The 60948-nt window shown below is 44.5% G+C and overlaps 1 protein-coding gene across 1 annotated transcript; it reads right to left on the bottom strand.

Annotated features, from left to right (window-relative positions):
- Window positions 1-18942: 18942 nt before the first annotated feature.
- On the bottom strand, window positions 18943-49139 carry prxl2c (peroxiredoxin like 2C; the record flags this gene model as incomplete). Its single annotated transcript, XM_084308077.1, has 6 exons — window positions 18943-20046; window positions 22797-22931; window positions 24950-25055; window positions 26565-26618; window positions 27303-27371; window positions 48960-49139. The coding sequence occupies 6 exons, from the start codon at window positions 49137-49139 to the stop codon at window positions 19916-19918; spliced, it is 675 nt and encodes a 224-aa protein (XP_084164203.1). The 3' UTR covers window positions 18943-19915.
- Window positions 49140-60948: the final 11809 nt, after the last annotated feature.

The following is a 60948-nucleotide window of genomic DNA, read 5'->3' as shown; positions in this document are numbered from 1 at the left end:
TCTGCACCAAATCCTAGTTGCCAGTGTTGTAGTACTCGAGTCAGAGTCCTGGACTGATTTTCAGGACTCGTGACTCGACTTGGACTTGAGCACTGATGACTCGGACTTGGACTCGAGCATTGACTGCATTCGGACGGTGCAGACGAGGACTCTGACTTGTTAATTGATGAATAGTTATTATTATTTGTAATCTTTTTGTAATAGGCCCTAATAATTTGGCATAAGATATTGGTGGCTAGTGCATTTGTTTGGCTATATTGTCACAAAGTACATAAACTCCCTTTTAAATGGTGACCGCCATTTTGTTAGGACCCCAGGAAGAGTAGTCTCACTTTGGTGTAGACTAATGGGGATCCACAATAAAACAATAAAACAAAACCGCTGTGTCATTTATGACTGCCAGAGTGGAGTGGACTCAACCTTGATGACTCGGACTAGGGTAATGGGGACTCGACTCGGACTCGACTCTGGCTCTTTGGTGACTCGGACTTGAACTCAGACTCGAACACTGGGGACTCGAGACTCGACTCGGACTCGAGATTTAGTGACTCGACTACAACATTGACTCTTGCACCATCTTGTTTGAAAATCCTTGGGAAAGCCCTGCATCACGTTTACCCAGCTGTGTCTAGTGATGTGGCCAAATGTAGAGTCATAGCCACATGTTTCAGCCAATGGCTATTGTTCATTTCCCACCCTGGTTACTGCAAAATAAGATAGACAATTCACTCCTCCATCAATGTCAAAGGTTACACTCAATGGGCAAACGCAGCTGTAAGAAATGACAACATTTTATTTACAAGTAAATAAACATCTTGGAAAAGTTCATCAGTTTGAGAATGTGTCCGCCTTACTGGCGGAACGTTTTCACATCATGTTATGAGAATATAATGACATCACACCTGTTACGTTGTCATTGACATTCTTTAAGCTCGATGTCGAGTCAATGCAACACAACAAAGGAGACGGCAGTCAAAGTAGTTTTATAATAAATATTTAATGAAATAATTACCGTGAATGAAATGAAGAATAAACTAAACTAACGACAGACAAGAACACATACTATACAGACAGGATCAGCATCAGACACAGGGGAAGACGGAACACTTCTACATGAGGGAATGACGAGACGAGACACACCTGGGTTGATTACAAATGGGTACACCTGGAAGGGGAAACGATAAGGACTACAAAACCAGGACAGGTAACTACAGCTAGACATAACACATCACACTGGGAATGCCTGATCAAGGCACACACAGACCCCACACGTAACACCCCCACCCTCCACTTTATGTACATAACCCCAAGGCGAAATGGGGGAATGAACATACAAAAAAATTCTCTAACTTATATATATGAAAAACAATATTATCATCAATATAAATAAATACCAGCCATATCGACAACAATCCTAACCCACACTCTCCCAATTTCAAGCCTCACAGTATATACTGAGTTATCTACCCAGTAATGCAACAGTCCATGTCGCTATCGGACTATCGTGCCCGTGGGCAGGCGGGCAGCCCCCACCCCCACACGCTGAAGGCGCACATAGGTCACAACACCCCCAACACGTTCCGTATGACATTACAGCCCACAATAACTACAGCAATATAAATAAGGGAATCAGTGGTCGAGAAATGGGCAGCACCAATCCGAAATCCGGAGGTTCCCAGATCATTTCTCGTCACTCCCGACCCCTAGAAAACAGCAAAATGAATATCCGGCAGGATCAACAAAGCATATACCCACACAACCCTATGGACAATAGCACAACCCCCCCCCCCCCCCCCCCCCTGACTACAGCCACAACACTGCATGTTGTTCCCCTGCTCATTTCCAATGCCCATTAGAACAACTGGCACCAATAATCCGAACAAAACGAACTCTGGAGCAAGTGGAGCAAACTTGCTTATTGTAGTGGGTTACCTACCACTGCAAACCTCTATGCATGGGCGAGATGGCAAAGCAACAGCATGTACAAACCCATACACAAGTAAAAATATGCAACAGGCAACAAGACAGCTCTGAAAGAGATCAGCACATTGCGAGGAATGTCCAGTCGACCGGGGTCAGAGATGGTCTAGCCGGGTCTGACTGTGGCACCCAACCCAAACCACGAGGACAGTCCCAGCTGGCCCGGGTGTGAAAAACGGCCAAGACGATGGTCAAGGCCAACCAACCACTCAAAGCTCCCCAGTCTGCCCCGGATGGAACAATGACCTCATTCTCCAGCTCCCCCTCTTCTGAAACACAAAGACTGTCATTATCATTGTCAACTCCAGGTGGAGCCACCACCAAGGCTGACACCGGCATATTGGGCATAGGTACACGTCCCACGTCATCCATGGGCAAAGCAGGGCCAGTACCATCAGGCACCGCGTCACTGACCGATACACCCATGTCAAATAAATTCCCCCCAGCACTACCCGTCATGTCCGTCGTAAGTGCATCTGATGGAACAACTCCCGTATGCACATTCGCCAGAACGTCCGCCACAACAGGCCCCGCTGAGGGTATGTATGTCCTCTTGAGTTATTTGCCCTACAATAAATATAGTTACACTATAATCTAATAATTCAATAATCTAAATCTAATATAATCTATAAATGCTAGCCTTCTGAGGCTCCTGAGTGACTTTACAAAATTTCAAGTTTGTTTATTATGTCACAACAGAATACAGAATACTTTATATGAAATGCTTATATCTGAAAGAGCCCCTGAGAGTGTGCTACATGATACAGTAAAAAAAAAGTAATTAAGAAGTAAGTAAAGTCAATACAATGCAGAAATGGGATGGGGTACAACTTCGGGTAGGGTGCAAATGAGGTATGGATGTAGTGCAAATCTTTTTAATAATAGATCCGTTTGGGTAAAAACTAGACGCGGCCTGCGTCCAGGAGTTCAAAACTTGTAATCCCTATTGATTGATTGAACATTTTAATGAACAGATTGCAGAATGGGTACAATACAGTACGGCTCAATACACACAATTGTTAAGGGGATGCAGACCAGAGAAAGACTTTCGTCTCGTTTACATCAGGGTCCCCCATTTTCAATTCATAATGAGTTGAAATGAATGAATCCAAATCTGATCCGATCAGATAGGGATTAAAGGTTTTGAACTCCTGGGCCCCGGGGATAGGAGCTCCTTCTGAGTCTCTCTGTGCCGGCCATGAGACTCCGGTAGCGCTTGCAGTTCAAAGAAGAGGCAGTTGTTTGTGATTTAACCCAAAGAAGTCGTCAATGGAGCGTTCGGACAGTCCTTCATACCAGCGGCCATCAGGCTCCACAACAGGGGGCAGCGACTAGCGGCCTCCAGGCTCCACAACAGGGGGCAGCGACTAGCAGCCTCCAGGCTCCACAACAGGGGGCAGCGACTAGCAGCCTCCAGGCTCCACAACAGTGGGCAGCGACTGCTACCAGACATTGACCTGCTGGGACTTATAGGAACCCAAGGAGGACAACCTACACTACCTTAGGCTTACTGCACCTTATGTGGATACTGTGATACTGTGAATAATGTATATTTCAGTGGATACTGTGAATAATGTATACTCAGTAGATAGTAAATTATAACACTACCTTATGCATACTGCACCTTATGTGACACTGTGAATAATGTGAATATTCTTTTTCAGCTAGTTAGATAGTAAATTATATTGACCTAATTGTTTACACTGCCTGTGTTGTTTTTACTACCTGTACCACCACCCCCCCCCCCCCCCCCTTCCCCCATGCTGCTATGATGCCTGAATTTCCCCAAGGGGATCAATAAAGGAATATCTTATCTTATCTTATTTCTCCTTCATCAGATGCAGTTCTGGGCCCACAGTTACTGTTGATCATATAACCTCCCTGGGAGAGAATGTCCCAAACTCGTGCATCAGTTACAGAGGTCGGCCAGCAAAGCCTTCTCTGCTGGCCTATTGTCAGAATCAGACAATTCTATTTATTTATATTTTAATATAGCCTATATTTTCATTAAATTACTGTTATATGTATTTTACAAAGTCCATTCACATGTCTATTAACATAATTTCATTGCTCTCTCCCTCAGTCACCGTCGTGTCTTAATGTATTCCACTCGTTAATTCACTGTCACTGTTCAACCCAGATTCGGCTCAAACAAGGGTCTAAACACGTTTCGCAATTATGCCACAACAATGTGGAACGCCCTACCCACAGCCGTAAAGGGATGTGAATTAATTCAAAACCGCTCTCTCAAAGAGCACCTACGGGTGGCTGCAATTAGAAACTGGCCCCGGTAAATGTCCAAATTATACACCATGCTCCTCTCTGGGTTGTCAGGGAGCTGCTGCTGCTGCCGTGTGGCTGTGCGTCTGTCTCACACTGGTCAGATCATCAGATATAGAGAGCCGGGGTCCTGCAGTGTTTGGGTCCAGAGTGACAGGAGTGAACTTGACCCTCTCCTTCATCTTCTCCCAGACAGAGAAGGCCAGGTTGCCCAGGTGTTTGGCCTCGTCTATCAGCGCTCCTGAGACCAGCTGTGGACCAGGCAGGTTGCACTGAGCTCTGGAAGAACATTCAAGAGTCAGTCCTGCTGTCTGTGGGCTTAGCTTCAGAGCCGCAGAGAAGAGAGAGATATTGATTTCCATAAAAATAACTGTATTCCATCTCTTCTCCATCATGTTTCTAATACAATCATTTCCACTCATCAATAAATACACAATACACAATAAATACATACATACATACATACATACATACATACATACATACATACATACTATTGTACATTCCACTACCCTCTCAACTTCAGTCACATCATCCAGATCATCCAATTACAACAGCACCTGTAATCTGAGATGCAGATTTAAAAGGAGAGAGAGAGAGAGAGAGAGAGAGAGAGAGAGAGAGAGAGAGAGAGAGAGAGAGAGAGAGGGGGGGTTAGAGGGAGAGAGAGGGGGGTTAGAGGGAGAGAGAGGGGGGGTTAGAGGGAGAGAGAGGGGGGTTAGAGAGAGAGAGAGGGGGGGTTAGAGGGAGAGAGAGGGGGGGGGGTTAGAGGGAGAGAGAGGGGGGTTAGAGGGAGAGAGAGGGGGGTTAGAGGGAGAGAGAGGGGGGGGGGGTTAGAGGGAGAGAGAGGGGGGTTAGAGAGAGAGAGAGAGTGAGACAGTAAGAGTGAGACAGTAAGAGTGAGACATTAAGAGTGAGACATTAAGAGTGAGAGAGAGTGAGACATTAAGAGTGAGACATTAAGAGTGAGAGAGAGTGAGACATTAAGAGTGAGAGAGAGTGAGACATTAAGAGTGAGAGAGAGTGAGACACTAAGAGTGAGACATTAAGAGTGAGACACTAAGAGTGAGACATTAAGAGTGAGAGAGAGTGAGACATTAAGAGTGAGACATTAAGAGTGAGAGAGAGTGAGACATTAAGAGTGAGACAGTAAGAGTGAGACACTAAGAGTGAGACATTAAGAGTGATATAGAGTGAGACATTAAGAGTGAGAGAGAGTGAGACACTAAGAGTGAGAGAGAGAGTGAAACATTAAGAGTGAGACAGTAAGAGTGAGACACTAAGAGTGAGAGAGAGAGTGAGACAGTACGAGTGAGACATTAAGAGTGAGACAGTAAGAGTGATACACTAAGAGTGAGATAGAGAGTGAGACCGTAAGAGTGAGACCGTAAGAGTGAGACACTAAGAGTGAGACAGTAAGAGTGAGAGAGAGTGAGACATTAAGATTGAGACATTAAGAGTGAGAGATAGTGAGACATTAAGAGTGAGAGAGAGTGAGACAGTAAGAGTGAGACATTAAGAGTGAGACAGTAAGAGTGAGACACTAAGAGTGAGAGAGAGTGAGACAGTAAGAGTGAGACATTAAGAGTGAGACAGTAAGAGTGAGAGAGAGAGAGTGAAACATTAAGAGTGAGACAGTAAGAGTGAGAGAGAGAGAGTGAAACATTAAGAGTGAGACATTAAGAGTGAGAGAGAGTGAGACATTAAGAGTGAGACATTAAGAGTGAGAGAGAGTGATACATTAAGAGTGAGAGAGAGTGAGATATTAAGAGTGAGAGAGAGTGAGACATTAAGAGTGAGACAGTAAGAGTGAGACACTAAGAGTGAGAGAGAGTGAAACATTAAGAGCGAGACAGTAAGAGTGAGACATTAAGAGTGAGACAGTAAGAGTGAGACACTAAGAGTGAGAGAGAGAGTGAGACCGTAAGAGTGAGACACTAAGAGTGAGACAGTAAGAGTGAGACATTAAGAGTGAGAGAGAGTGAGCCATTAAGAGTGAGACATTAAGAGTGAGAGAGAGTGAGACATTAAGAGTGAGAGAGAGTGAGACAGTAAGAGTGAGACATTAAGAGTGAGACAGTAAGAGTGAGACACTAAGAGTGAGAGAGAGAGTGAGACAGGGAGCAGTGAGACAGGCGAGCAGTGAGACAGGTGTGCAGTGAGACAGGCGAGCAGTGAGACAGGTGTGCAGTGAGACAGGGAGCAGTGAGACAGGCGAGCAGTGAGACAGGCGTGCAGTGAGACAGGTGTGCAGTGAGACAGGCGAGCAGTGAGACAGGTGAGCAGTGATACAGGTGTGCAGTGAAAGGGTTAACCCGCTGTTGCGTGGCAGTGAAAGGGTTAACCCGCTGTTGCGTGGCAGTGAAAGGGTTAACCCGCTGTTGCGTGGCAGTGAAAGGGTTAACCTGCTGTCGTGTGGTAGTGAAAGGGTTAACCCGCTGTCACGTGGCAGTGAAAGGGTGAACCCGCTGTTGCGTGGCAGTGAAAGGGTTAACCTGCGGCCGTGTGGCAGTGAAAGGGTTAACCCGCTGTAGTGTGGCAGTGAAAGGGTTAACCCACTGCCCAGTGGCAGTGAAAGGGTTAACCCACTGTCCAGTGGCAGTGAAAGGGTTAACCCACTGTCCAGTGGCAGTGAAAGGGTTAACCCACTGTCCAGTGGCAGTGAAAGGGTTAACCCGCTGTAGTGTGGCAGTGAAAGGGTTAACCCACTGTCCAGTGGCAGTGAAAGGGTTAACCCGCTGTAGTGTGGCAGTGAAAGGGTTAACCCACTGTCCAGTGGCAGTGAAAGGGTTAACCTGCGGTCGTGTGGTAGTGAAAGGGTTAACAGGCCGTCCAGTGGCAGTGAAAGGGTTAACCCACTGTCCAGTGGCAGTGAAAGGGTTAACCCGCTGTTGCGTGGCAGTGAAAGGGTTAACCCACTGTCCAGTGGCAGTGAAAGGGTTAACCCGCTGTCACGTGGCAGTGAAAGGGTTAACCCGCTGTTGCGTGGCAGTGAAAGGGTTAACCTGCTGTCGTGTGGTAGTGAAAGGGTTAACCCGCTGTTGCGTGACAGTGAAAGGGTTAACCCGCTGTAGTGTGGCAGTGAAAGGGTTAACCCGCTGTAGTGTGGGAGGGAGGGAGGGAGTGGAGGGAGGGAGGGAGGGAGTGGAGTGGAGTGGAGTGGAGGGAGGGAGGGAGGGAGGGAGGGAGGGAGGGAGGGAGGGAGGGGAGTGGAGTGGAGTGGAGGGAGGGAGGGAGGGAGGGAGGGAGTGGAGCTGCCGCGGTAATGATTTGTTTCCTTGCCGTCCAGTGAAAGGGTTAACCCGCTGTAGTGTGGCAGTTAAAGGGTTAACCCGCTGTAGTGTGGCAGTGAAAGGGTTAACCCGCTGTCGCGTGGCAGTGAAAGGGTTAACCTTCTGTAGTGTGGTAGTGAAAGGGTTAACATGCTGTCGTGTGGTAGTGAAAGGGTTAACCGTCTGTAATGTGGTAGTGAAAGGGTTAACCTGCTGTCGTGTGGTAGTGAAAGGGTTAACACGCTGTAGTGTGGCAGTGAAAGGGTTAAAGCCGCTGGTGCCTCTGGGAGTCTGGAAAGCCTTTGTCGCGCGTGAGCTTGAAAAGTGATGCAGAGCTTTCTCTATTTCTGCTGGGCAGGTAAACTCACTCTTGCTCATTTCTCTGAATTTGCCTACCGCAGCTTTACGTGTTATCATTACTTAACATTCAACACTTCCGTTACAAACCCAAATGCTTCGCAAAGTGGGGTCAAGGGCCTTGAAGGTGTTCCAGGTCACCTCATTGAAAAGAAAAGCCCTCAGATCTTCTGCTCTGGACCATGTATGTCATCACTGTCGCCAAACAGACAGAAACGGTCCTAAAAGGACATCTCAGGGCTTTCCCTAAACAGTGGTATATGGGTGCAGTGCCACTGTGACCTGTGACCTCCACCGTCTGTTTAAAAAATAAATGTTTGCAGTGAATGCTTGGGGCCAGGTTAGAAACAGATGCATCATTGTCTCATACGTGATTGGTCAGTCCTCTGTTCCCCTCTGTGTGTTTTCATGTTCAACTATTGTGCAACCTTATACACTGTACCTAAATATTACCCGTGTTTGCCATTTTATTGAATTTATGTTGCAGGAAATTACAGCAAATTGCTTTCTTTATTGCTCATTCATTTGCTGCCGGATGGCGGGACTCAGTCCCCCTCTGCACCAAATCCTAGTTGCCAGTGTTGTAGTACTCGAGTCAGAGTCCTGGACTGATTTTCAGGACTCGTGACTCGACTTGGACTTGAGCACTGATGACTCGGACTTGGACTCGAGCATTGACTGCATTCGGACTCGGATGGTGCAGACGAGGACTCTGACTTGTTAATTGATGAATAGTTATTATTATTTGTAATCTTTTTGTAATAGGCCCTAATAATTTGGCATAAGATATTGGTGGCTAGTGCATTTGTTTGGCTATATTGTCACAAAGTACATAAACTCCCTTTTAAATGGTGACCGCCATTTTGTTAGGACCCCAGGAAGAGTAGTCTCACTTTGGTGTAGACTAATGGGGATCCACAATAAAACAATAAAACAAAACCGCTGTGTCATTTATGACTGCCAGAGTGGAGTGGACTCAGCCTTGATGACTCGGACTAGGGTAATGGGGACTCGACTCGGACTCGACTCTGGCTCTTTGGTGACTCGGACTTGAACTCAGACTCGAACACTGGGGACTCGAGACTCGACTCGGACTCGAGATTTAGTGACTCGACTACAACATTGACTCTTGCACCATCTTGTTTGAAAATCCTTGGGAAAGCCCTGCATCACGTTTACCCAGCTGTGTCTAGTGATGTGGCCAAATGTAGAGTCATAGCCACATGTTTCAGCCAATGGCTATTGTTCATTTCCCACCCTGGTTACTGCAAAATAGATAGACAATTCACTCCTCCATCAATGTCAAAGGTTACACTCAATGGGCAAACGCAGCTGTAAGAAATGACAACATTTTATTTACAAGTAAATAAACATCTTGGAAAAGTTCATCAGTTTGAGAATGTGTCCGCCTTACTGGCGGAACGTTTTCACATCATGTTATGAGAATATAATGACATCACACCTGTTACGTTGTCATTGACATTCTTTAAGCTCGATGTCGAGTCAATGCAACACAACAAAGGAGACGGCAGTCAAAGTAGTTTTATAATATTTAATGAAATAATTACCGTGAATGAAATGAAGAATAAACTAAACTAACGACAGACAAGAACACATACTATACAGACAGGATCAGCATCAGACACAGGGGAAGACGGAACACTTCTACATGAGGGAATGACGAGACGAGACACACCTGGGTTGATTACAAATGGGTACACCTGGAAGGGGAAACGATAAGGACTACAAAACCAGGACAGGTAACTACAGCTAGACATAACACATCACACTGGGAATGCCTGATCAAGGCACACACAGACCCCACACGTAACACCCCCACCCTCCACTTTATGTACATAACCCCAAGGCGAAATGGGGGAATGAACATACAAAAAAATTCTCTAACTTATATATATGAAAAACAATATTATCATCAATATAAATAAATACCAGCCATATCGACAACAATCCTAACCCACACTCTCCCAATTTCAAGCCTCACAGTATATACTGAGTTATCTACCCAGTAATGCAACAGTCCATGTCGCTATCGGACTATCGCGCCCGTGGGCAGTCCCCACCCCCACACGCTGAAGGCGCACATAGGTCACAACACCCCCAACACGTTCCGTATGACATTACAGCCCACAATAACTACAGCAATATAAATAAGGGAATCAGTGGTCGAGAAATGGGCAGCACCAATCCGAAATCCGGAGGTTCCCAGATCATTTCTCGTCACTCCCGACCCCTAGAAAACAGCAAAATGAATATCCGGCAGGATCAACAAAGCATATACCCACACAACCCTATGGACAATAGCACAACCCCCCCCCCCCCTGACTACAGCCACAACACTGCATGTTGTTCCCCTGCTCATTTCCAATGCCCATTAGAACAACTGGCACCAATAATCCGAACAAAACGAACTCTGGAGCAAGTGGAGCAAACTTGCTTATTGTAGTGGGTTACCTACCACTGCAAACCTCTATGCATGGGCGAGATGGCAAAGCAACAGCATGTACAAACCCATACACAAGTAAAAATATGCAACAGGCAACAAGACAGCTCTGAAAGAGATCAGCACATTGCGAGGAATGTCCAGTCGACCGGGGTCAGAGATGGTCTAGCCGGGTCTGACTGTGGCACCCAACCCAAACCACGAGGACAGTCCCAGCTGGCCCGGGTGTGAAAAACGGCCAAGACGATGGTCAAGGCCAACCAACCACTCAAAGCTCCCCAGTCTGCCCCGGATGGAACAATGACCTCATTCTCCAGCTCCCCCTCTTCTGAAACACAAAGACTGTCATTATCATTGTCAACTCCAGGTGGAGCCACCACCAAGGCTGACACCGGCATATTGGGCATAGGCACACGTCCCACGTCATCCATGGGCAAAGCAGGGCCAGTACCATCAGGCACCGCGTCACTGACCGATACACCCACGTCAAATAAATCCCCCCGAGCACTACCCGTCATGTCCGTCGTAAGTGCATCTGATGGAACAACTCCCGTATGCACATTCGCCAGAACGTCCGCCACAACAGGCCCCGCTGAAACGCAAATGACATCTGATTTTATTAACATCTTACCCCCTCCAGGTCATTACCGAGGATCAATGACACTCCCTCGACCGGAAAACGGCTATCCACCCCGATTACGACCGGTCCCGACACCTGATCCGACTCTAAATTAATATTGTGTAGCGGCATTCTCATAACCTGTCTCCCAAAAGCTCTGACCCTTATCCCAGCATGTGCCCTTGATCTGTTATCAAAGGGTAACACATTCCTTTTTTTTTTTTTTTTTTTTTTTTTTTATTATTGCAAAACAAAATTATTAAAAGTCAGTACTCAACACACAATGCATAATGAAACTAACAATTAAGGTGGCTAAAATGACATGCAAGTACAGAAACAGAAAACAAAAAAAAGTATATAATAATATTTTACCGTATACAGTGTATATCCAACGAAATTACCAATTATACCAATGTCTTATACAGGATATACCCCTGTATTACCTATTATCTAAAACCCTAGACACATATGCTCCAGCTCGAACCCCCCCCTCCCGGACCCCTCCTTGGATAGTACCTCCATTATCCCTCACTCCTAACCAGACATTACCATTATAAGCTAGCTTTTATTCTCTCCACCACTTCTAACCACATTGACATTTTGGATTCGTTGAGACCCAGAATTCTTGCTGTAGATATTTCTTGATAAATCACATCGAGATATGTAAGAAACCAAACCTTCCGGCACATTTTTTCCGGTTGAAACCAGCGTGATGCAATCAGTTTTTTAGCTACTGTGATACCCGATAAAACCAATCTCTTTAGCTGTGGATTTACTGCAAACTCAAAAACATCATTCAATAGTAATACAGAGGGGTGTACTGGTATATTCCAAGATACGAGTTTTGATAATTGATGGGTCACATCTTTCCAGAATGCCTTAACTGGTGGGCAGTCCCAATACATGTGCATAAATGTCCCTTCGTCTCCATTTGTACATTGGGAGCATTTTGAGTCTTGTTTAAGACCCATTCTGTTCAGTCTTATAGGAGTCAAGTATGTCCTGTGAATATAGTTAAGATTGATTTGTTGATGGTCCGGGTTCCTTGATGTAAGACGGACATTTGCCCATGCTCCTTGCCAATCAAAGTCACTTTCCAGGTCTGGTATATCCCTCCTCCAGACAGAGTCTAGTTGGAGGGTTTCATACGAGGACGTTAGTAATTGATAATAAAAACCTGATACAAAACCTCTCGATGTCTCTCTTTCATAGAAGAATTTGTGGTATCTGTGGTGTTCAACTGGTATGTCTAATGGAACACCGTGAGACCTCAAACATAGCCGTAACTGTAAGTAAAAAAGCCATGTGGACTCGGTGAGATTAAATTTTGTGCATATCTCTATAACTACAAAAACCCTGGTTGTTAAAAACATCCCCTAATGAGTGTATGCCTTGCTCTTCCCATATAGGGAATCTTATAGGACGTTTTTCAATTAAGAGTGCATTGTTATTGAATAAGGGAGTGTGATTGTGCCATTTTTGTGGGTTAGGATATTTTTTGTGTGTTTCACGCCATATCCAGATCGCATGGGTAATTATGGGGCCAAATTTCCGCTCACAGTGCTTTTTTTTTTTTTTTTAAACTTTGGCCATTTCCCTGGCTCTTTTATATGTTTATCGCATTTTTTTTTTTATACTTGGTCAAGTTCGACCGACAGAAGCAGGCTGAAAGGGTTCAGATGGGGGGGAAGACACTCTGGGAAAGGCACGGCTGCAGCCCGGGATTCGAACTCGCTCAGCCCCAGATCCGCGACGAGCACGGTTGTCCACGGCGCTGAAATAGCACTCGCGGTACGTGGTGAGCTACTGGAGCTCCCCTGCTCACAGTGCTTGATTGGTAGTTTAGTGTGTGCTATGTCCTTCAGTCTATGTGGGGCTACTATGTTTTCTTCCAATTTTCTCCAGGATACTAATGCTTGGGGATCAAACCAAAATGTCAATGGTCTTAATGTGTACGCCTTAAAGGATAACTCCACTATTTTGGGAAATTAGCTTATTTAACATCTTCCCTGGAGTTAGACAAGAAGATGCATACCTTTTTTGTCTCTGTGCGTGCATTTTAGCTTTGGGAATAGATGCTCCGTTAGCATAGCTTAGCTTCATCACTGGAAGTGAGGCAGGACAGTAGCCTTACAGTGCCTTACAGTGTATTGCAAGGTCTGACATTGACCAAACTTGATATGCATGACCTTGGTGGGCTCTAGGTCAACTCCTGAAAAGGGGGTCAATGTCAGACTTTGCAATCAAAAGTTAGGGGGCTAATAACCCTTGCCATAATTTCAGTGCGCCCCTAACTTTTGATTGCAAGGTCTGACATTGACCCCCTTTTCAGGAGTTGACCTAGAGCCCACCAAGGTCATGCATATCAAGTTTGGTCAATGTCAGACCTTGCAATACACTGTAAGGCACTGTAAGGCTACTGTCCTGCCTCACTTCCAGTGATGAAGCTAAGCTATGCTAACGTAGCATCTATTCCCAAAGCTAAAATGCACGCACAGAGACAAAAAAGGTATGCATCTTCTTGTCTAACTCCAGGGAAGATGTTAAATAAGCTAATTTCCCAAAATAGTGGAGTTATCCTTTAAAATATTGGAAAAAATCTGGAACTGCCATGCCACCGTCTGCTTTATTTCTCTGTGCGGTGGATCTTTTTATACGTGGTGGTTTGTTATTCCAAATAAATTTGTATGTGGAGGAGTGTAATCTTTTCCAGTAACCCTCTGGAGGGGGTAACGGTAGCATTGAACTGATGAAGTTGATTCTAGGTAGTACATCCATCTTAACTATTGATACCCTTGCCTGTACTGAGTTTTTAAGTTTTGCCCACCTGTCCAGGTCGTCTTTGATTTTGTTCTGTATTTTTGTGTAATTGTGCTTCACCGTTTGTCTTATGGTGGGAAATATTTCCACACCCAAGCATCTAAAATGTTTTACCATAGGTATCTCACCTGGGAGGGTTGTATCTTTTTTTGCATGGGTGTTAACTCTTTCAATGCCATGCCTGGTTTTCCATTTTACCGCTTGAATGCCACCATCCGCGCCAATGTTAACGTTAATATCGCCTAATCTATGTTTTAAATTATGGCTATGTGTCTAATCTGCCCATCGCATTATCAAAGACTATTTTCCAGACAGTGCTGTGAAGGCAGATTGTTTTTTTATCGCGTCGTTGCCGTTTCAGAGCAGTTAGAAAAGCCCCCGTTTTGATATAAAAAACAGCTCATTCTGGAGCATTCTATGAAAATCGTCTTTTAGTGGAATATTCCACAACGTTGATATTCGTCGGCCTTTTTATGAATCGTTTTCAAATAAACGCTAGATGATCAATATTATACGTGCACGCACGCACATTACGGCCGCGCGCGGATAATCGCCTCGTTGATTTCCTCTCGGAGTTTTACATTGAAACCGAAAGAAGACATTTCACAAAACAGCTTATAACTTCATCAAACTTACTCTGATTATCCTACCACTGATAACATAGAGTCCTTACCTGACATCAGATGGTATCCAACTGGTATATTCCAATTCCTGATCACCATTCGAAAAAATCGATACGTGTATGGATCCAACGCGACACAGTGGATCTCTATGATCCGCGGGGATCTGAGGCTCCAGAATGAACTCTAGTAACCCCGGCTTGATCAGTGAACTGGAAAATGTGGAGTACCGGATTTTTTTCCCCATTCATTTTCATTGAGTCCATTCCAAAATCACTTATGTCATCTGGGAGACGACAGGGGCGCTTTTTTCCACAGTGATCACCGGCGCAGCTCGGCAATACTCGGGTAGGCTCGGGTGATGCAATAATTTTTCAGATCGCAAAAAAAGAAAAAAAATAATAATTCAGAGAAATCTCGTGAGTGGCTAGCAACCACCTATAAAAAAACACGAGAAATCTCGTGAAGGAAAGCCGACTTCGGCCAATTTATTTTAAATCCCGATAAATCACCAAAGTTCTCAATCAACTTGAGTAGATGAGGCAATGTGGTGTTGGGGCTTTGCATGAACAATATTACGTCGTCCGCATATAAACTAATTTTATGTTGTGTGCCCTTGATTACGATTGGTTCTATGGATTGGGATTGTCTTATATATTGTGCTAAAGGCTCTAATGATAGATCGAATAGTCCGGGACTAAGAGGGCAACCCTGTCTGGCTGAGCGTGATACCGGAAAGATTTTGGAGATGAATGTACCTGTTGTAATCATGGCCGATGGGTCTTTGTATAATACTTTAATCATATCAATGAATCCTTTTCCTAACCCCATCCTTTCTAGTACTGCCCATAGATACGACCATTCCAGCCTGTCAAAGGCTTTCATAGCATCCAGGGACAGCATCGCCTTAGGTATGGTGTCGTCCTTGTCTGCATCTAGTACGTGCAGTATTCGTCTTATGTTATCAGTGATCAGGCGACCTCTTATGAAGCCAGTTTGGTCCGGATGAACTAAAGACGTCATATGCTTTTGTAATCTGATGGCTAATACCTTAGAGTACAGTTTGACATCGGTTCCGAGGAGGCTTAAGGGTCTGTAACTACCGCACTCGGTGGGGTCTTTGTCTTTTTTGAGAAGGACTGAAATGAGTGCAATATTGTCGTTTTTATGGAAGCTCCCCTCCTTGACTGAGTATAAGATCATATTTAGTAATAAGGGTCCAATTATGTCCCAACAAGAAAGGTACATTTCTGATGGGATACCGTCTCTTCCAGGAGCTTTACCATTTTGCATTTCGGATATGGCCTTCTTGAGTTCCTCTAGTGTGATCGGTGTTTCTAACTGTTTAGCGTCATCCTCTGAAAGTTTAGGGAGAATAATTTGATTAAGATATGTGTCCATTTTGTTTTGATCGAAGGTCGTTTCTGATTTATATAAGTCGGAGTAGAATTCTTTGAATGTATCGTTTATTATTTTGGGGTCTGTTTCAAGTACTTGTTGTGCTCTAATGGTAGTTATATCTGCAAATTTTGCATTAATTCTTAATCGCATGGCTAATAGGTGATAGGTTTAGAACCTTGGGAGTACTGCTGTTGTCTTGTGCTGCGTATTTGCATTTCCGATTGTTGTCTGCATTGATCTCTGTTTTTAGTACGTTAACTTGATTTTCTAGTCTAGTTGAGTTGTTGTATTTTAAAGAATTAAATAACGTTGAGTAAAGCGTTTCCAGTTCAGACAGTTTTGTGCATTGATTCTTGCGCATTATGGAGGAAAATCTATCAGTGAAATCCTTGATCATACCCTTTACCGACATCCATATTATTCTGGGGTCTTGCACCGAGTTTGCATTCTCCCGTAGGAATACAATGAGAGCTTCTTTGAGTTGTGTAATGAATTCCTTGTTATTAAGCAGCATCGAATTAAAACGCCATCTTGGGGCCCGGGAAGATAGTATACCAAATGTTGCTTTTAGGAGTAAATAACAGTGATCTGATAGTGCATTGGGTATCATTTCCACTTCATATTTATCAAATAGTCTCGGGGATGCAAAGACATAATCAATTCTGGATAATGTGTTATGTCTCGCCGATCGACAAGAGTACTTTCGGGTCGTGGGATTAAGTGAACGCCATAAATCATTTACACCTGTAATCTTTGACCAATCCTTTAATGCTTTAGATGAATTTTTTTGTTCGCTGGAAAAGGCGAGGTAAGATTTGTCCATCCTTGGATTCCAAATGGCATTAAAATCCGCACCTATTATAAATGAGTAATCGGGATGGTTTAACATTTCATCGGTTAGTGTAGTGAAGAAACCCTCTTCGTACAAATTTGGGGCATATACCGCTGCCAACGCTATTTTCCTGTTATTGTGTACAATCCTACAGTAGCTATAGTTATACGCCCATCCGCATCCGACCATACCCCCTTTAATTCAATATTTAACTTACGTCTGACGACTATGGCTACACCTCGAGTTCTCGTACCAAAAGAAGAGTGACTAATATTATGATATGTGTTATCCGCTAACGTATCTATGTCTTCCTCTAAAATGTGCGTTTCGCCTAGTAGAGCCACGTCCACATGTTCTTTTTTCATCAGTGTGAGCACGCTTTTGCATGCTCACACTGACTATAGACTATAGTATTCCTACGGATAACCGATTGAGACGCAGCAGTGTCTCGTAAGATAGTTACAGGAACTTTCCTACCACCTTTGCAAAATGATACCAACCCTCTGCTAATAAAAGGTAAATAGGTTGCCATGCCTTTACCCATAGCAGTGGGCGTCGCCGTCGCAACCAACGATATTTGTGGCATCTGCGTGGTAGGACTGTTAACCCTGTGAAGGAGAGCATAACAATTGTCCTTGATGTGCCCTTTCTTCCCACAGTGAAAACACACGCGAGTGTCCCCCCCCCCATTCCTCGCTCACTAACTCCACCTGCGTCCGCATGTTTTAACTGCTCGCTACTGCCAGAGGCTACCGGTTTGCCACCGGAGCTCCACCCCGGTCTGTCCTCCCGACTAGGGCAGTCAGGCTTGACAAACAGCACCCTCAATGTTCATTGATGTACATCGCCACATTCTCGGGCAAACAATATGACTTAAATTCCTCCAAAAGAATGAGCTCCCGCATTTTTGCCAGGGTGTCCACTTTCTCCGACGCGCACCACCGATGAAACAATAATTATTTTTCGTATGAAAACTCCACATAGGTCTGCAAGCTGTTCTTCCTCAGAGCACGGAACCGCTGCCTGTATGCCTCAGGCACCAGCTCATATGCCCTGAGAATTGCAGCCTTGACCACAGCGTAGTCCTGGGTATTTGGGCATAGCGACGCATACACATGTTGCGCTTTACCTGTAAGGACGTTCTGGAGCAGCAACGTCCAGTGTTCGATCGGCCACCTCAGTGTCGTGGCTACATTCTCGAACATGGACAAATATTTATCCACATCCTTTTCTAGAAACTGTGGTACTAGACGTAGGTACTTAGTTACATCGAACCTAGGTTCCTCAGGATGTGCCGCCCGTGCCTCAACCACAAGCCTCCTGAGTTCGAGCGTGCGCGCGTGAGTGCGTTCCGCCTCAGCTTGATCACGGTCGACACGCTCCAACTCATGCGCGCGAGTCTGTTCCGCCTCTGCATGTTTTAACTGTTCGAACTTATACTCTAGTTCTAATTTCCGCAGCACTAGTGAGCTATCAGAGACTGGGTCTAACTCCTCCTCGCCAACAGAGCACTGCAGCACCTCCTGGGTGGTCAGAGCCTCCACAAGTGCTACCCGCTGCTGCTCCTTCCTCATGACTGGGGCAAGCTTAACCCCATAGTGCTCCGCTATCCCCACCAACTCATATTTTGTGCATACGCCCACTGTTGGCCTATCCACAAAGTCTCCTACTTTATCGGCATCTTTGCGCCACTCAGGAATAAACAGGGGGGGAGAAAGAAAAAACAAAACCCCAGGAGAACAAAAAAAACTGATCCGCCCCTACCACTGAATATGACCAATCAATATATACAAAAGAGAGAAACAACAAAACAAAAAACAAAAAAAAACGGATTTACCCTATACGTCTGTATAGTCTGGTCCTACATACTTTGGCCACCGCTCCACTACCGCAGTGCTTAGGGCAGTCCCAACCACCAACCACAAAACACTGTCACTATACATAAGAAATATAGAAGAGCACTGGTATGACCGCCTAATGCCTATTGCCTCCACACCTAAAAGTATTCGCAAATTAACAACTGTCGTGTGTCAAAAGAAAACCTAAGCCCATCCCCAAACGTTCTCATCCCTCACTATAATGCCCCCTATGTAACTAAAAGCTAGACACACGCCGGCCTAGGAGGAGCCTGACAGGATTTTTCTAAAATCCCGACCGCATATGGTGTGTCCCCAGGCGACGGAAGGCACCATAAAAAATTGCCCAACTGCCCTAGCTGGTTGAGAACACTCCCTGTTGGAGAATCATTTGCCAAGGGGGTCTAAAACATGGGCCACACACACGACACTGCCAACCATACTTCACAGTGTGGGTCAAGCCTAGCGGCCACCACCAAATTGTTTGCTCAAACCAGTTTGGCACGAGCCCCCATGTTACGTTGTCATTGACATTCTTTAAGCTCGATGTCGAGTCAATGCAACACAACAAAGGAGACAGCAGTCAAAGTAGTTTTATAATAAATATTTAATGAAATAATTACCGTGAATGAAATGAAGAATAAACTAAAGTAACAACAGACAAGAACACATAATATACAGACAGGATCAGCATCAGACACAGGGGAAGACAGAACACTTATACATGAGGGAATGACGAGACGAGACACACCTGGGTTGATTACAAATGGGTACACCTGGAAGGGGAAACGATAAGGACTACAAAACCAGGACAGGGAACTACAGCTAGACATAACACATCACACTGGAAACTCCTGATCAAGGCACACACAGACCCCACACGTAACAACACCCCTGCCTTCAGAGCAACTAGTAGAAGTTTGGCCGAGTCGCATAGACCTTTTCAGTGGAATTAGGTTGTAAATAATACCGTTTTCGTTGTTGGAAAGTGTATTTTGTTACTTTTGACGATGCTAGGCTGGTCCATATCCACTTCCAGCCATTGTGCTAAGCTAGCTAGTGGTCTGCAGGGCTCTCTCTGTACTGCATGCACAGAGATGAGATCTTCCTGTCTGACTCTGGGGAAATCATTTCCCCAAAAGTTGCCATGTTAAGGGTTCCATTCTCTGTGTAGCTCAATGGGTAGAGCAAGGCACTAAGACTGCCAAGGTTAAGGGTTCCATTCTCTGTGTAGCTCAATGGGTAGAGCATGGCACTAACACCGCCAGGGTTAGGGGTTCCATTCCTTGTGTAGCTCAATGGGTAGAGCATGGCACTAAAACGCTGTCAGGGTTAAGGGTTCCATTCACAAGGCTATAGCTCAATGGGAATAGCTAGCCGCAACAGCAGCTCACAGTATGTTATGTTGTCAAATGTTCTATACATGGATGACCTTTGACCTATCACTGAGATCCAGAGTCTGTTGTACTCCCGCATGCTGCAGTAGCCAGCTAATAGGCATGTGGTCCAGACGATTCATGTCAAAGTGGGCAAAATGCACCTTTGAGCCTGCAGTAGAGAGGGAGAGAGAGAGAGAGAGAGAGAGAGAGAGAGAGAAAATAATAATTTCAGTTATTATACTGAAACATATGTAGTGGTCAAGACCTCATCTCTGGAACCATAGATACCCCTGCTGGCCTCTCATTGGTTCAACTTTACACCAATCACCAATGTCAACACTCGTTAGTTTTAGTTAGAATGTTTGTTGAGCGGGTAGGTGATTGGGTTTTTTCTAGCGAGAGAAGCAGGCAGATCTGTGGTGAGAGAGGACACGTAGAATTAGAAGTCAAGCAACCGTTGATATTTACCAGGTATTCCAAGTTGACGTCACACATGCTCGACTCAGATTTCAGGGGATTTCATGCAACTTAGATTTCAGGGGATTTCAGGAAGAAAGTGAAAAGGGAGCCCTGGTGACAAGTTCTGCACAAATAACATTCTTTATAGTCAAAGAGGAGTGTAGTTTAAGGGGCATGCGTTCCTCCTGACATTTTGTAATTCAACTACAAGGGATCAAATTAATCCCACCAGGACTGTATCTCCTGTGTCTCCCTCTCAGCCTTCCTACTGTCTCAATAAAGAACCATCTCTCCTGTGTCTCCCCTACTCTGTCTCCCTCTCAGCCTTCCTACTGTCTCAATAAAGAACCTTCTCTCCTGTCTCTCCCCTACTCTGTCTCACTCTCAGCCTTCCTACTGTCTGTCTTAATACAGTAGATGGGTTCCTTGACCATGTCAGACTCGATGTGCGGCGTGCACATCAGAGGGCGGAAAAGGAGCATAATCCTGGTCACAACACAATATATTTACATGTGTTAGCCATGCTAGCGATCTAAACAATCGGTCCATGCTCAGGTTTGCTATGTAACAGGTGAAAGACTCACACTAACAGCCACGTGGAGTGGCGTGGTTTCTCCACAGAGCCCCGCTGTACTTATTTGAGCACAGCCACTCAGCGCCTGTCGAGGGCAACTCAGTCATGTGATTCAGTGGGTACTGTGCTGATTGTCTCAAACACAGTGTGTTTCCAAACAGGAAACCCAGCTACAAAGAAACACCCAGGGGAGTGGACACGTAATTTTTTTCCGTAGACGCATTTTGCGGAGACGCTCTCTGATTGGCCACTGACTGAATCTCTCTGATTGGCCACTGACATGTGCGCCCAATCGCGTGACGAGCTGTGTCTTTGCCCATTTCCGGGTCTAACAGCCTGCAAACGACCTAACGCCTAGTTTATCACTGGTTAAGCTTAGGCGACTCTTTCGAAGTTGGTTAAGGTTAGAGTTTGGAATCAGGGCTGGTGTTCTATCGCCATGCTCTAAGACAAACTCTAACCTTAACCAACTTCGAAAGAGTGCCTAAGCTTAACCAGTGTAGAAACAGGCGTCACACGATTGGGCGCACATGTCACTTGAAGTGGCCAATCAGAGAGCGTCTCCGCAAAATGCAGCTACGGAAAAAAATTACACAGAGTGGACTGCCCACAATTTCCTTTTAGGAGGAAACAAGGACACACATAGATGCCAAGCTTTCTCACATACTGTAGTGAACTGGAACGTGCCAGTGAGGCGCCACTAGCGGCAGGGTGGCTAAGTGTGAGTGAATTACAGATTGATTTAATGAATGAGTGAATGATTGAATGAGTGAGTGAATGATTGAGTGAATGATTGAGTGATTGATTAAATGAATGAGTGAATGAATGATTGGATGATTGAATGAGTGAGTGAATGGGTGAATGGGTGAATGATTGAATTAGTGAGTGAGTGGGTGAGTGAGTGAGTGAGTGAGTGAGTGAGTGAGTGAGTGAGTGAGTGAGTGAGTGAGTGAGTGAGTGAGTGGGTGGGTGGGTGGGTGGGTGGGTGGGTGAGTGAGTGAGTGAGTGAGTGAGTGAGTGGGTGAGTGGGTGGGTGGGTGGGTGGGTGGGTTGGTGGGTGAGTGAGTGAGTGAGTGAGTGAGTCAGTGAGTGAGTGAGTGAGTGGGTGGGTGGGTGGGTGGGTGGGTGGGTGAGTGAGTGAGTGAGTGAGTGAGTGAGTGAGTGAGTGAGTGAGTGAGTGAGTGAGTGAGTGAGTGAGTGAGTGAGTGAGTGAGTGAGTGAGTGAGTGAGTGAGTGAGTGAGTGAGTGAGTGAGTGAGTGAGTGAGTGAGTGAGTGAGTGAGTGAGTGAGTGAGTGAGTGAGTGAGTGAGTGAGTGAGTGAGTGAGTGAGTGAGTGAGTGAGTGAGTGAGTGAGTGAGTGAGTGAGTGAGTGAGTGAGTGAGTGAGTGAGTGAGTGAGTGAGTGAGTGAGTGAGTGAGTGAGTGAGTGAGTGAGTGAGTGAGTGAGTGAGTGAGTGAGTGAGTGAGTGAGTGAGTGAGTGAGTGAGTGAGTGAGTGAGTGAGTGAGTGAGTGAGTGAGTGAGTGAGTGAGTGAGTGAGTGAGTGAGTGAGTGAGTGAGTGAGTGAGTGAGTGAGTGAGTGAGTGAGTGAGTGAGTGAGTGAGTGAGTGAGTGAGTGAGTGAGTGAGTGAGTGAGTGAGTGAGTGAGTGAGTGAGTGAGTGAGTGAGTGAGTGAGTGAGTGAGTGAGTGAGTGAGTGAGTGAGTGAGTGAGTGAGTGAGTGAGTGAGTGAGTGAGTGAGTGAGTGAGTGAGTGAGTGAGTGAGTGAGTGAGTGAGTGAGTGAGTGAGTGAGTGAGTGAGTGAGTGAGTGAGTGAGTGAGTGAGTGAGTGAGTGAGTGAGTGAGTGAGTGAGTGAGTGACATTGCAGACAGCAGCAGCTAGTGGTTACCTGGGCCTGCTACGAGGGCCCCTCCCTGCTGCAGCTGGTCTCCCTGGAAGTCGAAGGCAGGGCTGGTCATGGCTCTCCATATGCTCCTCACCAGACCCACCATCACACCTGACTTCACGTGGGGGCTGGGCCGGGCTGTACCACCGCACACAGACACGTGCACATTCACAAAGATGTGCATACATGTTACATTACACACACACAGATAGACACAAGTGCACGTGAGCAACAATGAGTTCTAATATATATTTGGATGAGCACACACACACACACACACACACACACACACACACACACACACACACACACAGGTATAATAGATGTTTTTATAACCATCTTTTAAAAGCATGGGTGATATAAACAGATATAGATAGGTTTCTTGTTTATAAACCATGTTCGAGTTGCCCCCTACCTGTGTGAGCTGCTGCGCTAAAAAAGTACAACAGGGCTTTATGGAGAAACCATGTCACTCCTCTGACTAAAAGTATAATGTAGCTCTATGCAGAAACCATGACACTCCTCTGACTAAAAGTATAACAGAGCTCTATGGAGAAACCATGACACTCCCCTGTCTAAAAGTATAACGGAGCTCTATGGAGAAACCATGACACTCCCCTGTCTAAAAGTATAACGGAGCTCTATGGAGAAACCATGACACTCCCCTGTCTAAAAGTATAACGGAGCTCTATGGAGAAACCATGACACTCCCCTGTCTAAAAGTATAATGTAGCTCCATGGAGAAACCATGACACTCCCCTGTCTAAAAGTATAACAGAGCTCTATGGAGAAACCATGACACTCCCCTGACTAAAAGTATAATGTAGCTCCATGGAGAAACCATGTCACTCCCCTGACTAAAAGTATAATGTAGCTCTATGGAGAAACCATGACACTCCCCTGACTAAAAGTATAACAGAGCTCTATGGAGAAACCATGACACTCCCCTGACTAAAAGTATAATGTAGCTCTATGCAGAAACCATGACACTCCCCTGACTAAAAGTATAATGTAGCTCTATGCAGAAACCATGACACTCCCCTGACTAAAAGTATAACAGAGCTCTATGGAGAAACCATGACACTCCCCTGTCTAAAAGTATAACAGAGCTCTATGGAGAAACCATGACACTCCCCTGTCTAAAAGTATAACAGAGCTCTATGGAGAAACCATGACACTCCCCTGACTAAAAGTATAATGTAGCTCCATGGAGAAACCATGACACTCCCCTGTCTAAAAGTATAACAGAGCTCTATGGAGAAACCATGACACTCCCCTGACTAAAAGTATAATGTAGCTCTATGGAGAAACCATGTCACTCCCCTGACTAAAAGTATAATGTAGCTCTATGCAGAAACCATGACCCTCCCCTGACTAAAAGTATAATGTAGCTCTATGCAGAAACCATGACACTCCCCTGACTAAAAGTATAACAGAGCTCTATGGAGAAACCATGACACTCCCCTGTCTAAAAGTATAACAGGGCTCTATGGAGTAACCATAACTCTCCCCTGTCTAAAAGTATAATGGAGCTCTATGGAGAAACCATGACACTCCCCTGTCTAAAAGTATAATGGAGCTCTATGCAGAAACCATGACACTCCCCTGACTAAAAGTATAACAGGGCTCTATGGAGTAACCATAACTCTCCCCTGTCTAAAAGTATAATGGAGCTCTATGGAGAAACCATGACACTCCCCTGTCTAAAAGTATAATGGAGCTCTATGCAGAAACCATGACACTCCCCTGACTAAAAGTAGTTTAAAACGGCTAGATGTCATTTTCCCAAATCAGCATGGCTGTTCGTGTGAGTCTCTCGCCTTTTACACATCTAGCTTTGCCATGGATTGATTGTTTAGATCGCTAGCATGGCTAACAAATGCAAATATATTGTAGTCTGCCCCGTTGTTCTGACCAGGATTACGTTCCTTTTTGCCTCCTTGATGTGCGCGCACACTGAGTCTGACGTGGACAAGAAACCTGTCTATATGTAGATGGTTTAACAGCGTACAGAGACAACATGTCTCTGTGTATGTTGCCAAGAGCATTTAGTACATATATCACACACACCAACATATGAACAAACACACACAGGACTACGATTAGTTCCAACTTCAGAGCAGCTTGACTTAAACTGCAGTAAGACACTGACTGACCTGAGTCTGAAAACGCTTCTCCTCTTCTCATGCCTAGCTTTTTATAGATGTGTCTTTCTGGGTCCACATATATTTCATAAGGAAACCCTGTCAGGGAACAGAACGCCTGCAGACAGACAGGACATGCTTAAAGAATATCTTGACGGTATATGGTAAATGGCTGCTTTTTTATATAGCGCTTTTATCCAAAGCGCTTTACAATTTGTTACTCACATTTTACCCATTCACTCACACATTCACGGCGGAGGCAACCATGCAAGGTGCCAACCTGCTCATCGGGAGCAATTAGAGGTTAAGTGTCTTGCTCAAGGACACATCGACACACTGCCCAGGAGGAGCAGGAATCGAACCGGGAACCTCCGGATTGCCAGACGACTGCTCTACCTCCTGAGCCACTGTCGCCCCTATATACTACTATCTACTATGCTAATAGTCTATACTACTATAGTCTATACTACTACCTACTATGCTAATATATATACTACTACCTACTATGACAATAGTCTATACTACTACCTACTATGCTAATATGTATATACTACTACCTATGCTAATAGTCTATACTACTACCTAGTAGTATAGACTATTAGCATAGGTAGTAGTATATACATATTAGCATAGTAGGTAGTACCTACTATGCTAATATGTATATACTACTACCTACTATGCTAATAGTCTATACTACTACCCACTATGCTAATATGTATATACTACTACTTACTATGCTAATTAGGGGTGGAACAGTACGCATTCTAACCGTGTACCGAACAATAGACACATGCCCCGAACCGTGGAGGTCGTACTGATTACCGAACGGTACGCATTCAGGGCATGTGTGTATTGTTCGGTTATATAACGTTACGTTAGTTACGAGCTAACTAACTTTAGCCGCAAGCTAACTAATGTTAGCCGCAAGCTAACCGTGGAAACGCTCACAGAGAAGTGACTCCACGACACCAGTTAGATTAGTGGGGAAGGGGGGTATATTGACGAGTTAATACTTTGACAAATGTTGCCTATATTTTTCAGTCAGTTCGGTCTTTGTGTGCCAAACATTATTAAAGGTAAACCTTTTCTTTTTACCAAATAAATGAGAAGCATGTTTAAATCAGCAATGCCTCCCCTCTTGCTGTACCAAAATCTCTCCTAGCTCTAACCGTCACTGTCAAAATAATGTGCCTTGAGAATAACTGAAAAGTTGGATTATTTTTAGGCTATATATCTTATGTTGATGTATGGTATTTTTGGAGTGTTACATTAATTTTTCTTTTTAAACAATGTATAGCCTACCGAACCGAAAACCTAAAACTGTAATACGAACCGAACCGTAGATTTTGTGAACCGTTCCACCCCTAATGCTAATATGTATATACTACTACTTACTATGCTAATATGTATCTTACTATGCTTGTCTATACTATTATGCACTCAAGGACGACACTGTTGGATGAGCAATACCACTTGCCCTTAGCTGCCAGAGTTGTACCCTTCCTGCTGACTTGTTGTACAGAACTTGTAAGTCGCTTTGGATAAAAGCGTCAGCTAAATGACTATTAAATATAGGCAAAACATTATACAATTATTCAAAAGCAATAATCATAATAAAATCGCCTACCTCTATGTGATGATGAGAAGACTGTCCAATCACCACTAGCCTAATGTCAGCCTCCTGCAACAATACCAAATATAGATTATATATTGATAAGGGTTGGCAAAGACTTGTCATTTATCAATATAATACAATCTGCTAACTGTTGATGATGAATCCTGATGAATCCTGCTGGGTCCCATGCACATGACAAGAATATACTAGGATGTTTCATTAGCCTAGGTAGGCTACCGGTACTTTATTTAGCTAATTGCCATTTTCTAATAATCAGTAAAGGAACTATTTCTCATTTGAGAATATTCCTTCCAGGGCAAAGATACACAGCACACTCAAATCTACAACAACTTGACCGCCTTTTATTTTTCAATGGCAATAAATCTGTGAAGACACATCAAATGCCAAAACGCATTTGACTCAGAGTTGTCTATTTTATTTATATCAGCACAGCAGTCATTTGTTTATACTTCAGAAATATAATATTTAGACTTGGTCCTCAAAATGAATGAGGAGTCTGACACCTGGGAGGAATGGTGGTGTTGACAGTAGACGACAGCAGTGGTCACTATAGCTTATAGATGTTCTTAGAGGCCGACTGCTGAAACTTGACATGTTCTACAAAAGTGAAATAATCCCTTTAAGCTTCTTATTGTGCACGTCTTGTTAAATGAAACGCATTTGAATTGAACTACAGTCTTACCAGAAGGTATAGGCTATGAACACCATAAATCAGCAGGTTACTCTCACCGTCAGTGCAGCACTAGGGATTCTGCTCAAATCGTCCACGTATTCCTTGCAGCTGTAGCACAAGAAACTCTGCGGAAACAATGGATCAGTTGATTACTATGCGATTCATATCCGGCGATCCTCGTGATAAGGAGAAGCATGGAACTGGCTCGCTGATAACAAACTATCATTACACATGGGCAAAACAGAGTCCATTCTCTTCGGTTCAAATAACAAACTCAGCAAGACCGACGGCTTCTCAGTTACAGTGGGTGACAATATTGTCACAAGGAAAGATGAAATTACCTACCTGGGTTCCATCCTAGAGGCAAATCTTTCCTGTGACAAAATGGCATCCAATGTAATAAAAAAAGTCAACCAACGAACTAGATTCTTGTACCGGATCTCCTCTCTGGTAAACAAGAATATTGGAAAAAACTCAGGGAGTTCCGGTTTGAAATGTCTGAGTGAGCAGCCATTGAAAAAAGCTCCCGGTCGCAAATCAAAACAAACGTGGAATAACATGATCTGAAAACGAAAAAAGTAAGCATTCAATGACAAAAGCGAGGAAGAACAAGTGGACAAATGTGAAAAGAAAAAAGACCCCAGAAGAAAAGGAAATAACGGGACGACGTGAAGAAATGGCGCAGCTACAACAAGCTAACACGGAGATCCCCAGCTGGGCTGTGGAACTCGGAGCTAGTATTCGGGACATACAGGCAAGCATGCAAACTAGCGTGAAGGTAAACGAAGCGAACACGCAAAGCATACAGAAAAGTATAGACAGACTCAGAGAAGAAGTAAAGAAAGGACAAGACGAACTCAAAGAAGAAATAAATAAGAGACTTGAGTCAATTGACGAAAAGTTGCTGAAACAGGAGAAAGACACGGTGGCGTTGGAAGAGAGAACGGCCGAGACTGAAGAATGGAGTACAGAAGTACAAAAGGTTCTAATGGAGACTCTCGAGGAACAAGGGAAGATGAGAGAGAAGTTAACTGACTTGGAGGGGAGATCAAGAAGAAACAATATAAGAGTGTGGGGTCTGAAAGAAGGGCTAGAAGGAGCCTCGATGTCCAAATATATGGAAAGCCTAATCCGGGAGAAACTGGACATGTCAATGTCAGAACACACCGATATGGGAATACAGAGGGCACATAGGATACAAGCACTGAGACCTCAGACGAATGGACCACCGAGAGCAGTCATAATTAACTTCCTGAGGTTTGAACTCAAGGAGAACATTCTTAAGAGAGCCTGGCAGACGAAGATCGATGTGGAAGGACAGAGAATTTCCTTTGACCACGACTATGCAGCGGAGGTGGCTGCAAAGCGCCGAAGTTACGCGGAAATAAAAAAGGATGGAGAGAGGACGCCGGGACGAAGAGAGGGGGGAAAACCCACATATACTACACCCACCCCGATGGAGACTGGAGAAGACGCGCAGGTGGAACAGAGTCGAGAAGAGGAGGACGGATGAGAGATGGGGATTGGAGATGATTCGAGACAGAGCAGCTGAGGAGAGTGACAGAGGGGCATCGGAGAGAAGCACAGGAAGAGCGCGAGGGACCACGATACTTCAAAAGGAAAGATAAGTACAAAACAAAACCTTAAAGGAGACATGCGTTGCTATTCCTAGCAGTATTTGGGCAACTTTACACAATTCCTGTGAGTCTATTGAAGACATCTGTAAGGTTTTTTTTTTTTTTAAATGCATTGTTTTATATTTCTAAGTACTCAAAACCATAATTTTTCAGCTTCAAGATTTCAGGCTGTTATGGCCTGGCTCCGCCCATAAGCACTTTGAGTGACAGTCAGTCCACACAGTCTGCGACTGGTAGAGAGAGAGAGAGAGAGAGAGAGAGAGAGAGAGAGAGAGAGAGAGAGAGAGAAAAGACAGGCCGTTATTGATAAGGCCCCCTCCCTCCCTCTCTCCTCCTCTCCCTCTCTCTCTCCCTCTCGGGTGTGCCGCGCGGCAGCTTATGGGGGGGGGACCTCCCTTCCTCCCTCTCTCTTCCTTTTTTTCCCTCCCTCACTCTCCCGTTCGGAGGTGTGTGCCGCGCGGCAGGTCCCCCCCCCCCCCCAAGTGCTCCCGAATGCTCTCTATCTCTCTCTCTCTCTCTCTCTCCCTCCAGAGTGCATGCAGAGTATGAGGAAGTGGTTTCCACTCGCTGTGTACAGTCAGTCTAGGTAGATTGTGGGCGGGCATTAGCTACAACCACAGAGCCAATCACATCACTGTATGCTACCCAGAGCCTGAGAAACGTCACGCAGGCCTTCAAATCAGGATGGCCTAATTTACTGGAGCAGGAAATGATCTGAGCTGAATCAGAGCAATCCGCCAATATGGTATTTAGACACTAAAACACATTGATACTAACTCCTATTACTATAATACAATGCTAGAGACTGAGACATACTGGCATGTGATACACAGTACAAATGAATGTGAACATGAAAATGACTGATTCTATGTCTCTGACAGAGAGAAAAACACACGTTGGACAGATAATACATTAAAAAAATAAAAATAAAAATATCCATATTACCGGGAGCTCAAGGGCAGGGCAGCACACAGACAATGCTGGACTTACATGGTGAGCTTTTTTTTTTAGCCACTAGGGGGAGCCCTCTCACTAGGAGAGCCTTTTCTCCCCACCCCCCAGCAGGGGATAGAGGAAAGAAAATAATTACCTCTGACACCATGGAATTGTCAAACTTTGTGAATGTTGTAAATGTTTTTTTTTTTTTTTTTTTTTTTTTATTATTGCAAAACAAAAATTATTAAAAGTCAGTACTCAACACACAATGCACAATGAAACTAACAATCAAGGTGGCTAAAATGACATGCAAGTACAGAAACAGAAAACAAAAAAAAGTCTATAATAATATTTTACCGTATAGTGTATATCCAACAAAATTACCAATTATACCAATGCCTTATACAGGATATACCCCTAATACCTATTTTCTAAAACCCTACACACATATGCTCCAGCTCGAACCCCCCCCTCCCGGACCCCTCCTTGGATAGTACCTCCATTATCCCTCACTCCTAACCAGACACTACCATTATAAGCTAGCTTTTATTCTCTCCACCACTTCTAACCACATTGACATTTTGGATTCGTTGAGACCCAGAATTCTTGCTGTAGATATTTCTTGATAAATCACATTGAGATATGTAAGAAACCAAACCTTCCGGCACATTTTTTCCGGTTGAAACCAGCGTGATGCGATCAGTTTTTTAGCTACTGTGATACCCGATAAAACCAATCTCTTTAGTTGTGGATTTACTGCAAACTCAAAAACATCATTCAATAGTAATATGTTTATTATAGTTCTTTGAATGTAAGTCGAGTAGAGTTAGCAGTGGCTACAACTACAAATATTATTTTATGTGACATGGGTAGAACGGGAGATCATTTCGAATGGAAAGATGACACAAATTAAAGGTATTAAGATGATGTCGCTGAATGTTAATGGAATGAATAATCCAATCGAAAGGAGTAAGGTAATGATGAAACTTAAAAAAGAAGAGGCACAGGTTATTTTTCTACAAGAAACCCATCTGATACCACAAGAACATGAAAAACTGAAGAGATTCGGATACGAGAATATGTTTTATAGTTCTTTTAAACAGAACCTTAGGAGAGGAGTAGCTATATTGATTAAGAATGCAGTGAAGTTTGAATTGATTAAAGAAGTGAGAGATAAAGAGGGGAGATATGTAATGGCCAAGGGGAAAATGGAAGGCCAAATGGTAACATTAATGAATATATATGCACCCCCAGACAGTGAGAAATACCTATTTGAAACAATCTTTGATATTATAGCAATGGAAGGGGAAGGCGTTTTAATCTGTACAGGAGACTTCAACGTAGTATTGAATTACGACATGGACACGACAAGCACAAAGAGATGGAGAACACACATTAGCAAATATATGAATATACAAATGACAGAATTAGGAATCACAGATATATGGAGAGAAACACACACACTAGAATACACACATTATTCACATCCACACACAACATATTCAAGGATAGATTACTTCCTCATGACAACAGGGGACAGATACAGAGTAGAAGATTGTAGAATAGGGGTAACAGACATATCAGATCACAGCGCAACATATCTGACAGTGAATCTGGAAAGTAGATGGAGAAACACAGTCTGGAGACTGAACGTAGGTCTATTGAATAACAAAGGCTTAGTAGACGAAGTAAAAGAAGACATAATAAGATACAGAGAGGAAAATGATAACGGAGAGGTAGATCCAAACATTCTATGGGATGCAATGAAGGTAGTAATATGAGGAAAATTGATAGCAAAGGCAGCACTACTCAAGAGGGCCAGAATAGAGACATACCAGAACTTAGTAAAGAAACTGAAAGAATTAGAGAAAAAACACCAAAACTCAAAGAACCAAGAGACACTTAGGGAAGTAAAAGACGTTAGAGAAAAGATAAACAAAGAATTACTGACAGAAATTGAGAAAAAGGCTAGATATGTGAAACAGACATACTATGAAGGAGGAACGAGAGCGACCAGACTCTTAGCTAGACGAATCAGAATACAACAGAAACTAAATACAATACACACAATAAAAGACACAAACACAAACAGGTTACTAAGATAACCAGCTGAAATAGAGAAGACATTTGTAGAATACTATAAGACACTATACACACAACCGAAAGCGGCAGGAGAAGAAGAGATAGAGACATTCTTAGAAAAATTTGATTTACCATCGATAGGAAAGGAACAGAACAAAATATTAAATGCAGAGATAACAGAACAGGAAGTGGGAAATGCGATCAGTAAAGCAAAGAACAATAAGTCACCAGGTAGCGACGGATTCCCTTCGGAATTTTACAAAACATTTAGACAGGAACTGAGGCCCATATTAGAGGCAGCATTTAGACACACAATGAAAAAAGGAACAATGCCACCCTCATGGAAAGAAGCCATAATTACTACGATTCCAAAGGAAGGGAAGGGTAAGGAACTATGTAGTACCAGTGTCAGACCAGTGTCCATACTTAATGTAGATTACAAGATGTATACATCGATAATATCCAAAAGATTTGAGACATTTATGCCAGATATTATAGACGAAGACCAGACCGGATTCATTAAAGTAAGAAAAACACAGGACAACATAAGAAAGACAGTGCAGATAGTAGAGGAGATACAAAAAGAAGGAGGAAGTGCAGTACTAGTTAGCCTGGATGCAGAAAAAGCATTCGACAGTGTAAGCTGGATATTCCTATATAAAGTATTAGAGAAATTTGGACTAGACAAAAACGTGATGAAAACAATTAGGGCATTATATCAAGAACCAACGGCAAGGATTAAAGTAAATGGCAACCTGACGGACCGGATCAAACTAGAGAGGGCTACAAGACAGGGCTGTTGTCTTTCGCCGACGCTCTTCAATATATTCATCAAACCACTGGCTCAACTAATTAGACAGACCGAGGACATCAAAGGGGTGGAGATAAGGGGAACAGAACATAAATTAGGACTGTTCGCAGATGATGTGATAGTATTTATACAACGGCATGCAAATTTCTCGATTCTGATTGGCTGAAACAGTCCATTTACACGTCTTTATTGGCAACAATCCACGGTCCTGGGCTCAGGACCCGCCCACAACCGAATCACATATCACTCCGCCGGCTCACTCCGGGAGAAAACAAGATCGCGGACAACAAATGGATATGTTGATAGCGCCATAACGACTAAATATGAAGCGATTCTGTCACTGCGAATGTGTTAGTCCTTTAAACAATGTTGGATGATGTAATTGATGGGTCTTGAGTCATTCTAGAACAAAAAAAAAATCGCGATTTGATTGATTGATTAATTTGCATTTTTTTTTCAATTTCTTTTTCCTTCTCTCTGACTGTCAGCGCTAGCTCTAGTCTCCACCCACCGCCACACACCCCCCCCCCCACACACACACACACCTACACACACACACACACACACACACACACACACACACACACTCCTGTCTGCAACGCGGGTCAGACTGAGAGAGAGCTGGGTGCTGCGCTGTTCTAAGTGAGCATGGCCTATTGAGTTGATTGATTGCACATTTTATTACTGTATGCTTGGTTTCCAACTGGTTAAGTTTAGGCCCTCTACAGTAGGTTTAAAAAAATTTATAAAAAAATAGGGCGAAGAAAACGTTTTTTTCCTATAGGGCAAAGAAAACTTTTTAATTTGTTTTACCTACTTTCTATAGAAGCATCTAAGAATGAAGTTCTATGGAAAGTAGGTCTGCATTCCCTTAACAATTGTGTGTATTGAGCCGTACTGTATTGTACCCATTCTGTATCTTGTAATAAAATTTTCAATCAATCATTCCAATAATACACAGTTGGATGTGTTAGTTGGTTGGATGCACTTCAAGCTGCTTCCACATGAGGCAACTTCTCTCAATCATTCCAATAATACACAGTTGGATGTGTTAGTTGGTTGGATGCACTTCCGATCTGCTTCCACATGGAGGCAAATTGTCTTTTTTGTAGTTGTGGGAACTACTTTTTCTGGCGGATGGTTTTTTCAATAAATCTTCGATTAATGTGTGTTTATTGTATAGAAATAAGGTTGGATGAATGTGGCAGTTGTATAAAAGCTTTACACCACTTGCAGTCGTGATTTGTGAACAATAAACCATGCCTAGGGGGGTCTAACGACCACCCCTAGGCATGGTTTATTGTTCACAAACCACTCCTGCGCGTGATGTAATGCTTAAATATAAGACAACCAGACACAAGCTTCCCGACACTGATGGATTTACTGACAGAATATGGATATTACTCAGGGTATAGACTTAACGTAACGAAGACACAGACCTTAACATTGAACTACACCCCAACGACAGAGATCAAAGACAAATACAAGATTAAATGGGATATGGACAGGATCAGATACCTAGGAGTGAATATTACAAGAGGGGTGGAGGGACTATATGATGCAAACTATACACAGATTAATCAGAAAATCAAAAGAGACCTAGAAAGATGGACAGTATTGCCTCTAGACTTTAGCTCAAGGATCGAAATTATAAAGATGAATATATTACCAAGGTTACTATACCTATTTCAGGCTCTACCTATATTAATACCACAAAGCCAGTTCAGGGAATGGAATAAACAGATATCAAGATTCATATGGGGGGGGAAAAGGCCAAGGATAAAATATGTGACTCTACAATTACCAAAGGAGAAAGGAGGAATGGCAATACCTAGTTTAGAAGATTACTACTACGCAGCACAGCTGATAATAGTAGCATGTTGGTGCAACGAGAATTATGCAGCCAAATGGAAAGACATAGAAACAAAAAATGAGGGACTCAAAGTGCAGGCACTAATAGGAGACAGGGAGCTATACAGAAGAAAGGAACAACTAATAGACCCAATTACCAAATTCACTATAAATATATTTACATTTACATTTACATTTAGTCATTTAGCTGATGCTTTTATCCAAAGCGACTTACAAGTTCTGTGCGACAAGACAGCAAGAAGGGTATAACTCTATCAGCTGAGTAACAATGTTCATCAAAGTGTTGCGTGTTACAGTGTAGGTTAGTTTATTAGGACAAGTGCATGACATTAAGGTTAGTCGGGGTTAGATTTTTTTTTTTTTTTTTATTGGAACAAGATAGTAAAGAAATACAAGCTAGAAAAAGAAAACCAAGATACTGAGATGGATAACGCACAACAACAAATTTAAACCAGGGATAGAAGATCATGGGTTCAAAAGATGGGAGAGGGGGGGCATAACGTAAGGTTATGTATATAACCAAGTTCTATGAATTCTGGTGACGCTCAGCGTCAGTCTGCACTGACTTCACTTTGTGCACGTGCACTGAATAAAAAATTCCACAATGTACCTTTACATACCAACATTCGTCTGGCCACACCCCTATCCGCTTACCTTCATAAGCAGGTGTGTGGTCACCTACTCGCCTCCTTCCCATCCGCGGGGGGGCGGGGACGCTCTCTCTTTGACGGTACACAGTGTGAGAAGAGCATTTATGCAGGTGAACACCAGGAAGGCTGCTGGCCCAGATGGTATAACAGGACGCATACTTAAGTCCTGTGCCAACCAGCTTGCCCCGGTGTTCACCGCCATATTTAATCAATCCCTGGCGGAGTCAGTGGTCCCTGCCTGCTTCAAGATGTCTACCATCATCCCTGTACCGAAGAAACCCTCCCCAACATGTCCAAATGACTACAGACCGGTGGCACTCACCTCTGTGGTCATGAAATGTTTTGAGAGGCTGGTCAAGGACCACATTTGTGCCTCCCTCCCCAGTGATATGGACCCTATGCAATTTGCATACAGGACAAACAGGTCCACTGACGACGCGGTCTCCCAGGTACTGCACAGCACCCTCTCCCACCTTGACCGTCAGAAGGGGGGCTATGTGAGACTGTTGTTCATTGACTACAGCTCAGCGTTCAACACCATAGTCCCCACCAGACTGGTGGACAAGCTGATCGAGCTGGGTCTGAGCTCCGCCCTGAGCGCCTGGGTACTGGACTTTCTGAGTGAAAGACCCCAGGCGGTCAGGGTGGGGGGTCAGACCTCCAACACCATCACCCTGAGCATCGGGTCCCCCCAGGGCTGTGTTCTAAGCCCCCTGCTGTACTCACTCTACACACACGATTGTGTGGCCAAGTTCAGCTCCAACTCCATAGTGAAGTTCGCAGACGACAGGGTGGTGGTGGGGCTGATCTCGGACAACGACGAGAAGGCCTACCGGGAGGAGGTTGAGGTACTGGAACGCTGGTGCCAGGACAACAGCCTGCTCCTGAACATTGGTAAAACCAAGGAGCTGATCGTGGATTATAGAAGAGGACAGCAGGAGACACACACACCACTGCAGGGCTGTACGCTAAGCTTTTTCACTAGGGGCACACTTGCCCCTAAATGAGAAATTTAGGGGCAAAAAATATTTTTTAGGGGCACATTTTTTTATAACAATTTTACCATTATAGTGAAAAAAAATATGTTCCTCCTGCCTCATTACTGTGGTCCTTTTATTTAACATTTAAGTGCTTTTGTTGTCAGGTTTGTATCTTTTATAATGAACCAACTGAACTTCATATTACCACTAGGGATGGGAATTGATAGGATTTTATCGATACGATTCCATTATCGATTCTGCTTATCGATTCGATTCTTTATCGATTCCCTTACCGATACCTGATCAATTTATAATTTAAATAAATAAATTGGAAATGCAACAGAACTACATTTAGTCATTTAGCTGACGCTTTTATCCAAAGCGACTTACAAGTTCTGTACGACAAGCCATCAGGAAGGGCACAACTCTATCAGCTGAGCAACAATGTTCATCAAAGTGTTGAGTGCTACAGTGTAGGTTAGTTTATTAGGACAAGTGCATGACAGTACGGTTAGTTAGGGTTAGATATATATTTTTTTATTCAGATAATGGTTGAAGAAGTGCGTCTTTAGTCGACGGCGAAAGATTGGACGTGATTCGGCTGTCCTAACTGGGGTGGGTAGTTCATTCCACCATTGTGGGGCAAGGACTGAGAATAGGCGACTTCTCTTTGATGACCCTCCCGGAGCTCGGATAGGAGTAGGTCTGAGGCGGCCAGAAGATGCAGAGCGTCGGGGTCTAAGCTGGTTAGAATAACAACATGCAACTTGACATTTCTGATTGTCATTTATTGTTGAGCCCCCATGTCAGAAAAATACAAAAACTGTAAAAAATAAAACATTAACTATAGCCTACACTTAAATAAAATAATGTATTTGAGATTCTCTTAAAATGTATTTATTTTTTTATTATTATTATTATTATTACGAATTTAATCTATTGAATAACAGGTTGTTATTCCTCTGACTTCTGTCTCTCACTCACACTCTCTCTCTCTCACACACACACACACACACACACACACACACACACACACACACACACACAGAGAGAGAGAGAGAGCTCCCTCCCCGGGCCCCTGTCCTTTAAAGTATTGGCTTGTGTTGCTACACGGACACATTTGTATGTTGCACCACTCTTCCTGGCTTACAGAGACTAGTAAACAAGCACTCACGTCTCTCATTATATGTGAACTAAAGAGTACAAGGTTTACACAACAGCCCCCACCCCTTGTTTTATTGTATTTGTACCTGTACTACCTGCTGTCAGCTGTTTATCTCTCTCTGTGAGCTTGATTAGCTAGCGTTAGCTCCGCGGCTAACCCTGAACTAAATCAATGACTAGGTTCTAAAGCATTTCGAGTAGTTTTCACTGCACATAGAAGTAGCCAAACAGCGGGAGCATTTCGGGAGTATATAACCAAAACCCAGGCAATTTCGAGCCCTTGGCTTGCCTTAAGGAATCAAATAGTCTGCCATTAGCTACATGCTAACGTTATAACGGTCGGGAAAACCTGGCAGCGATAAGGGAATTGAAAGTCACAGGCACGCGATTCCAGGTGCCTGTGACTTTCTATGAAGAAATTAGCTATGAAGAAACTTTACTTTTCGTCATAGCTAAATCAGACAGTCAGCCAGTCTATCAGAGTGAGTGCTCAGCCTTGGATAATTTAGGAGTGAAATGCGAATGCAAGGCTTGAAATCACTACTCGCAAGCCCGCCCCCAAATATTATTTACTAATCGCAACGGCCAATTAAAGGGGCAATTCGCGATAATCTCATCGCAGTGTACAGCCCTGCACTGATGATTAACGGGGCTACCGTGGACAGGGTGAGCAGCTTTAAGTACCTGGGGGTCCACATCTCAGAGGATCTGACATGGTCAACACACATAGACACAGTAGTAAAGAAGGCGAAACAGCGCCTCTACCACCTGAGGCAGTTAAGGAAGTTCAGAGTATCGGGGAAGATACTCCAGTCCTTCTACTCAGGAGCTGTAGAGAGCATCTTGACCGGAAACATCACTGCCTGGTATGGAAACAGCACGGCACAGGACAAGAAGGCCCTACAGAGAGTGGTGCGCTCAGCCGAGCGTACCACGGGTATTGCACTACCTCCCCTGCAGGTTCTATACAACAAGAGGTGCAAATCCAGAGCCTGCAGGATAATGAAAGACCCTCACCACCCCAATAACAGCCTGTTCCAGCTGCTGAGGTCAGGCAGACGCCTGCGAACCCCAGCTACTAGGACAGAGCGGCTTAGGCTCAGCTTCTTCCCCCAGGCCATCAGAGCCCTGAACAATGAACATTGCGTGCCACAGAACACTGAACTATCCACACACAAGCACACATGAACACACACACGACACGCACGCTGTGCACGCTCACACACTAGCAGCCACTTAACACTTTAACATGAGCGGGCACACACTCATGCCGCACACACGCACACTTATGGCCAAAAGGAAAGGCCACTTTAAATTAGAATAACAGGAACAGTGTATTGCACTACCAAAGCTACCTAGCATGTCCTATATGCTCTGTAAATAACTATGTACAGATACCGAGATGTCACACCATGTTACCTGTTACCTGTTTATTGCACAATGTTGTTTTTTATTGGATTCTACTATATGTTGTACCACTGTATTGCACATCGTTGCGGGCAAGACCACCCGCATTTCATTGTATACTTGTATGCCGTGACAATTAAAACTCTTGACTTGACTTGACCACAAGGCGAGATCAAGGGCCGCAGCGGCGTCCTGACGCTGAGCGTCACCAGAATTCATAGAACTTGGTTATATACATAACCTTACGTTCTATTTCATTCTGGCTCCGCTCAGCGTCAGTCTGCACAAGAGGAGCTGAGCGGAAGCCAGAAGCTCGACAAATGTACCCCGCTGAGGCCCCCCACAACCATCAGACCGGGGAGGACCGAGCCCCCCGACCCTCCCTAATGGAGGGATACCCTCCCTAATGGAGGGATACCCTCCCTATTGGAGGACGGGAGGGAGACAGATCCGACCGTGCGAAGAGGAACTCGAGCAACTCAACGCACAGGGTGAGGAGACCGTGGCTTGACCCCACGACTACGCACACGCACAACCCGCATGCCACCAGGGAACGAACGGAAGGAACAACCCTTGTTACTGCCCCCAAAATCACTGGGTCAAGAGCAAACTCAACCCCGTGGCAAGGCCGTAGCAGCGGAGCGCAAAGGAAGACCCAGACCCACTGAAGGGACTGGATCCCCTGGAAAAAAAGGGGGCCCGAGAGGTCAATGACGCCAGGCATCAAGACCCCACCAGGCGGTCACTTAGTGACACCGCCCCCCACATCGCCAGCGTATTCGGACAGGGCCCCTCCAAGAGCGGGCCCTTTCCCCCCATTAGTACGCCGCCTGGCACACTGACCCTGCAACACAGGCAGTCAGCATGGCCGTAAAGCACTCAAAGGTTAACCAACGGAAGCAGGCAGCGCACCGGGGAAACCAGGCAGCAGGCTGTAGACCCGAGCCTGGAGCACTGCGGACGAGACAGGCGCCAAAGGGGTCAACTGAAAACAGCCCCCCGGTGGAAGGGGCGTATGCTGGCATTGTTGCGCACCATGACAAAGCCTCCATCAAAAAAAAACCACCCAGAGGGGTCGAGGCAGAGAAGGCTGACACGATTGGCAGACGTCATAAACGTGCAGGGGCACACTCAACCGGGTAACCCGGGAGTTGACTCTGCTCCAACACACCAGGGAATCAACCACCCTCTTGGTACCACATACGGTGGTTGTTCCTATAACCCCTCAAGAAAAAAGGGTTATCCCAGGCCTACGGTTTCAACTAAACATTACTTCGGACCGGGCCCGGCGGCTCGGGAAGCACACAGGGTTACCAGAGGAGGTCCAGAAGACCACCCCAACAGCCCCCTCTTCGCCATGCGTGAGAGAGGAGCGAAAGAAGGAGAACCAGCCCCTTAGGATAGTGCCAGGTACAACGTGTACCCAACAAAGGGTCTCCATAACGCCTAACCCTGTGACACCCGGGCCGACCCGGCATTTTTCCCCCTGAAAAAAGCACAAGTCCCTCAGGGTACCAGAACAGCAGATCTGCATCCCCGGCGGACAACGGGTTAACTGACCTGGACCAGCGCGACCAGAACCAGTCCCGTGCCCTAACCACGCCGACATGCCCACTCCAGAAGAGGGGGTAGGTATGCGTGTCGATCTAAAACATGAAAAGAGGGCGCCACCCAGACGGTCCCATTTGTACCGCACTCAGTGGCCCACCCCAAGGGCGTGAGACCCCTCTACCTATGTTCTGATCTATTCCGTTAACATCCCCCAGATATGAACGAGAATTCACAGAGACAACCTAGTAAACTGGCGCTCGGAAGAGACAAAACTCCATCCCAGTTGCCCTATAAAAACGCTGTTTTAATAACAAGCAACCGAGGCGTACTTAGCCCCCTGCGTGATTCTTAACAGAAACACCCCGAGCCAGCACTATGTACGCGTCAAGACCCAAACACATCAATGGATAGTCTAGCAAGACACCAGACATTGTTCCTCCAAGTCGCCTGGGAGAACGACACGGAGCCGTCGTGCTTCATGTTCTTTCCTCTTTTTATTTAAAAAAGAAAGAAACACAGACTGACATGAATCCCACGTGACGCAGCTGAGGGTAATTTTTTTTTACATTTTTACATCCCGCCACCCTCGCCACAGGGAGGAGACGGAAATCCCCAGAGAGACTTCCCACGCGAGCTGTATAGATTGAAAAGAATATATTGCAACATTGAGCTATGTAACACTTGGGTTAGAGCTCTCCGAGGAGGAGGCACTGAACCAATACACACTCAATAATCGAATTGAATCGAATACACACACAATAGAGCAGAACTCCTTGTTTGAAGTTCTACTCACCTTGACAATCTGAGGAGGAGGCTCCCTCACTGGAAAGGAGTCAGATCTCACAGAAGACACTTCTCCCTGAGGAGGAGCTTCGTGAGGAGGAGCTCTGACAACTCCCTGAAACAGATCCATAACATGGACCTGAACAACCCACGGAAGTCTTACCAATAGAGACGCGCTCAGTGACGTACTCTATGGCGGGGGAATTTCCGCGGTGCCACACGCCCAATCTCCCAGGGCGTGGGACCAGGAAACTCCCTCCCCCCCCCCCTTACCCTGTAACGTGCCGAACAGCAACGTGACAGGAACCTTGAAGGACAGGTGGTTTTAACCCCTGACCAATCAGAAAAGGGGAGGAAAGGATTACCAGTTCACCCCTTTACGACCCCTCACCCATGATACGATGTAATGACAAATAGAGCATGACACAGTCATAGCATGCTACATGAAGCATCTAACAGCCTCACATAGCTCATGCGCTAACCTGCTACCTGAGTTTTACTAAGGAAAAACACAGAACAGAGAGGGCCCTTTTAAGAGCCCCGGTCCAGACTTACACATGTGCTTCTGTGGGCCAAACCTAACCCAGTTGTAGATCACAAGACACACACAACCCTTCATCACAACAAAAAATGGCAAAAGTACACTCTTACTACAGAGGAATGCCGTTTTTCATAACGAGAGAAGACAGAAGTCCTCGATTATGTAATGGCCACAGACCTTGCTAAGCACACATGATAAGTGACCAAACAACCTTTTCTTTAGGAAAAAATTGTTTCTCAAGCGGAAAGCACAACCCCAGCAATTAAGCTGAGGGTTACATCGTATCCCCACAAACACAGTGACACAATATATTGTAACCAACATGTCTGAGAGGAGGGGGGGGAAGCCCCAGGGAAACCGGAGGGTCACCCCTCCTATCTTACCCTTGATACGACCAAGGCGAACAGGCACCTCTGTTAATGTGTGAACATGCTGTTCATTGTCATCACAGGCTGAGAAAAAATATTCATTCCTCAATCACATGTCACTAAGCATAGCTTTACAGGTATAATTAACCCTCTTAGTTGTGAGTTCAACCACGGTACAACGTTACATGAACACACATGTTCTCATCACAACCAACCCAGTTCATTTTACACATATAAAAAACAACGCCGATTTACTACAGAGAGAAAAGCTATACCAGTGACAAGACAATTCACACACAACACGCGTCGTATCCTCAATGTATTGCAGCAACACATGTTTTGGAACATCGTTATTACAAAACATTTAGAAGGGAAGAAAAGAAGAAGTGTTTAAAGTCCGGAGGACTCCTACCTTCACCCTGAACGCAGGCCGAGAGAACAGCAACACTGGTTAACGGGACACCGAGTTGAACCCAGCATCTCCTGCGCCGGTGACGAGGGTATGTCCGCAATGCCACCCAGCCGCCGTTCTCCATGTTGACGAAGTCCTCGCTGGCACTGGCACCCGGGTGTAGGGTCGACTAACATCCTCTGTCAAAGATGACGTCGTAGTCAGAGTGTTTAAGGCATGTTATTAACGTTTCAATAGTGTAGCATTAAGCTAACAGCCGTCTGACTGATAGCAACAAGCTAACGTTTACTAGTCTAGTGAACACAACAAGCTAGCGCCGCAGCTAACAGCTGACTGGCTAACAACAGTAGGCCACAAACTAGCACGCCAGCTAACAGCTATCACCTGAACTGTACACAACGACATAACAAGCCACACTTCAGACAGGCCGCTGTCCAAGTCCCTCCCCATCCTAAGAGGGAAGAAAAAAAGAATGTCAAACACAGTTTTCAACAGTGATTTACCAGACATACAGCGGAGCCGGCACAAATTCCCATCCGGGCTGCAGCCGACTTTGAGCATGGAACTCCCGATAATGAAGATCCTATGCCCACATTTCCTCGTTAGGGTGTACTTCCACATTTATGTGAGAGATGGGGCCTGCACGGGACAGAGAAGCATCCGCTTGTCCAGAACCAGGTCCCGGTCGCGGCCCACTAGATTGACCATCATGGGCGTCAGACCAAGATCCTCCGTCCGCCGCTTAAGAAGCCGAACAGAGGACCCCAGTCCGGAGTCGGCGTTCGTAAAATTGTCAGCTAACCCCCATAGCATAAACAGACAACCAGTGCTCGCAAGCAAACAGTACTCACCCCAGGGTTAGAAATTAACATTTTTTTTCAAGGGCTTTTTTTGCCCCCCTTAATTGATTTTCGGGGGCTTTTTTTTGTATTTCGGGGGCACTGAATTTTTATGATGAAAATTAACATAAGGATTATAAAACATTGTTGACACTTTTTTTTACAGTCTTCGTCCCTATGTTTGATAATGTAATGTTAATGTCTCCATATATAGGGCTCTACGCTAACCTTTTTCCCAAGGAGCACATGTGCTCCTAAATAAAATGTTAATAAATAAAATCTAAATAAAAATTTAGGAGCACACAAAGAAATTTAGGAGCACAGTGAAAATTGTTCAAGTAACACAGAGTTTATTAACTATTTATCTCATGCATTATTATACTGTGCGTGTGCACACTATGAATTGAAAATGGGGGACCCTGATGTAAACAAGACGAAAGTCTTTCTCTGGTCTGCATCCCCTTAACTTGTGTGTATTGAGCTGTACTGTATTGTACCCATTCTGCAATCTGTTAATAAAGTTTTCAATCAATCAAACGCAAAGGATATCGGTTGTCAAGCTGCTTTTGTATGTTGTAGTGTTGTTATGATACCAACATTTTGACTTTGATACAGATAGGAAAGGTAATGGAATATATTATTAGATGACAGAACATTGAAAATTCTTTATACAATTATTTAATTCATTATGAAATAGAAATTCCGTTTTTGGGTGGAACGTTTGTTGCAAGGAGGGAGGAGGCGGGGACCGCTGCGTGTTACACACAACACGGAGAAATGGTCTAGCTGCTTCGGTGCGTCGTTAACGTTAACGTCGGAAGAAATTCCCCACTAAGCCCTAAATTCAGAGCAGAGCAGTATCCTAATGACTTTTATGCTTCAGTCGATAAGGTGTTTTGCGAATTCTGTCAACATACCGTGGGGACTGGACCTGCAAAAACACGTGCGAATATCACTTCAAAAGCCATGTCAGCCGGATTCCTCTCTTTCTCCTCGTCTCTCTTTTGCTCAAAATAAAAATGAATGGGCTTCATGGCTGGCTGATTTTTTTGCGTTGTCTGATTCTGAATGTATAACTTGCCTAAGCCGGTACCGTGACTTTGTTTTCGGGCGCTACTGTGATTGGACGTTTATGCGCCTTGTGTAATGTGGGACTATTATAACAGCGGAGCTGTTTTGTAATCGTCACTCGTCTCGAGTAAATGATTTTTCCGGGTGGCGCACACACACATATTATTAGGGCCAAATACAAGGGAAATGCTCGCACTGTAGATCATATATATAATTATATATATAATTAGTAAACTGTCGGGGGCATTTTCTGCCCCCCTTAACTGATATTCGGGGGCATTTTGTCCATTTTCAAGGGCATTTTGCCCCGAGCCCCCGTTAATTTCGAACCCTGACTCACCCCACCCGGAAGCAAACTGGCTTCTCACAACAGCCGGTGCCTCCCACAGTCCAGCTGTATGACCGGAGGGCAAAAACCCATCCAGCCGCAGCAAGGAGGACTGCAGTTGGGGAGTATATCAGCGGCGCGAGCCCCTAATACGAAAAAGCCGGTGGAGGTCAGAATGATCATCATCTTCCAGACACTCCAGTGACGAAGACAATATCGCCGTATTTTCTCGAAAATAGTGAGAGAGAAAATAAAGATATGATGTCAACGTATCTTCCCGTTCTTTTGTTTTCCAACTTTCTTCAACTAACAACCTCGTCAAGTGTGGGTATCTACCGAAGGCACTTCCTTGTGGTGAAAGTGAAGAAGGAGGCGAGTAGGTGACCACACACCTGCTTATGAAGGTAAGCGGATAGGGGTGTGGCCAGACGAATGTTGGTATGTAAAGGTACATTGTGGAATTTTTTATTCAGTGCACGTGCACGAAGTGAAGTCAGTGCAGACTGACGCTGAGCGGAGCCAGAATGAAATAGAACAGCAATATGTACAATGACAGAAGGAGGGGAGATCCAGACTCTACAAAAATTGAAAGAAAGATTCGGACTAGAGAATAGCGACCACTTTAGATATTTACAGATTAGGGACTACTACAACAAGGAAATAATACTAGACAAAGACAAAGATCAGAATGGGATAATTAGGATAATGGTAAAAGCATACGAAGGAAGGAAGGGGGGGGGGGGATATCAGCACTATATCAGGCAATAATGGACAGCAAGGACATCACAACCAAATATATAAAGGAAAAGTGGGAGAAGGAATTAGAAACGGAGATAACAGAAGAAGAATGGTATAACATATGTAAGATACAACACACAACCACATATGGAGGGAGTTTGGGTGGAAAAACATAATTAGATTTTTTATAACACCAGAAATACAGGGCAACTATACACCAACACAGAAACCATGCTGGAGAAAATGTGGACAGGAAATAGCAAACCACACACACATATTCTGGGGATGTCAGATAATAAAGAACTATTGGGAAGAGATAGGAGGGATAATAAATGAAATAGTAGGTTATGAAATACCCCAGACAGGCCAAGTATTGTATTTAGGGAACTTAACACAGGAAGGAATTCAGGGGAAAGACATATACTTGATTAAGATATTACTAGTAGCAGCCAAGAAAGCATTGACGAAAATGTGGTATAGAGTAGAGCTGCCGCGATTACCGCATTACCGCGGTATCGCTGTTACATCACGGCCACCGCAGAGTAGGCTGAATACCGCGTCACTGCTGTTTTTTATAATAATAATAATAAATTACCCGCCTCTCGTTGGGCTTGCGGCTCTGCAGATATACCCTACTCATCTATCGAGGTTCCAAGCGACCCTATTGGGTACCAGAAAAGTCACGTGAAACATTGCAGACCACTGATTGGTCAGAAGAGAGACGCGTCACACGTTGTAGCGTCACCACCAATCGGCAAGCGCGTATTAGGTTTTTACTTCCTGAATGTCAGATCATCACAACACGGCTAATAACGTTAGCTTTAACTCTCCGCCGGAGTGGACTACGATCGCTCCTAAGGAGTACTAAACGAGGCATAATGATTTTACTGTCTGCAACGAATGTTATAATAAAAGCCCTTCGTTCTATACACTTGTCTGATTGAAAACTTTATTAACAGACCGCAGAATGGGACATCTCAGCACGCTCTGAGCAAAGAAAGGAACTGAGATATGAATAGAGTATTGCTTGCCTTGCTATTGTCCGGTAAATACGCTGATGTTATTGAACGTATAACTATATAATGTTAATGCCACAAAACGAATGCCTTTATTATAAAGTAGTAACTTTATAGTAATAATAATAAGAAAGGGTCGGGGGGGTTAGGGGTAACCACCCCTGCCCGCGACACCGAGTGAACGGCGCATGACCAGAGGGTAAACTTCGAATCCGTGTTTCACTTTCAATAACTAATGCGTGCTTGCCGAATCCCAAACAATATTCATGCTGCAAAGTCATCCTCTAAAAATAGACATTTAGACTAGAGGCAGGCTATATGCTATAAAGAGTAGACTACTACTAAAAAAAAAATGCATTCAAACTTTTTTTTTAAATTTTTTGTGTGCATGCGGTAATAACCGCGGCGGTAGGAAATATTTAGCAAATGTGTGCGGTAAGGAAATAATCAATACCGCGGCAGCTCTAGTATAGAGTAGAAGCACCGACGAGGGAACAATGAACAGAGATAGTGGGTGGGATACAGGAAATGGAGAGAATCACACATAGGCTGAGGCTACAAGACGAGAAGTTTGAGTCAAAATGGGAGAAGTGGGAAGAGTATAGGAAAAAAAGAAACGACATCACAGGAGAGTGAAAAGGAGACAAGAAGAAAAATCAAAACGAAAATAAACTATGAAGGTACCAAAGAACCCATGTCACTTTTTTTTGTTGTTGTATTTTTTATCTCTTTTCTTTGTTTTGGTTTTTTCTTGTTTTGTTTTCCCTTTTCCCTTTAGTGAATTTATTTTAGGTCAACTCGTCATTCGATTTTGATATTATTTTCTACTATCAGCTATATTTTTTTGTTCTTATCTGTCGAATTGTATTGTACTGTCGTTTATAATTTTGACCGCCAATTGTATTGTTGTATGTGGATGTTTGTTTGTAAATCAAAAAACTGAAAATAAAAATTTAAGTATAAAAAAAAAAAAAAAAATATTGAAGACTCTGGCAGGAGCACTCATTCAAGGGTACTACGACTATGCTTGCACCTCATGGTACCAAAGCACCTCAAAGGCGCTTAAAACAAAATTACAAACATCTCAATACAAACTGGTCAGACTACTACTTGACCTTACCCCCAGAACCCACCTCACCCCTGCCCACTTTGACAACCTAGGATGGCTTAGAGTAGACGACTGAGTACAGCAACTTGCAATGGGCCTGGTCTACAAGATACACTATACGACTAAGGTACCCATGTACATGTCAAAATACTTCCCAAAGGTCAGTGAATACCACAACCACTACACCAGAGGAAGCTCAACAAATCACGTTAAACCCAGATTCGGCTCAAACAAGGGACTAAACACGTTTCACAATTATGCCACATCAATGTGGAACGCCCTACCCAAAGCTGTAAAGGAATGTGAATCTCTACCCACATTCAAAACCGCTCTTAAAGAGCACCTACGGGAGGCTGCAATTCGAAACTGGCCACCGTAAATGCCCAAAACCCCCACCACCTCCTAATAGACAGTCTCCTCCCCACCGCATGTACATATTCCCTCCCCGCCGTATGGATATTTCTCTCCCACCCACCCACCCCCTCCTAATGTACAGTCCCCTCCCCAACATATGTATACACTCTGTCAGGATCTAGGGGTAACAGTAGGCTACTGTATATTTGAATACCGTTTATGTCACAAATGTATCAGTACTAAATACCTATATGTCCCTATGCCATAAATGTCATGTATGTTGTGTATGTCATAAATGTCTATATGAATTGAAAATGGGGGACCCTGATGGAAACAAGACAAACGTCTTTTTCAGGTCTGCATCCCCTTAACAATTGTATGTATTGAGCCGTACTGTATTGTACCCATTCTGCAATCTGTTAAATAACGTTTTCATTCATTCATTCCAATTTAGCCATTGGCAATTCAGCCATTGGGTGGGTGGCGCCATAGATATATATATATATATATATATATATATATCTATGGGTGGCGCTGCTGAGCGGCCCTCAGACCGCCGGACCTGAGAGCGCCGCTGGCTCTGCGGCTCTGCAGTTGCATAAGAGCGCATTATGATCGCATGTCTGGCTGTCTTCATCTATATCCATCGAGATCTTCCGGTTGGATTCAATTTCCCACCATTGCTGGAGGAATTATCGGGCACCTGGCTGCGCAGTTACATTTCTATCGTCGCTTCCATGTAGGCTTTAGTTTAGTTTATTCGACAATTATTAAAATACATGTTACAACAAGTTATGCATCCTAAAATGATCAAGGATAGAGCAAAAAGTCACGGACTTATTTCCATTGTGGACCTTGATGTCAGCACATCGTAATACATAAACAGTATTATCATCAGCTACTTTATATTGCTAAAAGTAAAATTAAAAAAGTTAAATACAGCGTCAACAGAAAACAACCCTTTAATAATAAAGGATACAGTAGCCTACTGTCAGACATCATACAACATATAGCCGCGTTGTCTATAAATTATAAAGCAAGGACGTGTCATAAAAACCCTCCTACCCGAACGAATATAAGGACTGCTTTCCTGTCCCGATACAACTCCCTGAAGGGAATGGATGTTCCTTGGCGGTCGTAAACCAGACACTCTTCTACGTCCTCCAGACTCACGTCCACATGTGGTCCGTTATCTCCCTTGTGTCCCGTTTTAATCTGTCGGGTGATAGGTACGACTTCTGCCATCGTGGTGGAGTCTCGGAGACTGCATTTTTCCAAGGCCCTTCCCAGTGCTATTTTGGGAGTTCCTTGCGAGAGAGCCGTGCTCCTGGTCGCCAGAAGGGAATTCACGCCCATTCTCACAAGTGCAGTCTTGTCCTTAATGCCTGCTTGTTTCAGGCTCTCAGAACTGTGGCCTGCCCTACCACACTGTAAGTGCGTGAGTCTGTGTCTGTTTGTATAAAAACCAATATGAGCCCCAGCCAGCCCTGTTAGAAACCAGAGCTGGAGTACTGGTCCACATGAGTTCTGCTGCTTTCCAGTGGGCTTCTGTGCTCTCCAGAAGCAGAGAAAACAAGGGAAGGCCTGTATGCAGCCCACACCAGCAAGCATATTAGAGAGACTGACTGAAAGTTTACCAGTTGTTACTTAGCAACAGCTGTAGATCATAAAGCGTCAACTGAAAATTGCATTGGGTAAACTCCATCCGCCTCCAGCTCTTAGTAGGGACAGTTTGTATTGCTGCCAGTGTAGCAGAGAGGCCCTGCCTGGAATATCTACCCTACACGACCAAGGTACCCATGTACATGTCAAAATACTTCCCAAAGGTCAGTGAATACCACGATCACAACACCAGAGGGAGCTCCACAAATCATGTTAAACCCAGATTTGGCTCAAACAAGGGACTAAACACGTTTCGCAATTATGCCACATCAATGTGGAACGCCCTACCCAAAGCTGTAAAGGAATGTGAATCACTACCCACTTTCAAAAACACTCGCAAAGAACACCTACGGGAGACTGCAATTCGAAACTGGCCCCTGTACATGTCCTAACCCAACCCAATGTACAGTAAATGACCAAGTATGGTTTTGTCAATATTCCAATGTACAGTTTTGCTTGTACAGTTGTACAGTGTCCCCCACCCACCCACCCAACTACCTCCAATGTACAGCCCCCCCCCACCTACCCTCCAATGTACAGTTTCTACGTCAAATGTATATACTCTCTTTTCTGGACTCTTTTTGTATCACAAACAGTACTGTATTTGCAAATCTGATATGTCATAAATGTATAGATGTAGCAGTACTGTCTATCTGTATGTCGTGTATGTCATATATATATGTTACGATTAATTGAAAATGGGGGACCCTGATGTAAACAAGACGAAAGTCTTTCTCTGGTCTGCATCCCCTTAACAATTGTATGTATTGAGCTGTACTGTACTGTACCCATTCTGCAATTTGTTAATAAAGTTTTCAATCAATCAGCCTGAAGCCTAGTAAGCCACATACCTCCCCTGGCCTGAAGCCTAATATCTCCCCTGGCCTGAAGCCTAGTAAGCCACATACCTCCCCTGGCCTGAAGCCTAGTAAGCCACATACCTCCCCTGGCCTGAAGCCTAATTATCTCCTTTGGCCTGAAGCCTAGTAAGCTTAATATATCCTTTGGCCTGAAGCCTAGTAAGCTTAAAATCTAATTTAGCCTGAAGCCTAGTAAACCTAATATCCTTTGGCCTGAAACCTAGTAATCCTAATATCTCCCCTGGCCAGTGAGGATTCTCCTTTGGCTGACTGGTAGATTTGGTTTCCCATATTTGGATGTTTGGGTTACAATTTATTATAAATTAAGTCAAATGTATTTAAAAAGTGGCAACATGCTTGCAAAACTGTTTCTGTTTTTCATTTCTGACTTGGAAATGCAAACCAAGTATTTGGCGAATGTGCACAACATATTTGACCAAACTCAAGTGGGTTGGTAGACACTGCCACCTAGAGGCACTATACTGGTATTTTCACAGTAGGCTACTCTACAACATTATGACTGCTCCATCACTCAACAACCTCAACCGTATATATATATATATATATATATATATATATATATATATATATATATATATATATAGTTATCTTTCTTCCAACATGGCTGTTATTATTAACCAATTTAAAAAAGAAATGCCTGATTTCTGTGCAGTGATAGAGTGGGTAAACATTGTAAAAGTGTGATATTACTGTTACATTCCACTTTGAAATGTTTACAGGATCCAGTGATAAAACACAAATTGTTTACATCTTTGTTGCTATATATTTCTTATATCAACACATAGAAACCGTTGTCTTGCACACAGCAACTGTTATTTCTTCCAACACGGAGGACAAATGGGCATTCTACCATGTACTACCATTACTACTACTTCTTCTTCTACCATTACTACTACTACTACTTCTTCTACTACTACTACTATACTGCTACTACGACTACTACTATGACTGCTACTATTACTACTACTACTGCTACTATTACTACTACTACTGCAGCTGCTACTATTACTACAACTACTAGTAGTAGTACTACTGCTGCTACTACTACCAGGCACGTGCACACATAGAGCCCAATGGGTGCTTGAGCACCTGCCCTTTTGAGCCCCATAAAAAGTGCCCTTTTAAAAATATATATTATTATTATTTTTTTTTTACCGTTGCGCATATAGACTGCCCTTCCAACTGAAAAGTGTCAGGATAGAATCAAAATATTAGGTAAAGAGAGAGAGATGCCCCGTATTCCATTGCAGTTTGCACAGCCTCCTCAGCGTGCCTCTCCGCGGACCTATATATTTTATGCATAGCATGGGTGGTGATGATGATGATGATAGAAACCGCTGTGGCGCATACAGTTGAATGCTGGTGTAATAATAATAATAATAATAATAATAAACTTTATTTGTATAGCACTTTTCATACAGAGGTTGCAGTTCAAAGTGCTTCACAACAGTAAAAAAATACAGGCATGAGCGAGCATAGCAAAGTATGGTAAATCACAGTGTTTCACATTAGGATCTATCATCCTAATAGGCTCTCTATTTACAGTTTCATTCAGTAATACAAATAATAAAATAGTTTAAAATGATTAAGTTTAAAAATAGTCTAAAAATTATAAAATAGAACGGACATACAACAACAGTAAAAAATACAGGCATAAGCGAGCATAAAAATTTAAAATGTAAATACAAAGAGATAGAGAGGTAGCAAGGTTAGGCAAATCACAGTTCTTCAGCAATACAAATAATAAAATAGAATAGATTAGATAGAGTAAAAAAGTGCGGTTTGATTCAGTTTAAAATAGGTTGTGTAAACTCCCCTACCTAACATTGACATTTAATAGTGGAGCATGCACTGGACTGCCGCCAGGGGGAGCTGGTGTGACGTTGGGCAGGAGAGACAACAGGTGAAGAAGGGCTGGCTGAAGGCAGAACTCAGACAGCGGGACTGCCTCTTCATCGTTTCTACACAGAAGCAAGCGGACGCGTAGAGCCGGAGCTCTAGACACTAAGGACACGCGGGATATGACCCCCGTCACGGGGCGGGTTAGTAATGTCGTATGCGATAGCTTAGCTTCCAGTTAATGCTAAAGAGACACTGTGAGCAAAGAAGCAGACGTGCTACTGCCGAAGAGTGTTGTAGATATTGCACACGTTGCGTTTTAGTTAAAGTATAGGTGACAGGACAGGGGGTCGTCCTGACCCACAGTTTAGCTTCAGTTAGGCCTAGCACCACAGTTTAGCCCGTGTGTCGCCCCACCTCTCCAGCCCAGCAGCGGACCCCTCAACGGACGTCGCTGCACTGCACACACCTCCAGCCCCTCCGAGACGTCGACCTCCAGCAGTCACCTGCCTAACGTCAACCCAGCCCCGCCTCCTGCTATCACGGGACTTCTCGACGGCCATCTCACCACACGGACGTTCGGTGGTGAGAGCAGGCCAGCCCTTGGTTAAGTACACACGAGCCAGTTACAGTGAGCACTCCGAGTGCTGGAACCTGGGGTAAACATTCTCTTTGTGCGGAGCGTGCCCTTTAAGGGCAAAGAGAATCAGTACTTTGAACTGGCACGTGTACCAGTGATTAAGGGTGCTTTCTCACTCACCATTCGGGTCCGTTCCAGTCTGTACCGTCCTCGTTCCGTCCTTGGGTGCGAACTTCCCCCCTCCCTCTCCCCCCTCTAGTTTGCGTACACACTCAGTCTTGGTGCGCTCTGGGTTTTGTTTACGGTTTGCGTTTTGAGCGTGTAAGCTTGCCGTAGGCGATGATGTCACGCTCGAAAATGTAAACACAGGAAGAGTGTTAACACGGCGGTGGAGACTGGATGCTGATATAAAAGAAACAAATAACCAATAAATATGAAGTTATATTTGAACCTCTGTTGTCAAGCCTTGTCAATATAACCCACCCCCCTTTTCTCACAAATGGAACTGGTGTCGTGCAGTCCGCTCCAGGGTTAACGCTAAGCTAACGCTAGTTAGCTTACGCTAACGCTAGTTAGCTTAGCCTATTACTAGTCTATCTAGTCTACTAGACCTATCTACTAGTTAGCAGCTAACATTATCCCATCACTCTTATTATATTGCATGTTAGTTGATGGAACTGGTGTTGTGGATTCCGCTTTGAGCGTTTCTCAGGGTTAACGCTAAGCTAATGCTAACACTAGTTAGTTTAGCCTGTTCAGCAGCTGTTCAGCAGCTAACATTAGCTCATCGCTCGTGGCAATTATATTGCATGTCATTGATCTACTGGTCGACCACGGCCGACTGGTTGGGCACCACTGGTCTAATAGAAATAAATGCATTCGAACAAGAAACCAATGTATAGACATAGCAATGGCAAACCAAATTGCCAGGCCTAATGCGAGCCAGGGAAGTGTTGTGCTTTGTAACGTGGCTTCATGTTTTCATCCACTGAGCTTTGAGGCTCCACATGCTTGTATTGGTTGAGGTCTGAACTCGTAAATTGCCCATAAATATAGTTTTTGTAGGTATTGTCCAGTTGTTGCTGTGTGTTTTTATCTGCCCAAAATTCAAGCAAGTAACGACGTTGTGTGTGTCAGCAAGTTGATACAAAAGCCTCCCCCGCTCCCACTGGCGCACACCCGGAACCACCTATTTCAGCGGTCCAGGTTCAGCGCCCCCGGGGACGCTGATTTGTCCCCGGGGACGGGGGTGAGCGTTCTCACTAGGACAGACACACTTTTATTTTTTTATTTTATTTTTTTTATCTTTTTCCCCCTCCTTTTTCCTCCGATTTTTCTCCCATCCCAATGTTAGTCGTTATGCCAATTCCCAATCCCCTTCCTGGTCGCTGCGGTCTGGGAGAGTGGAGGCTACCACGTGCTTCCTCCGACACACGTCCAGCCAATCAACCGCTTCTTTTCACCTGGCAGCGCGGATTCTCACTGAGAGGGCGTAGCGTGTGGAAGGATCACACTATCCCACTTAGATCCTATCCGCGCTTAGCAGGCGCCCCGACCGAACTGTAGGAGTCGCTGTTTACAACGACCCGGACCCACCCCACCAGCTTCTCCCACCCTCTAATACTGCCAATTGTATTAGTGTGAACGGCCAGCCAAGCTGGTGACAACCCCGGAGCTGTGAGCTGGATTCAAACTAAATCCAGCCGCTCCGGGGTTGGTGACGAACGCAATCTCCGTTACGCCACCTGACCGCCCTGACACACCCTTTTCTGATGCGATCCGGCTCTGATTCGACCCCGAACGGTGAGTGAGAAAGCACCCTAGGGGCGCCCTGACGTTTGTTATTTTGGGGAATGCCGGCTTAGACAGGCTTTTTGTTTCAACTGTGGGCCCACTGTATTTTCTGGTTACATGTGTTGTGCGGTTAATTTGTGCAGACAGCACGTGTGGATAATAATAATCTTTCCCATCGAATAGCTTGCGGAGCTAGCCAGTACCCTCGCTCTCTCTACCTGCGGGTGAATGAAAAGTGTCTTAACCCTTACGGGGACCTGTTTCATTACAGTAGAGCAGGGGTGGCCAACCAGTCAGAGACTAAGAGCCACAAAAATTACTGTGGTACCACAAAGAGCCACACCATATACCAGCGTTTCTCAACCTTTCTTTTCAGTCACGGCACCCTTCATGTGTTTATAGGTCTCACCCTCTGGCCTCTGAAGTTGCTAATGTCTTTTTTATTTGGGCCTCACAGGGTTAAAAGTACCCTGTGAGACCCACGGTTGCAAAATTACAAAATCACTTTTAGCCATTTAAAAAAATAATGTTTATTTAAAAAATGTTAAAGGGGAACTATTTTACTATTTCTTTCACTATTTGGGCACTTTTACACAATTCCTGTGAGTCTATGGAACACCTAGGTTTTTTTCAAAAAAAAATGCATTGTTTTGTATTTCTAATCAAGTACTAAAAACCGCATTTTTCTACCTCAAGATCTTAATCTTAATTATTATGCAGCTGAGAAATCTCTGACATCACAGATATGCACATTTTCAGATGACTCAGTTCAGTGAGGGTGAATATTGTGAGAGGAGAATTGGAAGAATGCGCCAATATGAGAATTAGAGACATATATCCTATTAATATAAGTCCACATAGCTAAGAAACAATGGTAAACACTGAAAAAGGCCATTTATAAGATAGTTCCCCTTTAAGCACATGTATAGTCAATTGGTCCTGTTGTTCAGCCTCACAATGCTATTTGATAGTAAATGTGTTTATATGTCCCACCCTCTGGCCTCTGAAGTTGCTAATTTCTCTTTAATTTGGGCCTCACAGGGTTAACCTCTTAAGCCCGAGATATACAGTAAAAGTGTATATTTTCAGCATTACGTTTGTTTACCAATTATTTTAACTGTTATTAGTGAAATATAAGATTATAGAAATCTCAGGGCATTGAGTCGGAAACCGGCGCATATTGACAGGAGGAAGTGGCACAGCCAAAAGTGAGTGTAGTCTTTTGAAGGAAGAGACTCAGGGCTTTCAAATTTCGAAAAACGACCCTACCCAGCTCACACCAGCCCCTGTCAATCATCTGACTTCTGGATTTACTTTTTAATTTCTCTTATTTTTTGGGATTATCTCCCACAAACCTGAACGTTATTGCCATAAAACAGAACGCAGTTAGTTTCTCTACCTTTCTGTGAACGTCTTGCAAAAAATGGTGTTGCAATATGATGAAAAATGGTGGAGAAATTTACATTATAAAAAAGATGGCAGAATTCAGTACTGTATCTACAAAACCTTCTGTTTAATCATCTTCCCTTTATTCATTTGCTTAGATTTTTCAGGTCTGGTCAATTTTAGCATGGTGTTATTCACAGTCAAAGATAAAACATTTTTTAAATAGAATTGATATTCTCCTTTGGTTCATTACAATTTACTCAAGCCTAGTAACAGACACACTATTTCTGACACTGATCCATTAAGTCCCTAGATTCAGATACCAAGAACATGCAAATGGACCATTAAAAAAAAAATTAAAAAAATTATTATACGTCCTTATGGAATGAGTGACATAAAAAAAGGTAAAAAAAAAAAAAAAAAGTGGCCAACCCGCGAGCCGTGGGTTGGCCACCCCTGCAGTAGAGTGTGCGATCTAAGTGCCATGCATTGTGCCTTGTATTGACTGCATGATAACTTATATAAAAGAGAGGCGTACAAATGGGAGCACTGTGTGCGTGTCTGTTAATGTGCATTCTGTTTAACCCCTTCCTTTCCGGGTAATGCTCATTATTGTTTAACCCCTTCTTACCCACGGCCTATACATCATTGGGACAGGTCTCTGCTCATCAGCAAGGAAAGGTACTGCTTTGGGGAGAAAGTATATCGTCTATCACTATCACTATCACCGGGTGTGGGAGGGTGCGGGAAGTATTAAGGGAAGTGTGGGTGTGTGGGGAATTACTGCGAGTCGCCCTGGAGGGCAAGAAGGACCAGCGCACCACCCCTAGGTTAGTAAATCCTAGGCCCCATCCACTCCCTCTGCTAAAGCTCCACTCTAATACTCCTGCACTACAGTCGGGGACTCAACCGGACCCAGATCTGCTGCGTTCCCACTACCTGGTGACAGTGTACATCTACTCTCATAAAGTAGGGATAATCCACCCTTCTACACTGGTATTACACTCACTGAGGGACACGAAGAAGTCAAGTCCGATGGGATTTGGGAATCTCAAATACAAATCGGGATTGGAATAAAAAATGCATTTATATTAAATAATACAGAATATACAGCACTTCTTGGGGTCTGTAGGGTAAGCACTTATTCCCTCCCCCCTGAACATTTATGGAGATGTATGGGCCTTTTAAGTCAGTGATAAAAGTGTCTTTCAAGGATAAGTGAGCTCCTGTACTAATTATTATAGTTCAATATTCAATATTTGATCACCAAAACCCCCCAAAAAGCATAAAAAGGGGGCCCCCCTGCCCAAAAAGGGCCCCCAAAAATCGGGCTTGCACGCTTTGCGCGCTCGGTTCTAACGTACACAGGTATAGTGCCCTTTTCAGCCTTTGAGCACCTGCCCCTCTAAAGTCCTGTGCACGTCCCTGAGTCTACTACTACTACTACTACTACTACTACTACTACTACTACTACTACTACTACTACTACTACTATTACTACTAGTATTTCTACTATTACTTGGCAGCACTGTGGTGTAGTGGTTAACACTGTCGCCACACCGCTAGAAGGTCCTGGGTTCGATTCCCGCTTGGGGACCAGGTTGCCGCGTTGCCAGGTACCCAGGTGGGGTATCTCCCGGGCCTTTCTGTGTAGAGTTTGCATGTTCTCCCCCCAATCCCCCATGCTCACAAGGGTTTCCCCTCCTGATAAAAATAAACCCAATGGAAGAACATGCAGAACAAATCGCTAATGCTGTCACATCCCTGACGAAGACTGACAGGAGCACTTGGATTGGTCCCCGGGCGCGGCCCACGCCGCAGCCCATGTCTGCTCCCGGCTGCCTTTGGGAGGAAGGACGACAGGATGGGTCAGGGGTCAGGGACTACAGCCCCCTCAGCATCGACGGGGCACCGGTTGAGAGAGTGAACAGTTTTAAGTACCTCGGAGTCCACATATCCGAGGACTTGACATGGACCACACACATTGACAGTGTTATCAAGAACGCACAACAACGCCTCTACTTCCTTAGGCGCTTAAGGAAGTTCAACGTGAGTCAGAAGATCCTCAAGAACTTCTACTCATGCACAATAGAGAGCATCCTGACTGGCAATATCACCTCCTGGTTTGGGAATAGCACTGCACAAGACCGCAGCAGACTACAGAGAGTGGCCCGTTCAGCCGAACGCACAATTGGAGGGGGGCTTCCCACTCTCCAAGGCATTTACAACAAGCGGTGCATGGGCAAGGCTAAGAGAATAATCAAAGACTCCAGCCACCCAAACAACTGCCTCTTTGAACTGCTGTGGTCAGGCAAGCGATACCGGAGTCTCATGGCAAGCACAGAGAGACTCAGAAGGAGCTTCTATCCCCAGGCCATCAGGATGCTCAATGAACAATGAACAATAAGCAAACCATCAACACACCCACAGCGCACATACACTCACTTAAATAAACAAGACAATGTAGCACCCACTTTACCACATTAGACACACTTTACACTTTATATTTATATTATTAGTAAGGAAATTGCACATCATTCTCATTCCTTATTGCACCTCCTTATTGCACCTCACCACTACAAGGTGGCACTACAAACTAAGCTATACCTCACCATTTTTGTACCAGCTGTACATACGGTATATGTTGTGAAGGGCCAGATTAAACTGAGAATCTACCTTTATCGTTTGATATACTTTGTATATTATTTATATATATACACGGAATATCCCTTTACCTGCGTTCAAACCAGAGTAATATTCGCTCTCCTTATTGGACAGCGCCCCAGGCGCCAGCGCGCAGGCCCCCAACGGCAGGTTCAAAGACAAGTTCAGGCATGTCAGGACATGCCCGGAGTCAGCGTATTGATACCAGACAAAGACTGCGGTTTGGGACTAGATATTCACTTAAGTATAAATACAGCGCAAGGTGCGCACACCGTTACGTTCAGTACCTTACCCACCTTAACCACGAGTCAACGTGCAGTGAAGTGAGCAACCTTGCGTCTAACAGAGCATTGAGAACCACGTGCGAATAGAATAGTAAAGTGTCAGAGTTTAATGCAGTAATGTCGAGTTCGACCTAATCTAATGTGAAGTAAATAGTCGTTCATTTATTGTATATCGTGCGGCCACAGTTCGTTCGTGTGTAGCATTACCCAGCGGTTCGTCGTGTCTTTAGCTAGTGTACTTAGCCAGGGTGTGTGGCCTAAATACGTCGCCCACACCCGAGGAGTCCTAGGTGGAGAACCGTTGGACATGTACACAGGAGAATCGGCGTCGGCGATTGCAGAACCATTACTGGTTGGATTATATTGATTTGGAACGTGGTACCCGGAGAAGAGCATCGTTGATTTCCACTATCGTTTGGGATTCAACCTCGTGAGGATTACAACTCGGGCTGGCCTCGTGGACGGAGGCTGGCTAGCTGTCATCAATGCTATCGAGCATTTGGATTACAATTATTGCTTTGCTGCTGATCAAGGGAGTTTACAAGGACCGACTCCTGTACCTGGAGTCTCTTTATTCCTCATTGAATCAGACGGAGTACCCGAACATTCCTTTACCCTCCAGGCCTTACACCCCCGGAGGGAACCCATTGTCTCCAGGCGGTACCAGTGTTGCCCTATATAGTTGCTACTATACGACAGGTGGTGTCAACTTAGACCCATCGTAGGATTCCTGCTATTCTTAGTGACTCATGCTATTAACTGACTTTACGTATATTCTTCGCCATACAAGCGCGACCCTAATTCTCATTCTGTAACCTAATGTTGCCTAATAATAATAAATTACCCTCAAATACTATTTCTTTGTCAATGCCGTGTTCTTGTGGGTGTTCACCATCTATATTTGATGTACTGTCTGGCCAGTAATTAAAGTACATAACTAGCAGTGGTTTAATCTATCACAATCTTTAATACAGTCAGGGTTTTGTAACCCCTCAGTTACAATTGGTCCTTCGAGCCGGAGGGTATCAGTGTAATATTTAATATAATATTAATATTGACATGGCCAGCGGTGAACACTCTCCAAGCGGCTCCCCTAAGCTAGAACGCCCGCAGCGCAAACGTCAGCTACCTCCATATCTGGAGGACTTCACTTTCGTTCTACCCCCTAGCTTATCTAAACAGACGTTAAATACGGATAAATCGGATAGTTTAAGCATGTCCAATCCTATCGACTTGGCGACCCTGCCAGTAGAGACCCCAGTGGGTTCAAACGAAACTGACTTAGCTCACGGGGGGGACCAAGTGGGACATGACGTGACTATACCTCCAGACAGCGTCACCGGGATAGACCCCGGAGCGCTACAGGATAAAGAAAGCGCTCCAGGGATAGAACCCGACACACAACCAAGAGAAGAGAACCGCGCCCAGGAGATAGACCTCGGAGCGCGCCAGGAGAACAGATCTCCAACAAGCCCTGTCAGCACCCGATCACCTCCGTCAGTGTCATCCCCCAGCGAGGCGGACCAGAGACTGGCGCAAGCCTTGATCGCCACGCTGACAGCCTCAACCGAAAGAGACCAACTCCAGGGTGAGCGCGACCGGCTTCAAGCAAAGACGCTTAGTGAGCGCGAACACTCTGCCACGGAAAGAGAGCGCCTCCACGCGCAACTCCAAGCGCAAGCCCTTAGTGAGCGCGAACACTCTGCAGCGGAACGAGAGCGCCTCCGGGTGCAACAATTAAGTGAGCGCGAACACTCTGCCGTGGAACGAGAGCGCCTCCAGGCTCAACAGATGAGCGAGCGCGAACAACGAGAGCGCCTCCAGGCGCAACAATTAAGCGAGCGCGAACACTCTGCAGCGGAACGAGAGCGCCTTCACGCGCAACTCCAAGCGCAAGCCCTTAGTGAGCGCGAACACTCTGCAACTGAACGAGAGCGCCTCCAGGCGCAACAAAGGAGTGAGGA

This window comes from Notolepis coatsorum (assembly GCF_963971535.1).
Source record: "Notolepis coatsorum genome assembly, chromosome: 2".
Classification (NCBI taxonomy): Eukaryota; Metazoa; Chordata; class Actinopteri; order Aulopiformes; family Paralepididae; genus Notolepis; species Notolepis coatsorum.
The sequence above is the reverse complement of the archived record's forward strand: the minus strand, read 5'-3'. Positions and strand labels throughout refer to the sequence as shown.